Raw genomic sequence first — 70685 nt, 5'->3', positions numbered from 1 at the left:
ACATAATAAGATTGAAAAAGCAGAATGTGCTGCTGAAAGTAACAGAAAGCAGCGCCTCGGAGAACTTCTGGTTGATTGTGCAAGTACCACGAAGGTTCCATGTTAGGATACAAGGTGTAGTTTTTCCTGTGAATCATGACTCCAAAGGTATCTTAACTAGACAGGTTACTCTCATCTCCTCCACTCTGCCTTTCCAACACACACACACACACACACACACACACACACACACACACACACGCATCCACACGCGAATGCGCCCACACCTGCACGTGCACACGAATGCACATGAACTTGCACATGAAGCACCCATACATGCACACAACCAGGAAAAGCTAACACACAGTTTTTGCATATCAACTATTGGCGCTTTGGGTGCAAATTCAACAAAAATGGGACATTGTTGTTAAGACAGAAGATGTTAAATTGCCTTAAAAGGCACTCCCATGGCTGAATTTAATCACCCTGGATCCAATTTTCATGGTCCCCAGGCTCAGAGATGGCTTGATGAGAGCTGCAGGGAACCCCAGAAAGCTAACAAGGGGTGGACCAATGTCACCCAAAGACAGCCACCATGAAAAATTGTCAGTTGTGAGGAGGTGGCATAGACTGAGGGTCCACAGGACAGGATTTTAAACTAGAGCATCATCAAAGCAACTTGTTCACGGTGGGAAATATAGTATGGAAGGCAAAAGAAGGTAGACCTCGAAGCCCATCCCCCCTCCACAGGTGGTCAGACACTGCTCACCCCGCATCCCCAGCACCCCCCCAATCAGAAGCACACACTGTGCACCCCACAGTGACCTTCGTCCAGACTTTCCTCCAAGCATGTACACTCAGACCAGGGTCCCCGAACTCTTCACCTATGACCTTTCCTTACTGCCCACACCATCTGTAATACCTGTCCCTTCTCCACGCTCCAGAAGCATCAGAGGGAAGGAGGATGTCTTCCTTTTGCATCCTGCCTGGCTTCCATTTCTTATCACTTTAATAGCGCCAATGAGTCAAGTGCTTTTGCACAGTGGACTTCTGCAGTGCATTCCTTTGTGGCAACTGCACAGAAAGCGCCCCTCTCTGCATCACTTTCTTAAGAAGTGTGCACCTGAGAGAGGCAGTGTGTCAGAGCTCCCCTTTGCTCCTTGAGAACCCTGGAAAAAAGGGGGAGCAATGCTAAAAAGGAGGAGTCACATTCTGTCTAAAGGGGTAAGGGCCCCTGTTCCTTACAAGGTACTGTGTTAGGCAGAAGCTGGGACAATGGAGGGTCAAGGGTTTCACTATAGTTTTAGTGTATTTAGTAATAAACCACAGAACTCTAGAAATATTTATTGCTCCTTTGATTTCCTTTGTTTGCAGTTGGGACTCATGCAGAAGGAAAATGCGGGGCCCTTGTTGAAAAGCTATTAAGAATTTCAAGATGGTAACAGCAGATCGAGCGGCCAAATGCCAGCCTTTCTCGCCGAGGGCACGGGTCCCAAGCACACAGGCAAATGCCCAGCCTTGGTAATGATATTCTTTGCACATTCCTATGGGTTTCAGATGTCTTCGTAGTTGGGGGATCAGTCAACTTTTTCTGTGAAGAGCCAGGCAGTAAATATCTTAGGCCCCCTGGGTGGGGGTGAAACATATGGTCTCCATGTCAACAACTAATTTTTTTTCAAAGCATAAAAGCAACATTGAGCCCTAACAAATAAACATGATTGTGGTACAGTGAAATTTCATTTGGAAAAACAGGCACTGGGCCATAGTTTGCCAACCTCTATCCTAAAGAGCCACTTTCTTTCACTCTGGATCTTTCTAATTTTTTTGTTTACTTATTGTCCTGACTTCCCCATGCCATGTTGATATAAAAAGCATACATCTCTTCCTTGAAGCTGAAGTTCCGGGGTATTTACTTGGCTGCTCATTTCCTGTTCTTTGTTGCTGAGACTGTGGATGGCCGGCCTTGTGCCTTGGGATATACATGAAGCATTCTCTGTGGACTAATACATATTTCATGGACATTTGAAAGGAAAGTTTATTCTCTGTGGGGTATAGGGTTTTTAGAATATATTTAATAAGTCAGCCTCATCCATTATTATTCATATCTTCTCCGTCTTCAGAGTGTGTAAGTATTCAGAGACATCTTTCAGAGTCAGCCTAGATGATGCCATGGCTGCCGCAGTGAGCGGGAGCCATCTTGGCGCGTTTTGTAAAGTCAACATCCCACGAGCCATGATTTTATCAGAGTTCACGATCCTGCACTGTTATTTTGTTTATGTTTTAAATTTAGGCTTCAAGGTGTTTATTCAAAATTGGCAGGAAGTTTTGTCCATGGTCACGCTATCTTCAGGAGATCCATGACAGCTTCCCAAACAAACTAAGATCTCCATCTCTGCCTGCTTCTGTGAGGCAGAAGCCCTTCTAGTCCCCGAGGATGTGACAAACTTTGCATGAGCCAATGAGTCCAACGCCATAAGACCTCCCCCCCGCCCCCCGCCCCCTCCCCCTCCCACACTCTCCCAGTCTCCCTCAAGGAAATGCAAAGTATAAAAGGTACAGCACCTCACCTGAAAGGATCTTGGGGAAAAAAACGATAACATGGGGTGATTATCATCAAAATATAGGGTGTTCTAACTCATCTGTCACCCAGCAGGTGGGGCGGGGAGGAGGATGGGAACAAGAAGCAAACAGCATTTCCTAGCTTAAGTAAATGCAGTAAGAGAAATTTTGGTTGTTTTACATAAAAATGTGTGTTTGCTCCTTTGAAAAAAATCAACCAAGTCTTACATTTTGCCACATAACTGTATTGGTAGCATAGTGAGGGCCACTGCATACTTCTGTTTCTTTGGATTGCTTCTTTTTTACAACTTATTTTAGATATATATATATTTTTTGATATCAATCTCTTCAAGTAATCTTTTCAGTAGGGGCCTATGGATGGCACATGTTTTGAAATCTGCATGTCCGAAGCTAGCTGAGGAATTTAAAAGCCACATTTATTCAAGATCCATACTTACTGAGGTTTTTAGAGCAATTGATATTGTAGAGTAAAAAAAAAAAAAATGAAATGCCAATCTAAGTCTTTTGAGGGAGTACAGAAATAATGTCTTTTTTTTTTTTTTAAAGAATGTAGACTTTTCCACTTACTCATATGTTTTAAGGATTGTCTAAGATCATGTAATTTGAGGACCACTTAAAGATTAATTTGTCAGAGTGGTTGGCGAATCACTTAGACTTAGATGGCTTAGAAGAAGCCATCTCCCTCTAGCTTAGGGAAATTGTCTTTTAGCATATTTATTTAGTTATTTGTTGTGTCCTTCATAAATGTTTTCTCTTCCTAGAATTAATGTTAGACATACACACACGCACACATACACACACACACACACACACACACACACACACACACACACACACACACACCCATCATTAGTAGTCTAAGTTCCTCCCTCACATTTTCAGACTCTGAGTCCTTCCTGTTCTTGGAACAGTTTCTCAAACTGTCGTCAGATGAACGGACCCAGCTTTGGGTACTTCTCCATGAGGTGGTCATTATTTTCGAGGATTTTAATGTTTAAGTGTGGTGTAAGCTTTTCACCCAAACACTTCATATTTTCTTTCTTATGATAAACTGTTCTTGACTGTTGACGCAGTTATCAATTCAATATTGAAAATATCAGTGAGACTCTTGCTTCCATGAAAGGCATCAATGGTTGTGGCCACTTGTCTACTTATTTAGTACTTAGTTTGTTAGTTGGGTCCAGCTGTACAGCCCACAGGGGCCTTGAATCCTCATTCCTCCTGGCACGGCCTTCTGAGAGCTACGGTCACAGGCACACACCCCACCCCTAGCATGGCTTCTTTCATACAACAAACATCACAGTTTAACTGCTTCTGTAAATCTTGATTCATGTTTTGGATGATTTTCATTAAAATAAAAGCACAAGCCCCTTTCTAGAATAATTTATATCTATCTGAAAACAACTTTCATGTTTTATTCACTTGCAAATGACACCAACAAAATAATTTTATCCATTATAAAAGACGAGTGTCAACAACCACAATCCTTTGCGTTTGATGTTTCAGAACTCGTGTAGGTAGCCTGTGCTTTCTTTCTTCTTTTGTCTTGAAAATTAATTTCTAACCAGAAAAATGCCTAGGTATTACTCTCTTCAAATAAATATTTAATTTTGATTCTTAGTTGAGGGACCTATCCAATCTGTATTTTCAGGCCTTCCTTAGGTTGAAAAGTTGACTTCTACTAAGTCGTTAAATGGTTTTTCCAGACTGTACTTCAGCAACGAGAGACACCTGGCACTCTGGATGTTATTCCTTGTCATTCCTTATCATCTGCCCACGTGTATTTCCTCTTCAAATTAAGACTCCTCAAGCACGCCCTTACAGCTTCCCTGCCTACACAGCCAGTTCTGAGCCTTATTTCCTGGGTGCCTTTCACTGTTTCCTTATTTTTTTATGCTTTATTAATGGTCCTAGGTCCCTTGCTTTCCACTTCATATTTTAATCACCTGTTTCACACATTCTTGTTTTGTTTACTTGACCAAAGCCTTCACACGGTGCTGACTTCCTTTTACTACTTCTGCCTCAGCAATTTTATTTAATCGTTTATTCCAAGGTGTTAAAATCTTTAGGCTCCACATTCACCCTCGATGAAAAGAGTGTACCTGAGCTCCAAAATACAGCCAAGGGCTCTACATCCGTTTACTGTCTGCATCCTCTTACACTTTTACGCTCCTCCAAGAACTTAATCTAGGGGATACAGTTGGTCTTGATAGGGTAAAGTGAACAGTCTCTGTCTGGCGAGGGGGAGCTGGGGATGAACTTGACCCTTGACCTTGGTCATCGACATCAGGAAACATCATCCTTGCAGGGTTTATTGGTTGCTTTGTTCAGGACACACTTACGCCACTCCTGCATTGTCTCATGTTTTCTTGATCTCTAACTGACATTCTCTCAGGCTGTACCTGGCCTCATTCTGGATGCTATTGCAGCCGCATAATCAAAGACAGAAGTCTCCCGTTTCCCTGGAGTCCATGTTGGATAGGATCGCTGTCATGAAGATGCCCAGGCCATTGCCTCTGTGGCACGGCCACCCTTCACAGCTGCTCTGTGTCTGGCCTCCAAGGTGCGGTCCTGGCCAATCAGGTTCCATTCTTTACTCTTTCTCACTTCAAATTTGTTTTCAGCTTTGTTTGATACTGTTCAAGAAACTCCTTGAAAGTGTATCTCAATTTTTTTTTTTTAACTTGGCAACAGAGTTGAAAGTAGGCTCTGCCTGATCTCTTTCAAACACAGCCCATCTGCTTGATTTTCATATTAATTTCCCACTAGCTTTGTGTGTCACGGTCCCCTGAATGCGATGTATGCTCCCTTAGTCACCTCCCAAGACCTCTGCAGAGTGCTGGTGAGAGGCGGAGTCGGGCGGATCTATGTTTGATTTCTTTTCCTGAAATCACAAACTTTCTTCCCCTATCACCTCTCACCGAGCTCCTCGCATCATTACATTTTAGCTTATGCACTTACGGTGCCTCCCGAGTAACCCTTCTAAGAGCCGTTAATGCCTTCATTTCTATTTTAAAACTTTATTGCATTTACTTAATCGAGGGAGGACATGTGCGCCGTGCGTAAGCGGAGGTCAGTGGGCAGCTTGCAGGAGCCGGCTCTAAGCCACCATGAGTCCCAAGGAATGAACTCAGGTTGTCAGGCCAGACAGGGAGCATCACTGAATCCTCTCCCGCCCCCAATGATAAAACATCCTCTCTGCCTTCATCTTCTTGAGCCTCCTTACAGAATGGCAAAAGTGGGCAACAGGCAGCTGTTTCCGCGCCCCGGCTTTAAGTCTTTCCCAGGAGTGCCATTCCCATATCCTCTGTCCTCCCACAGAGGTTAATAGCCGGGACATCCCGAGTACGGAGTACTTGCTAAGCAGCAGGCACTGCGTGGAGCACTTGGCATCAGAGACAACAGATAGCACCTGGGGGCGTGGCCAGCTCTGCTATCTCGCCCTACTCCATGATCTGTGCTTTTCACTGATTATAGGTGAGATGTCTGAATTCACGGAGAAGCTCCGTAACTTGTTCAAGGATGCACAGTCATTTAGTGGTAGAGTTGGAATTTGATACAGTTGGACTAGCCTTAGGATACGTAATTTTGCTCCAAACCCTTTTTTGCTCCGAAGACTGCAGCATTTAACCCTGTGCTCGTGACCACTGTGCAATACTGCCTCCCCATGGTGGGGTTAGGAAACACAATTGCAGTTATGGTGAGGCACTTAGTGAGGACAGAGGAGTTCCATAAATTGATATGGGAATGTGGGAATGGGGCTCCTGGGAAAGACTTAAAACTGAGCCATTGAAATAGCTAACTGTTGCTTGTTTTTGTAGAACAAAGGGTAGAAGGCTACTACAGGTTTGTCTTTAATCTGCTCTCTCTTTGAAGACCATTAATAACCACAATCTCCCTATAGTTGAAAATCCAATGGGAGCCAGTTTTGAGAGACAAAGAGGAAGCTATTAATTACACTGGGATAATAAAAGCACACCAGGTCTCTCCTGGGCAAGCCAGGATGTTTGGTTACCTTGGTAACAAGGATCCCTAGCATCCCACATATATCTCACTTTGCCCTGTTTTGTTGTTCGACTGCTGGAGTGCCACACTCTCTTCTTACTTGCTTTACAGCTTTGCAAAAAGGGAGGGGTGACGGCAGACTAATTAGGATGCTCCTTATAAACGTTTCCATGCCCAGAGGTCCTTTGCACACTAATGGGGATTGTACATCAACCAGCATCAGAGAGCAAGGAAAAGATGAGGTCTAGCTGAGATGTCTCGTAACAAACACTAAGCGGTTTCCCTCTCCATCGCAATACTGGACCACCCCACTGTCAGAGGGCAGAAGGTGCTTGGGGTTGGGAGATTCTGAACAAGAGAGGGGTCTTAAGTCGAGGTGCGACTCAGAGGGGTGGTTGTTCCTAGTTATCTTGGGGCCATACAAAGTCCATAATGCATGCCTTAAAGATAAGTGGGCATCATTTAGGTGGAGACGGAGTTGGGATGCCCGAGCTGAGCTAAGGGTGTGGCTTATAGAACCCACACGGTAGTTTCATTGTGAGTTTAGAAGGGGTGGATATGGTAAGAGATGAAACCTGGGAACTGCATGGTGACCACAGCAAGGAAAGTCCCTAGTGTCTTACCAAGGCGTTCACACTGGGTCCTGCAAGAGTGTCAGCTGCGTTCAGAGTACGTATGAGAGGTGGGGCTTAGGGAAGTTGGTGTCAAGGTGAGGTTTGTGTTTCAACAACAACAACAACAACAACAACAACAACAACAACAACAAAGATTGACTTGGCACATGAGTTCCCAAAGACAAGATAGATGAGGTACAAAAAGAGATCAATTTGAGCAAGATTTCACTGAACTGGTAAAAATGGCGGAGGCCTGAGCTGAAGTGATGGCCATAGGGAGACTAGGGCAGACCCAGGCCAGGTGTGGGTGGTGGCCATGGGCAGCATGGGGCAGACCAGGCCAGGTGTGGGTGATGGCCATGGGCAGCATGGGGCAGACCAGGCCAGGTGTGGTGGTGGCCACGGGGAGCATGTGGCAGACCAGGCCAGGTGTGGGTGATGGCCATGGGCAGCATGGGGCAGACCAGGCCAGGTGTGGGTGATGGCCATGGGCAGCATGGGGCAGACCAGGCCAGGTGTGGGTGATGGCCATGGGCAGCATGGGGCAGACCAGGCCAGGTGTGGGTGGTGGCCATGGGCAGCATGGGGCAGACCAGGCCAGGTGTGGGTGGTGGCCATGGGCAGCATGGGGCAGACCAGGCCAGGTGTGGGTGATGGCCATGGGCAGCATGGGGCAGACCAGGCCAGGTGTGGGTGATGGCCATGGGCAGCATGGGGCGGACCAGGCCAGGTGTGGTGGTGGCCACGGGGAGCATGTGGCAGACCAGGCCAGGTGTGGGTGATGGCCATGGGCAGCATGGGGCGGACCAGGCCAGGTGTGGGTGATGGCCATGGGCAGCATGGGGCGGACCAGGCCAGGTGTGGGTGATGGCCATGGGCAGCATGGGGCAGACCAGGCCAGGTGTGGGTGGTGGCCATGGGCAGCATGGGGCGGACCAGGCCAGGTGTGGGTGGTGGCCATGGGCAGCATGGGGCGGACCCAGGCCAGGTGTGGTTGATGGCCATGGGCAGCATGGGGCAGACCAGGCCAGGTGTGGGTGGTGGCCACGGGGAGCATGTGGCAGACCAGGCCAGGTGTGGGTGATGGCCATGGGCAGCATGGGGCGGAACAGGCCAGGTGTGGGTGATGGCCATGGGCAGCATGGGGTGGACCAGGCCAGGTGTGGGTGATGGCCATGGGCAGCATGGGGCGGACCAGGCCAGGTGTGGGTGATGGCCACGGGGAACATGGGGCAGACCCAGGCCAGGTGTGAGTGTACACACACAAGCCATTGCCCTGTGAGGAAGGGATATACTCCCATGTCTTTAGCTGAAAAGTCTGGATTATAGGAAGCATCATCCTTTAAGGCCAGAACCACAGGAGATGACTTTAGGGGAAAATGTCCCAGATGATCATCCTTCCCCTGGCTCGGTCCTCCTCTTTCCCCTACCACTCAGTGATATAGAACTGCACCGCCCCTCCCCCCACAGCCTGCCTTGCCCTGCTGAGTGCAGTTTTTCTTCTTTTGCCTTGGCAACTCTTGGCAAGCCCTCTGGATTGGACCTTGACCACCTTCCTCTTCAAACTCCACCTCTTCCTGACATTCGAAAATCTTTATGTCATTATCTTTATATTAATTTTACTCCTGACTACACTTTCAGCTGCTGCCTTTGGGCTAACAGTATTCAAGGCTTTATTTTCAGTCCTAAGGCTCCAGTGGGGCGCTTGCTCAGTGTCTCCACCCTAATGCCCTGCATGCTCAGACTCTCCCCGTTCATGACAAGGTTCTCTGGCATTCTGAAACCTGCTTCTTCCTGAGGCAGCTTTCCCTCCCACACACTCAGCCACTGCTCAAGTCTTGAGTCTCAAAACAAAAAGTGTCCTGTTTCACTTATCTTTTTAAAAAATCTCCATTCCCACCACAAAAACAGGTGATCGATAAATACCCAATAGAGACACGTGCTGGCCACCATGGTCCCCAGAAACTCCTAAGTTGAAGAAGAAGAAGAAGAAGAAGAAGAAGAAGAAGAAGAAGAAGAAGAAGAAGAAGAAGAAAGAAGAAGAAAGAAGGAAATAAATAAATTACTAATCTTCACATTTATGCTGGAGGGATAAAATCCAAATTCTTCCTAAGGTCTTTCCCTGTCACACTCACATGGTATAATGTGTCACTTGGATTTCCTGTACATTGCTTCTTTATCATCTGACAAAATCCAGCTTAATTTCCAAGATCCTGGTCCAAAGCTTCCTTCTGTTTGAAGCCTGCAAAAAACCCCTCTGCTATCAACACAAATTATTTCACTACCAGTTTCCCTTCCACTGAACCCTGAGCCCCTTCAGAACTGGGCCTCTCTTGAGCTGTAGTTCCTAAGGCTTAGTACAGCTTCATAAACACTGAATTGAAGTGATACAGCCCTGAGCCAGGCCTGCTGGCACATGCACTCGAGTTACAGAAGTAGAAGTGCCAGGAGGAGCTGAAGGGCCAGCTTGGGTTACATGAGATCCTGTCACAACACACACACACACACACACACACACACACACACACACACACACACTCACACACACACACAGAGACTGGGGGAGAGGAAGTAGAGGAGGAAGAGGAGAAATAAACAGACATGGTATGTCCCTTGCCCTGGCCAGATAGTCTTCACTGATTGGAAGATAGGCAGGCATCATTAATTAGAGAACCACAGCATTTCTCTAGGGTTACTTATTACCAGCACCATGACCACTGATGTTATTATTATCATTACTGCTGTGTGCACCATTACTTTCATTATCACCCCATCACTGTCAGCAGCAGCATCTCTTTCACCGCCTCCACTATTATGATCATCCCTGTCACCATTACCACCGTGACAGTTACCCTGTTATCGGCACCACCAATGCTATAGCCATCACCTCTGTCATGAATTGTACCACTACCACTATTACCATCACCCTTGTCATTATCATTAGCCCATCGCCATTACTATTGTCCCTGTCCCTGTCATCCCCATGATCATTGTCATCCCTGTCACCAGTATCCTCATCTCTATCACCATCATCCTTGTCACAGTTACCATCACTACCATCCTTGTCATTATCATCACTGCAACCATCCTTATCACCTTCATCTCTCTCACCACCATCTGTATCTCCCCACCATCACCCTTATCACCATCAGCATCAGCACCACCATCTTTATCACTACCACCGCTCATTGTCTGGTATGCATTACCAAATGTTGGTTAAAGATTTTAATCTTTAGAACATTTCTGTGAGCATACACTTTAATGCCTATTTTACTAAAAGGAAGGCCCAAGCTTCAGAGAGCGTAACTGATTTAAAGCCATCTTCCCAAGTTCATTGTGTTTAGTCAAAGACTGAGGTGAGGTTTGAAAGTTGGCATTCAGAACCCCTACGGTTGAGGCTTGGTTTATCCTAATGCAACCCTAAAGCACATTCTAGAGTCTTGAAGGAAAAGGGGCCAAGGTATGTCTTAGTTACTGAGCACCGTGGCTTGTATGTGTGTGTACAAAATAAGATTTGTCAATACTGACAGGCAAAAACCAGCCTAGCTGCTACAGTAGCTCTCCCTCCTATACACCAAGCTGGATTCTCTCGTCAGCATCCATGCAAGAGCTCTCTCTGGAATTCACTTTGGAGGGATACGCTGCCTCAGCTACCCTTTGATCTCCAGCGAGGAGGAAGACCATCATGGCCGAGTGGCAGCTAGCTGTTCTTGTCTTTGTGCCTAGCCTCACAGCTTACTGGGAGAGTGAGGGACCCACACCACAATCATCTGGGGAATTTTTGCCAAATGCCAGTGCCTGTCCCAGTGAAGCCTGGACTAAGCCCAGGTAGACAACCACTGCTTTGCATAGTCACCTCCATGGCCAGGACTTCTCACTGGTCCTTTTAGGACTCCCCCCCCCCCATGACAACATCTCCTGCTTGCATATATCCTTTCGCACTAGGAATCAATGAGCTTTAAAAAAAAAACTTTTTAAAATTAATTTGTTATGTTGGGGGCAGAGTTTCTGCATGAATGCCTGCACCCCATGTGTAGTGCCTTCCGAGGTCAGAGGACAGCATCGGAGTCCCTGGGACTGGGGTTCTAGATGACTGTGAGCCACTGTGTGGGTGCTAGGAGACTAACCCAGACCCTCTGCGAGAGCAGCGGGCGTTCTTAGCCATGAGGCCATCTCTCCAGCCCCCGAAAGCAACGAGCTTAGCCTGTGTTGCTGTGCTCTACAACCTTCATCAGGATTCTCAACGTAGTAGGCCAACCCCTAAGTGGCTTTTGGAAATAAACATAGAGGTGTCTATCAAGTTTTGGCTATCACAATGATCAGGAAAAATCATAGCATTTAGAGAGCAAAAATTAGCAATGTTAAGTACCCTCTACTCCTTCATAACAAAAAACTCTCTCACCGAATATGACAACTGCATCCCCATCAAGAAAACACCCATGGGAGCCAGACACTCCAAAGTCACGCTCTGAAATTGACCTCTGTGTGGGAAATTCTCTTAACTCAGCTGCCTTGCTGTACCAGGCTTTCACTCGCTGTCCAGCCTGCCAAATTCCCTTGGATTCCACCAAGTACAAAAAGAGACATCCTCGTCTTTCAAATATAGTCCCATAACACTGAGGTGGCGGAGAACCATGCCTGACATCTCACTCCTCTTTCGGAGCAGGTGAGAGGGTAGCCTGTCACTGAGACTTGAAGGCTGCCCATCATCACCCAGCATAACCTAGCTCCCCCTGGCTGATTTAATGGTCTTAATACCCATGGTATTAAAGGCTTGCCCTCAAGCGGGGGAAGGAAAGGAGGAGGGCAGAGAGGAGGAGAGGCGTCCCCACCTCCCAGGCAGACCCGAAATGCTCTGCCTGGTAGTAACTTCCGGCTAATAACTATGCCCCAGGTTCAACTCCAAACTGACCCCTTCCAGACGTGTTGGCTCCTTATCCTACTTTAGCGGCTATTCTTGCTTACGCAGGCCGGCGGAGTGTATAATTATGTTCGCAGCAGAGGCTGCAAATGCCCACACACTATCTGGTGTTTCTTTCCTCTGGCATATGCATTTCTTCGGTCCCTTCCCACAAGGTGAGAGCCGGTGGCCAGTCTGGGCTAGTGGGCTGTGAGTGGAAGGACTTGAGTCACTTCCCTCCTCCCGCATTTGCTTCCTCTGCAGCTGTGATGGAGGAGGGAACTCTCCACTAGCCTTAGCACCTGGACAGCTGTGAGCCTAGTCTGTCACTAAGACTTAAAGGCTGTCCACCACCACAGCATAACCCAGCTTGCCCTGGCTGACTTTGTGTTCTTTTGACTGCCCAGTCTTGGCACCTTTCAGTTAAGTCACGGCTTTGAGGTTGACTTTTCCTGCCTAAAGAGGTCTCAGGAAGTTTTCTTGCCAGCGAATTGGCTGTACAGATGTTTCGAGGCCGGCAAAGGCTAAACAGGCTGGTGCAGGCACCGTTTATGTCACAGTGCCTGGCAGGGAGCCAGAGCTGTGACTGCCACTTGTTAGTCTTCCCGTTGATCTAAACTTGACTTTTCCTGCCCTGCCCCGAATCCTCACTGGAGCCCTCAGCTTTGGCTTCCCAGAGTCCTTCTAAATGTCCTCTGGCTAAAAGGCCACCGGTCCAGACTCCTTCTGGCTTCAGACATCTCTGCGCCTCCCAGGATAGAACATGGCTTGCTGTAGGCACTGTGCTAGCCGGGCTTTCATTGCTGGGCCAAGTGCTTCAATCCCTTTGATCACCATTGAGGACATATTTATGCCAAATACACGAGAAGAATAAGCCAAGTGTAATGGCAGAAAGCAAATGGCTTTTTCAATGAGAACTTGGCATGTCTGAAAAACATGTCCAAATGTCCAAATATCCTCTTTGTCCTATGTTATGGAATAATTAAATTAATAGAAGTGTCTAAATCTGCCTTTTTGTTCTGACGCCCAAAACAGACCCCCATTTATAATAACTTAAGGTGAGTCTAATCTGCATTTGCCTGTCAACTCTGCCTGTCCAGGGAATGCCAGGGTTTGTCTTTAGCACGCTGGGAGACAAATGCAGGTTATAATTATAGGTCGGATGCCTTCTTTCAGACCCCTCCCCCCTGGACTCTATTCTCAGCATAACTCTGAGTTTTCCCAGTCTCCAGAGTTAAGAAAAGTCGAGATAATTTGCTTGGTAAGAGTAGAGGCAGGACACTCACCCAGACAGAATCACAAAACAAAAACTTTCATTGTCCTTAGCTTTCTGTCTACAGCCCAAGCCTTCCTATTTGCAGGCAGCTCCGCCAACTGCCATCTGGCCTCCTGGGCCCTCTTCAAACCTAGAACCAAACTGCTGGAACCCTTGAACAAAATAAGATCCTGGAGAAATGTTTGTCCTGGTGTCTTTTAAGGTAACTGTTGCGCTTGTTCAAAGCATCCTCTGATGGCCTCTGCTGCCCTCGCTGGGTGCTGGCTTTGCGTTCTTGTTCCTCTAAACGGCCTTCCTAGGTGCTTCAGAAAACAAGCTACATCTGTGTGCCTTGACATGTCTGCAAACTTGAATTCTCCCCTTCCATCAACTTCAATCTGAATAAACCACTAACTCATCGGACCTTTCAGTGCAGAACACTCTGAGGCACTGATCACACCCCGGGAGAGTGAGTCACCAGCCCCAGGTCTCTGGGAGGTGGGAGGGATGGAGGCAGGAGCACGCAGGACGTCCTACCAGCAGAAGCTGATGAACAGTGGTCCAGTAGCTACTGCGTAATTAAGCAGTCTTAGCTGCTTCAGTTTACTGATTTACTGAAACTTCAGTGCAGTGCTTTTCTTTTTTTGTTTCTCTAGACATGCTTTCTCTGTGTAGCTCTGGCTGTCCTGAACTCCCTTTGTAGACCAAGCTGGCCCCAAACTCACAGAGGTCCACCTGCCTCTGCCTCCCAAGTGCTGGGATTAGAGGCGTGTGCCACCACGTCCAGCTTGGTGCAGTGATTTTCGGTTCCTGGAACCCACTGGATCTCACTGGCTACAGTGCCATGTGCTTCTTATCACAGGCCAAGGGCACAGGGTAGAGATGAACCAAAAGGACCAGGCTGGGAACTGGGAGCGGACAAGGTCCTGGCGGAGCAGCGGAGCAGTGGTGCTGCTCCACCAGGATCTAGTCCTGATTCTAGGCAATTCTAACTCAGGGGGTGGGAGGGGTGAACAAAATTTCTCCCATCCTAAAAAAACAAAAACAAAACAAAACAAAAAGACTCATCCTGCCTACCTCCCAGAAAAGGCGCTTTGAGCGCTTGGGAATGAACATGAGGGTCTGGGAAGCACACCTAAATTTGGATTCTCAAATTTTCCTTTGTAAACTAGCTGTTGGGAAGCCAGGGTCCCCTCCCCGTCCCCACCCCCGAGAAACACACCACTCTATCTAGTAAGGTCCCAGTCTAGGATGACAAACATCTGTCTGTATCCGCTACACATGTGTCCTTGCTCCTGGGGTACCACACTCCCTCGCAGCCCTGCAGTTCAGCACCGCTTTGGAACGCCCAATGGAAGTCTGAGAAAGTGACAACATGGGCTTCCTTTCTTTGGGGGTTGTGGGGGGTGGGGGAAGACTTAGAGGCACGAGTTGAGCAAAACAAAATCCGTCTCACCCTGTAGCCCCCACCCTTCACCCCTGCTCTTTTCTCAGTGTTCTATTTTTGAAGTCTTTATGGAACACGTATCGTAGCCAGCACGTCCCGGAGACTGGAGATGGAAAAACAGCCTTCCCCCTCTACATAAAGAAGATTAATGTGTGGCATGTAAACGCACATTTCAGTGGCAAAGGAAGGAAAGGTACATCCATGTCCATGGTGGGTCCTGAAGAGTCCCGGGGACACTTGGGAGAGGCTCTCTGTTGTTCTTTTCTGGACAGGGGCCTTCCGAGTCTGACTCTTCAAATCCCTGATTGAATTCCCAGCAAACTACTCTTCCCAGCTATAACCAGAAAAGCATGTTTGTATAAACACAAAATTCCATCAGTGTAAAGTGCTGTGCGGCCCCCGTTGCCAGAGCCCCTAATAACGCCCTATTGTGTTACTGCGGTGTTCTGGGTTATTATTACACCGTCTTTGCTCCTGGTTGAGAAAGCATGACGTTCCACTAACTATATAATCTGGGCTCCCTCCAGGCCAGAGATGCATCCTCCTCTGAGCCGAAATGAGCCGAGCTTCAATGCCACAGAGAAGCGAGCTGATTGCAGGAGGGAAGGGCACTGCCCGGGGTGGCGAAGGCAGCCACAGACTCCGTCTCTGTGTGATCTGCTGTTCTGTCTGTAGCCAGCATCCCAGCAGCCCAGGGTCTCAGAGGCCCAAGCACAAACCTAGCCAGCATTCTTTCCCTTCCCACTTTGGTCTGGTGATGCACAGCAGCGTCTGTGGAGTTCCTTTCCAGGACAGAGGACTTTGTAGGCATGACCCTGTGGCCCGTTTGTGCTGCCTGCCTGGTGGCCCATCCTCTAGCTCTGGACTTAGAGGTCACACTGGTTTGCCCAGGGGTAGGCGGCAAGCTGGAGGGTGTGTACAATGTAGGAATTCTAGCAAGCTTTTCAATTAGCATAAAACCAAACCAAACAAAAATACCCAGAGAGACAATGATAGGAAGCGTCAGAGCCTTAGAATTAAATGTGGAAGGGGTAGCTTCGTCCTTAACAGTGAGAGGATGAGGACACGCTTCACTGGGCACAGCCCCTCTCCACACATTCCTTAAGAATTCAAAGTCATATTTTGTTGAATATAAAACTGCTGTGCTTATTGTAGAGAAATTTGGAAAATCAGAAGTTAAAACTCTTAGCTTCTGGAGAGAAATGCTATCCTAACAGTAACTACACACAGACACAGACACAGACACACACACACACACACACACACAGACACAGACACACACAGAGACACAGACACACACACACACAGAGAGAGAGAGAGAGAGAGAGAGAGAGAGAGAGAGACAGAGAGAGACAGAGAGACAGAGAGAGAGAGAGAGACAGAGAGACAGAGACAGACAGACAGAGAGAGAGAGAGAGAGAGAGAGAGAGAGAGACAGAGACAGAGAGAGAGAGAGAGAGAGAGAGAGACAGACAGACAGACAGACAGACAGACAGACAGACCGACCGACAGACAGAGCGCCTTTAGCTATTAGCTTTGTTTTGCTCTGTTCTGAGATGGGATCTGGTTACTTAGCTCAGGTTGGCCTTGGTCTCCCAAGTGTTGGCATCAAGCCTGGCCTTGATTCTTACAAAGGTGGAATGCACACAATGTTTGGAAACATAATCGTATAAGTATTATATATTTTTCCTAAAATATCTTGCAAACATGCACGATATGCAGTGCGTTTACAGAACTCGGCGTACTTCGTGTCTAACTTAAATCCCACTGTTGGCCATGTAGGCAATTCTCAGCTTTTTACTATAAACAGCACTACGACAGACACACAGTAAGGGGCTCTTTTTTTCAAGTTAGGATTCATTGGATGGAAAAGAAGGCCCTTTACTGTGTTAAAAGCACATGATACTTTCTGCTGATGCATCTTCTCGCCCACATTACTCATATGGCAGCCACATGTGACTATTTAATTTAAACAAAATTAAAAGTTCACGTTCTCATTTGCATGAGGATCACATATGGCAAGTAGCTACTGTTCTGGACAGCAGGAACACAGAACTCTTCTGTCTTTCTAGAAAATTCTACCATGTAGTTCATGTTCGCCAAGACCACCAGTTCGCATTGCCCCTAGCAAGACAGGACACAGGTGGCCAAAGCTCAACCCTGCAATGCCTTAAGACCCCTGCCAACCTAATGCACACTATCCCACTTGGTCTTTTTCATTTCTTTAATTACCGGTGAATCAGAATATTATTGCTCAGTTATTAACTCTCACATAAGACTTTCTTGTGGAAATTAAGACCTAAGGCTGTTTTCTTACTGGCTTTTCCACACTAAGGTCAGTCTTCAGAGAGTGATTTAGGTTGCAGAAAGATTTGCATCCTTCTATGTTTCACTTATGCTATTTTTCACCCCAAGAAGAACCCTGTGCTTAGACATCCAAATCTCCCTCTATTCTTCTTCCTGGCTTCTGTGTCCCTGCCATTCTCTATAAGATGTAAACCTGAGGTTGCACCGATGCTCCTCACCATTTGCCAAAGAACGTTTAAAAACAACAACAACAATAAACTCATTGCTCATTCATTTGAAATTCCAGTAAGTTCTCACAAGTACTTATATATTTTCCAACTTTGTCCGCATACACTTTGAACCTATCAAGCCGTTTTCAATAATTTGCCTTCTAGTACATTCCAATATTTTTCTGAGAAAGCGTGTCTTCATTATTCTTTTCCAAAACAAAATGATACCTTTTGACTTAGTTTCCTCCAACTTCCTGCCCCCAGAAATAATCCTAAAACGACTCTTCTGAACCTCTCCCATCACCTGTAAATGAAATCATTTACACGTTGGACCAAACGCTCAGTTCAAATTATAGATTTGGGACATCTGGTTATGTCACAGCACCCAGGCAGTCCTCTGAGGGAAATGATGGTTTTGCCTGTGCCAGGTTCAAGTTTCCCCGTGGGTCCCTTAGAAATGGGTGGGCTGTGGCTTTTGCTGTTATTTGGTTTGTTTGTCTTTTGAAACAGCCTTAACTGGTAACCCAGGTTAGCTTCGCTTCAGACTCACTACGTAGCCCACGAGCCCAGGATCACCTTGAACTCCTCATCCTTTTGCCTCTACCTCCCAACTGCCAGTGGTCCAGCATGAACCACCCATCACCACAGGGGTTTATGGTGTCTGTGGTGCTGGGGAGCAAACCAGGAGCGTGTGCACTCTAGGCAAGCATCCTGCTAACTGAGATGCATTCCCAGCTCCAAAGTCCTCTAAGACGAGCACAATGGGGAGCACCTTTGGTTCCAGACATAGTCTCAGAGTCTAGCTGACCCAGGAGCCCCAGCTCCCACCTGCTAAAGTAACAAAAGATTTTCCACTTCTTAGCCCAGGGCCCAAATTTTCAGTATCCACCTTCTTGTAAATCTGTAAGAGAGAGAGATCTCACTTTTTTTATCCCAAAGAATCTGGAGTTCAAAACAGCCTCTACGGAAAAACCAAACCCTAGCAGCGACTGCGAAGCACATTTGGTGTCCAGCGGCCAGCTTATTTTTCAGAACTCTTGTTCCAACTCCCAAATACTTTCCAGTCTGTGAAATTCATCTCCCCACCACTGCGACTGCAAGCGCCTCTCCTGGCACTGGCACAGATCTAAGGAGGCCGGATCTTGAGAGACTTTTTTTTATTGTTGTAGCTGCTTTTCAGCAGAGCGCATGAAGGTACCGGAGCGACTGTGGCTTGGCAAGCCTGTAGGGATCGGGGAAGTGTCGAACTGGCTTTAATTCAGTTCTCCTTTTAAGCTAAGTCCGGTTTGGTAAGGAGGCCAAACTATGCCTGGCTTCCCTGGCAGCCCATCAGTCAAAAACCAACAGCCCAAATTTACCTACACCTCAGTTCTGAAGGCAAAGGGCTCTGGGGACATTTGCCAGTACTGAAAGTGTGTTTTTTGGTTGACACCACTCTGGTGGAAGAGTGGCAGTGAATCTGGCATCGGTCTATTGAGTAGAGGGCAGGAATGGTGCCCAGCGCCCGACGGAGGCTGAAGTCCAGCACAAAGGACCAGCTGGAGGCCGAGGTAGACAATCTGTGACTTGGACTTCCACTAAGTGCCCCGGGTCATCAGGCATCATGCCTGGAGAACAAAGACTGCATTTCGTGGCCGGACATACGTAAAAGGAGATGGCTGGCTTTGAAGAGGACCCTGGCCTCTAACTTTCCAAGTTCTGTTTCTGGTTGTAATCCCTTCTCCTCAAGGTGGGAAGCAGTCAGACAAATAGAGGCAAATGCATCCTCCCGGGACCGCAAGCTTGGGGCCAGGGACAGCGCGGAAAGTAGGCTAAGCAGCCTGATGCCCCGCAGCTGGGGACCTAAGCCCAGCTGTGGTGTGCCCTGAGGGACCGCCCGCCCCAGAGCAGCATCCTCTAGGAACTTACTTGTCCAGGATGAAGTAGAGATCAAATCCCCCGTAGCAAGCAGGTCCCCCGTCCTCTCGGCGGCCACCGTGTCCTGCGCACACGAGTACGAGCGCAGCCACGCAGAGTCCCCGCAGGCCCGCGCCCGGTCGCCCCGCGCGGTCCATGCTGCAGCCGGAGCGCTGGCCTCCCTTGAGTCCGTGGGACATCAGGGACGCTCCATACGAGCCCTGGGCTCCGGTGGGGTCCCCAGACTCCCTGCAAAACGCCCGGAAGCAATTGTCCAGAGAAGTTCAAGGATTTCTTCCTGGCTTCCGCTGGTTCAGTGCTTAGGTTTCGGGTTTCAGGGACCCCAAGGCGCTGTGCTCCGTGGAGCTGCTGGGCTCGGGCCACCAAGCCGCTCCCAGGCTGCTCTTGAAGCTTTGCAGTCGAAGCAGTTTCGTCCCGACGGCTCTTTGTCCTAGATTTTAAGTATGATGGGTGGGTTTTCAAATTGTTCTTGGTTGGGGCAGTGCGGTGTCTTTGCTCCCTCCCCTCTGCCCTCCTTTCTTAGTTTTTTGGGGGGTGAAGAAAGTCCAAAGGGTGCCACCTTGTGGCCAAGGACGGAGAAGGGGTTCGCTAGACCTTAGCTGGGGCAGGATTGGGTGGGGACATTTTATTGGCAGCGGATAAAGCTTAAGAGTTTTCGGATAAGCTGCACGCTTTTAATTAATCCTTCCGTTTTGTCTCGCTTCTTGCCTTGCCCGCGACCACCTCTCCACTCTCTCTAGCCTTTCCGTGCTTGCTTTTCTTTCCCTCTTCTGCATCTGCGGATACAGCCGCTGTAAACAGTTGATAAAAACTCACTTCCTTCAAGCAGGGTGGCTCCAACTCCAGGGCAGGGCATTTCAAACATGAGCCTTTGTGCAAATGAAGCAGGGGAAAAAACAGGGTCTTTGTGATCTGAGCCATCAAGGGATCTTACATAGTTTTATTGCTGATCACAAAGAGCTCTGGTCGCAATCTGCACACACAGTGCCACCGAATGTAGTTCTCGAAGGCTTGGAAAGGGCTGAGGCGTCTAGACCGCCTCCATGTTTTAGGTAGCCTGTGTTGCCAGCTCGCTCTTTGTGCCTGTGAGCTTTGTCTTTGCCTCTCTACCTCTGACGAAGCATTTGCAGAAGTAAAGAGCGGTCAAGGCTGTCGGCAGTTCAAGCGATGAGGTACTGCCCCAGAAGTCTTGTGCTTGTCTTTCTGGACTGAAGGGACGTCCTTAGGTTGAGTCTCAATTCCCACAGGACACAACGGTCTAGCATCTCTGCCCACTCTGGAAGTCACTGCACTCTTGTCCTAGCTTCAAGGCTCATCTGGACAGGCACACCTGTTGCCTCCACTCAAAAGCCTCTGAGACCTTTACACTTGGCAGGTTTCCTCCAAAGCATATACCATGAAATTCCAGCATCTTGGAATGTTTTGTTAATCATTTGATTGCATTTTCAAATAAGCGCGTCACTAGGGAATTGTGGCAGCCCTGCTCTGAGGTCATCTCCAGGGTCGTCAGCCTCAGTTCACACACACCTCCCACCTAGTAATGCATAAGTGACTCATTTCACAGTGCAGAAGTGATGGGCTCTGACTTTTGAGACACAGGTATGAGATACAGAGGCCTTCTCTCTTCTTGTATCACTGACTCCGAAGATGCTGAGTGGCATATCATGGGAAACCCCGGCGCCACACTCTGGTACCTTAGGTGTTGATTCTCCTGCGCCTGTCAAATCTTCAGTGACTACAGCATCTGAGACCCAAGAAGGCACCTTACCCCAGCCCGTCCCTGACTCCTGACCCACAGAAAGCAGGAGACCGTTTTTGCCTGTGTTCTAAGCTGGTAGCTTTAGGGGTGATTTGGTATGCAATGACTGGTAATTAATAAAAATGCCTGTTGTCCATTTTAAACATTGGAGAATTTCTGTAGGAAAAATAATGACTTAACAGTTTCCCAGACTTACTTGTCTATGAAACACCCACACTTTGGGGAATTACTGTTTGCAGGAAAAAATAATTAGGGGAACTGGTCTAACCGGTCTAAGTTTGCTTTTTCTATACTTTCTCCTGCCTCAAAGGAGAAAAACCCATCTTGGCCCCACCAAGCTCTGTGATAAGGAAGAAGGAGGGGAAATCAACAGAAACCATCTAGACCAACGAGGGCTGGAAAACCAGGGGGCACTGGCCCAGGACAAGAAGGAACTTGAGGACAGCGTATTAAAGAAAGTGTTTGTGAGGCCGGCGGGGACAGGGCTAGAGTGTCCCTGCCTGAAAGCAAGGGAGAGGAGGAACGGGAGTGGGGTGGGGGCGGGGGTGGGGGTGGGGGTGGGGGCGGGGGCGGGGACGGGGGTGGGGGTGGGGGTGGGGGTGGGGGTGGGGGTAAGAACAACTCATCCGAATGCCCTCAGGGTCCTCTGAGCTGTCTAAGGGTTTGGATGGCAGAGGATTGCTTTAAGAATATTGCAGGGAGAATGATCTAGAAGGTCAGGCTGGGAGAGAGCAGAGGGTCACTGATAGGGTTCTGTCAAGGCAAGAACACAGTTATGGACATTATGGAGGACAGAGAAAGGCTTAGATCCCAGAAAGGGAGGAGATGCCATTCAAAATATATTTACAGAGAAGTGGAAAGGGCAGACAAGTGTGCCTCTCCCCAGGGGAAAAAAGTGGCCTAGAGAGGGCAGAAAAGTAGCTGGGGTCAATCAGGTGCTGGAGGGTGCTAGCTGCCCCGTCTTTCTTTCAGCATTTTGCAAAAAGGCCATCTCCAGCTTGCTGCTGCCACTGCCAACACTTCCTCCTCCTCCTCTTCTTTCTTCTCCCCCTTCATCTCTCCCTCTTCCCCCCTTTCCTCCTTTTCTTCCCCCCACCCCACCCCCCACCCCCAGCTATGCAAGTAGAAAGCAGAGTGTGAATGTCTAAACAGTAGCACAGGCTGTGGAAGTCAGGAGAGTAAGCCTTGGGAAACCCACCATTCATTTGACCACGTGTTGGTCTCACTAAGTAGCGTTTCCATGGAGACTAAGGGATGTGGTCCTCTGCTGTCACTAGAGAGGGAACACCTTCCTTTCCACAAGACTGAAGAACAAGGTGGTAGTTTGCAACTATTCAGACGTTTTATCCATCACAGGCAAAATACCAGGATACTTAAAGGATTCTAGAAATCCTCAAGTTCTTTAGGAGAGTAGGGAATGTGCCACCAGACTGACTGTGCCAAGCCTTCAGACTGGCACAGCCGTCGCCACGCAGGAGAGGGCTGAGTTTCCTCCATGGAGTACTCCCGCCTACCCATCAGCTTCCTACTGACTCACTCCCTCGTTGACTCCTCCCTCCCTTGATCCAGAGCCTTCAGCCAAGCTGTCAGGCACCTGGTAGGTACTGTATCACTTTCTCACACCGCCACCTAATCTTCCCAGAATCTCATTGGGCACCAAAGTGCCACTTGGGGTATTGACGAAGCCTCTAGAAAAAAAAAGGCTTCGGGCAGCACACACAGAATAAAACTTAAGTTGTTTCTCTTATAAATCGTTGCCAAGAACACGGACAACTCTGATATATTCCAGTACATTTTATGTGAATCGAGTAAGCCCACTATTTATGAGTTCTTGGATGCCTCACTAGTCCCCAAGACCGACCACACACTATGTAAAAAGCTCAAGAGAGTATTTACCAGAAGCAATTTATCACCCAGAACAACAGACGTTCTGAAGGATCTGAGCCATCTTGGCTTTGGTGATGGGATAAACAAAAGGACCGGCAATCAAGCAAAGTATAGGCACCGAAGTAGTCTACAGGAAGATGTCAGAAGGGCATCCCAGAGGCCAGGCAACCCACCGATTCAGCCCAGAAATGGTCAGAGCTGGTCAACCCAAGAACATTAATACTCCCACGAAAGCCAAGCTACGTCTAGCTTCAAGCCAGTTTGGTATAAAACAGCCCTTGGTTGAATCCAACACACCAGCCCAAAGCCTTTGAGAGGCAGAGATGAAACCCACTCAAGATGGAATGTCACCCAACACTGACTAATCAGAGCCCTCTGAGGAATAACACATGTTGTAGATGGGTCAATTACCAGCTCACAATAGAATCCTACTTAATCTGGTTCAGAAGCTCGCTCTTCTAGGACCGCACACCATCCATATTAGTCACTTTCCCACCATTGGGACAAAAAAAAAGCAATAAAGGGGTCTTTAAAAAGGAAGGGATACAGTCTCTGATGATGGCAAGAACTTGAGGTGACATTGTATCTAGGATCAGAAAGACAAAAAAAGAAAGAAAGAAAAAAGACTGAGGATGCTCCTCTGGGGCTCCGGCCTGTGGAATGGTATCACCTACTGTCAGAGTCACCTTCCCACTTCAATTGGCCTAATATAAAAACTCCCTCAGATATGCTCAGATGTTTATCTACTGGGTAGTTCTGGATTCTGTAATATTGACGGTCACTATTAACCCAGCCTCCTGAAGAACTCATTCTTTGGTCCCCGCTGAGCAAAGAGTTCATTTCATGAAGAACAGAGACCAGGCCAACAGAACTCAAAACCCAAAAGCCGAAATGGCTCAGTACGGTCCAGGGTCCTCACAAGCCCAGCCTTCACATACACATGATGGAAAGCTATCTTAAATAGGCTAAGGCCAACAAAGCCAGTCAGACCAGGTTGGTTCCATGACAATTCCATTCAACTCTGGTGTATTTAAGGGTCTAACTCACAAATTCCAGACCAGTTAACAACTGATGAGGCCAGGGAAACTGTCTAAACTTCTTAATCTCATAACCACTTTGATCCTTCTTTTTATTTTATTTTATTTTATTCATATTACATCTCAGTTGTTATCCCATCCCTGTATCCTCCCATTCCCTTTGATCCTTCTAATGGCCACTGTTGTTGGATCTCCACAAAAGAAGGCTATGTGGTCACGGGTTCAAGCCAAAAGAAAATATTAGCAGCTGGTGACTACCCTGGGTGTCCAGGACCTAAGTGCAGTCCAGAGCCTTTCCCAGGGAGAGCTTTTAAGATGCAAACCGCATCCTAGGTTCGCACACCTCATTTAGCAAGGATGGTTAGCCAAAAGCTGAACTAGGAAAGCCAAAACGCAAGGTTAGGACATTTAGGGGCTTCTCCGGAACTGTGGGCTTTGTTCTCATCTTTGTAGGTGTTGCTGCCTGTATGTTGGGTTCCAAGGCCTGAATGGTACTAACATCATGGCGTCAGTTGTGCTAAGGCCTGGGAGCCTGTTACACCACCTTCCTACCCTGCATGCAGGGTATGTGGGCATATGGTGCATGCACAGATGAGTGCCGTGAAGGAGGCTTGCACATGGTGGAACTGCATCCATGATCATCTTCAAAGTCCAACTCTCTGTAGACTATCAGGAATGGGCGGTGACCTGCTGTGTTTCCTTCCTTGCCCGGTAGCCTCTTCTTCCCTGGTGAAAACATGCAGAGTTAATGTCCACTCGCCAAGACTGGTCAGAGTGAGCTGCAAGTTAGTAACAGGATCTCAAACCAAGCTGTTCAGGGCAAAGAATGCTAACTATGCTTATGCTAACTAGCTGACTGTGGAAGTTCCTTGGCCTACACTTAATACAATTCCTAACTGCAGAAAAGAGAATAAAAACAGTGCCTGCCTCGCTGGGTTGCTCAGTGCTCCAACAGGATAATATATCACCCACAGCCTTAGGAAGTGCTCAATAGGTTTTGGATTTTATTGCTGTTGGAAGACTGCGGAAAAACTGCACTTGAGTTTCTCCTGGGAATAAGAATGCATTTAAGAGTACCACTGTGGATCATGTGATTTTTCTAACAATGAATCAAAGCTCACTTTGTATGTAGGCTTTTTGTATTATCAACTTGTAAAATTGCCACGGTGAAGACCTAACTCATCCAGAGACAACTGGGAATTGGTGGTTTCCTAGGCTACATGTGTAAAACAAATGGAAAACACACTCTGACTATCAATAACCCATTGGCAGAAGTCCTATTTCTACAGCCAAGGAGGTCCAACAGCTAATTCCCAATGAGCTGTCTGTGTACTCTGTGGTGTGTGTGTGTGTGTGTGTGTGTGTGTAGTGTGTGGTACACGTGGTGTACATGTGGTGCATGTGTAGTGTGTACATGTGTGTAGTGTGTGTGCGGTGCATGTGTGTGGTGTGTGTCAAGTGTGTGTAGTGTGTGTGTGTAATGTTTGTATGCTGTGTGTGTAGTGTGTCTGTAGTGTTTGTATGCTGGGGGAACATGTATGCTATAACACACACACAAAGGTCAGAGAACAATTCTGTGGAGTCTGTTCTCTCCTTTCACCTGTTTGCGAGTTCTGGGATCCAATTTGGGTCTCCAGGCTTGCGTGGCTAATGCCTTTATCCACTGAACCATCTCACTGGCCCTTATTCTGGGTTTTGAGATATATAAATCCATTTTAAAAGCATAGATTGGGGGGTGGATCTGGGAGACGTTAGGGGAAGTGTGGAGGGTAAATATGATCAAAATATATTGTTTGTATATATGAAATTCTCAAATATTCAACACAATGTTGTATTAATACTAAGCATACTTACCATTCATTCTTATTAACGTGTTCATTGGTTCAAACACTTTACAGATATCTACTGTGATTGCTCATCTTCATAGTCAACTCGACTAGAATTGGAACCACCTGGCAGACACATTTGGGAGTGACTATGAGAGTTTCTAGAAAGTTAACTGAGGCGAGAAGTCGCCCACCCCAGACATGGGCTGGGTGCCAAGACTGACTAAAAAGGGGAGAAAGGGACCAGAAATCCTGATGAGCAGCAGCGTTTCTCTCTCTGCTTCCTGATTTGATACGGTGTAACCAGCTGCTTCATAGTCCTGCCTCCATCCTTTCTGCACCACGATGATGTTGGGGGTGGGTCTGATGCTCTGTGTATTCAGATGCTGCTTTTTGTGCCCTGATATCGGGTTGTGTCTGGGTGTGGGCATTGTCATGAACTCTGAGCTATTTTGTGTAAACTTTGCTCCCCAGTTACCTCTGATTGGTTAATAAAAAGAAGCTGAACAGCCAGTATCTGGGCAGAAGAAAGGTAGACAAGACTTTGGTTTCCAGGCTTGGGGGTGGGGAGGTCTCATGTAGGGACCATAATGCCAGAAGGAGAAGAAGGAAGAAGATGGAGAGAAAGGATGTGGCCTGATGGAGCAGATGCAGCCCAGATACGACCAATTTTGGCAAGTAACTTAGGGCATGTGGCTAAGGAGTAGCCAGGCTAGCTTAGAAAATTAATATATATTGTACCTGCCCAGTTATTGTGCTTATAGCTTATTAATAACTATAATAAGCCTCCGTGTCTTTTATTTGGGATCTAGAATGGGTAAATAGGAAAGAACACTGAATTAATAAATCTTCTGCAATATGATGATTGTATTCTCAAACTGTGAGCCACAAGAGACATTTTTTTTCATCCTCAGGTTGCTTTCTCAATATTTTTGTTGTTGTTGTTGTTGTTGTTGTTATGATGGGAAATTAGGAAAAATTAATATTATATGTTTATGTGTAAGTCCCTGTGCTTTGAACGGGGGAATACATGACAATAGACTTTCACAGAGATGATCGAGGAGGCAGAAATGTGTAACCAGTATTGACACAAATGATTCTTATCCTCTCTTTGAGAGGAGAGCCAACATGCCTCGTCCACCCCGCCATAACGAGTCCAGGAGAATAACAACATCCTCAGTGGTACATTCACTAGGACAACTTGCTCCAGAGGTGGATGAAGTTAAGAGAACACAGATCTCTCTCTGCTCTAATGGGCTCCCTTTCACTAAGAGACCCAAGAGTGATCATGAAGGAGCCTGTGATGCCAAGACTAAGCTATGGGCTACGTAAACTGCACCCAGCTTGTATGAGAGAGGCAGCACGCTCAGGCCCACTCCTAGTCCATTAGAACGCACAAGAGCACAGGGGTGTGCAAACAGAGCTGCAGCTAATGAAACGTGCATTTATCTGGTATGTTTGCTCTAAGCCCTTTGGGAATTGACTGAGAGCATCAAGGGCTAGGTCAGGTTTTCAGAGATAAGTAAATATGTGCCCAAACAAGATGGGTATCTAAGAGGCTGGCTCATCCTGGATCCTTATATTTGAAAGAATCTGCCTTGCCCGTGGCCAAAGTAAAGGCCAAGAATCACATAGCACCCGCTGTGTAGGAGGGCGAGCAAGTTTCCTGAGTAGGGAACCAATTCTGAAGCCAGAGTGCACTTGTCAAAATGGAGACCCTAAAACATGGAGGATGCTGTGATTTCAGCCTATGTTTTCTTCTCAATTGAGTCTCTTATCATGGGTGTATTGCTGTGAAATCTCAACCTTGCTATAAATCCAGGCATTTAACTTGTTCCTGGAGCCCAAAGCAAACAATGGAGTCAATGGATAAACATATAAAGAAAGCCAAGGGGGAACTGCTATCTTTGGGTTGAAATAGATGAAACACTCAATGGGATTATTGCAAGTCCAAGAGGCACTAAGGAGTAAATAAAGACCCATAGCCAGAAAACTGTCCTTTAGCAGTCGGATCTGCCCCCAAGGCAGAAGGAAAACCTTGGGTGGTAGAAAAGGAGGAGCCATAATTTAAAGTCAGGAAAGAAACTTCCAAAGCAGAAGCATCGTGGGAGCTCATTACATACTTCCTGAGTAACGGGGGTCAGTTTAAAACACAGTTCTTGATAAGTGAACTCCATTCAGGAGCTGTGGGAAAAGGAGGCAGGAAAGAATACCATCCCAGCCCCGCAAAGCAGTGGTGCTTTAGGCATACACAGTCGATAATTTTGGAATGCTTTCCCCAAATGTTGATAGTTCCCCATAAATCACGTTTTCCTAATATAGAGCTGTTATGATTACATTTTCCAGTCTTCGGTGCCCTTAAATCTAGTTGGATGAGCTGCAGTGTAACTCTGCCTCCCCAGTTGGATGGCTTGCCAGTGCTCGGAGATGTATCTTCAGACATATTCTCTCTAAAGCTTCCGACATATTCTCCTTCCCTATTGCTTAATACCACAGCTTTATATTTAAGTACAAAATTATAATCCAGAAAATAGCTCTGTGCATTTTACAACCAGGAACAGCGCATGGATGGGGGAGCTCTGGAAGGCATGACTTATGGGAACTGGAGCTATGTATGTGTTAAATGCGACTCTGGGTGATGAAGGGAAGTTAAAAAAAAAAACAACTGAGGGGCTGAGAGAGGAACCTGGGAGAACAGCATGTCTTTAAAGAGCTTAGCACAGAAAGAGAAATCATCTCTAGAAGAAAACAGTCGTGTGTGCCAACTGGAGCACAGAGGCAGAGCACTGAAAGGTCTTCCTTAGATTTAGCAACTAGAAAAATCTTGGTGGTTTTTATGAATAAAATATAGTGATGTGTGGGAGAGAAACCAGCACCGCAGCAGATGTAAGCCAACATGTGGCGTCAGGTAAAGACAGTGTGATGGTTGGTCTTAAATACCACTTTGGCCCAACTCAGAATTATCTGAGCAGGGATCCCTAACTGAGCGATTGTCTATAAGAGGCTGGTCTGTGGGGGACTGTCTTGATTGTTAACTGAGCCCACTGCAGGCAGTACCGTTGTCCTGGCAGATGGTCCCTGAGCTGTCTAAGAAAGCCAGCTAGGCATGTGCCTGCACAGTCCAGCAAGCAGTGCTCCTTCATGGCTTCCGCTTCAAGTTTCTGCTGAGCTCCTGGCCTGACTTCCCCCAGTGCTGACCTTTGACCTGGAAATGTAAACCAAACAAACTCTCTCCTCTCACATTGTTTTTGTCAGCTTTATTGCTTTCACTGTGCCCACTCTGGTTTTAGGGAGACACTGAGAACAGTTAGCTGAGTTGCATTCTCGGTCTGCTCCAGCGAGAAACTTCAAACAGACGGTTCAGTGCCCCTCCCCTGAGAAGGGCATGGAGTGTCACTTCCCTGCGTCTCTACGTTAGCCTGACCGTGTGGCTTAGGATGGTCCACAGGATGGTAGATGTGATGGACACAGGGATTTGAGATGCAGTTGTAAGGTTGACCATGCCCCTGGGCCTTACCCTGAGAAGCACAGATGTTCAGCCATGCACAGCTTCAGCCTGACAGCTCCTAGCTAGCTGCCCAAGCAGGGCAGAAAATACTTACTCTTGAATGCTGAGATTCCATGATGGCTTTAATAGTTGCCTGGTGTGGTTGATACTGTTTTGGTCCTGGGCAGTTATTTAATTTACTTAGGAACCAATTTTTTATTCCAACTTTGCTTAATGTATCAGTTCACACTGTCTTCAGTGGGTACCAGTTCACGCTATCTGCTGTGGGTATCAATTCACACCATATGCAGTGGGTACCAGTTCTCACTATCTGCTGTGGATATCAATTCAAACCATCTGCAGTGGGTACCAGTTCACACTATCTGCTGTGGGTATCAATTCAAACCATCTGCAGTGGGTACCAGTTCACACTATCTGCTGTGGGTATCAATTCACACCATCTGCAGTGGGTACCAGTTCACACTATCTGCTGTGGGTATCAATTCAAACCATCTGCAGTGGGTACCAGTTCACACTATCTGCTGTGGATATCAATTCACACCATCTGCAGTGGGTACCAGTTCACACTATCTGCTGTGGGTATCAATTCACACCATCTGCAGTGGGTACCAGTTCACACTATCTGCTGTGGGTATCAATTCACACCATCTGCTGTGGGTACCAGTTCATACTATCTGCTGTGAGTACCATAGGGAAGGACTGTGCCAGTGTGCCCAGGCTTTGACATGGCTCAGATGGGTTTTTTGGGGAGGGGGCAGGAAGGATTTCTCTGTGGGAGGTCCCCTTCTCTGTATTTCTTCTATAGAAGATTGGTAGCAAATTGCTGGAGAGAAGTCTGGGCTGAATTTCACTCTTTCTTGAGCAATTTCCATGGTATGAGTTCATGGAGGAGGGAGGAGCCATTTGCTTTCCTGGAGCCTGAAAGGCGGCATTGTCGATGTGGCCTCCCTGTGTGGGTAGCTAAGGGAATCAGAGGCTCTGGGCAGGCAGAGATCTTAATGAGATCGTGTGTGTGTGTGTGTGTGTGTGTGTGTGTGTGTGTGTGTGTGTGTGTCTGTCTGTCTGTCTGTCTGTCTGTCTGTCTGCTGTGTCTGTGTCTGTTTGTGTTCTGTCTGTCCTAAAACTCTGGCCATAGTTGTTCCTCACACTAAGCATAAAGGACACAGGCCTCACCTAAGGCTGTTTGTGATGTCAATACAGATCACATATCTGTCTTCCCAAATCCATGTGTGCTCTCTCAATGAATGGTACTAAGTACCTTTGTATGAGAAGAAACCCTGGCTGCCTTCTAGTTAGGGGAACTACCTAAAGTAGACCTAAACAAGGCTCTATCTAAGCCTCCAGTTTTGTATACTTGTATATATTTTGGTGATTTGTGGTACTAGTGAATACCTTCATTTTTACTTTAGGTATAGTATATTTCCCCCATTTAAAAATTCCTATTTATGTTTAGTGTGCATGGCTGTTTTGCCTGTTGGAATGTCAGTGTGCCACGTGTGTGTCTAGTGTATGTAGAGGCCGGAAGATTTTGGATTTCCCAGAACCTGAGTTAGGGATGCTTGTGGCCTGCCATGTGGGTACTGAGGACTGGCCCTGGGTCCTCCGGAAGAACAGCAAGTGCTCTTAACCACGGAGCCATCTCTCCAACCCCCATAACCTCCAGCTGTGATGGATCTTTGACAGGCTTTTGCTTTTAGGGTCTTCAGAACATTTCAGAACTATCACTAATTTGTAAAAGGCAATGAAATTGCAACGTAACAAAGATAATCATTACAGCTTCCTCCCTGTGAGCACTGATCAATATAGATGATTTTCTAAACAGTGGGAATCAGTGTCTTGCTTAATTTTGTTAGGCTTACATAGGGACAGCTCATGGAAAGATGAAAGAATGGGACAGGATTCTCTGATGACTTCTGGTTACTAAACAAAAATATATGGGAGCAACTTTTAAAATGAAGTGCAGGCTCCTATTATAACGCACAGCGCTGGGAGTCTATTTTCTTCCAGGTCTTTCTCCCTCAGTGGAGACCCATGTGCTTGGGTACCATGTGATCTCACTCTTGCTCTGTCAAGGAATGGAGCTTGTAGACTGTTGAACCAAATGTGGTCAAGGGAATATGGAGGGGGGAGTCAACACTAGGTAATACTTCTTGAACCGGGAAAGCATATAAATGTGAAGAATGAGGCTGACTCTCTGGTCTCGTTATCCTGTCATATGAGGAGAGCAAGGGCCACCTTCAGATGGAGGGAAGGAGCTGAGGTTAAGGGGGTGGGGGATGGGCAGTCCTGGGAAGAGAGGTAGCCCGAGGTTCTCGGTATTGGCAGGGGTGTGGCTCTAGTCTCTCATCCCCAGTGTCTCCTCCTTGGTCATTAGGGACACTTTTGGGTCTATAGTATCTGGCACCTCTGAAGGGTCCTTTCTAGGGGAAGAGGTCTTGCAGACCGCCTGGCAGGTGGGGCTAACCAATGCCACATTGCCCTCCCATAGAAACCATGAAGAACGTCAGTACAAATTGTGGTGCCAGGTGGGTTTATTGAGCCTTAATTAAAGAAGCTAATCATAACTCTCAGAGAACATCCTGATAATTAGGTATTGCGATAGCCGGGGCCCACATTTGGCTTTTCTGATGAGCAAATCCAAGTATCTTCTAGTAAGTTTCTGTTGATGTTCCACAGAAGGACAACCGTAGAATCCAGAGGATGTTAGCAGTGTAGCACTTCTGTGAGTAGAAAGGCTGGGCCGGTCCTGGTGAGGAAAAAAAAAAAGATGACTGGATCAGTGGCTGCTATCCTGGGACTCTTTGGGCACTGTGAGGTGTGTCATGTAATTCCCAAACTATATACTAATTTTAAGATCTCTCTCCTCTCTACTCTGTCAGTCTCTTTGTTTCTGTCTCTTTGTTTCTATTACTGCTTCGCTTTTATGTCTGTCTCTGTCTCTTCAATTCAGAGACCTGGAAAGTTGCTGTTGGATCAGTTTCTGAGGCGCCCACCTTGTGGATACTGTTCTTTGAGTGCCAAGAAATTAAGTATCGGGGCTACAGAAAGTTCATAGGTTTTATCTGCATTCCTCCTCCATTTAGCCGTGCCTGTTTCTCACGGTTTCTTTTTCACATTTGGAGTCTGCTCTGCCAGCGCTGACTTGGGGTGTACAGGGTCAAGGGATACACACCTGGAATCTCCTCAGCCACGTAGGTTGGGATGCCCTGGCACATGCCAGCAATCTTTGGCCCAAATTTATTCAGGTCCTCCACTTTGGCAGGGTTGATGGAGTACACCAAGTCTTTGGGGGCTGCTCCTCCTTTACCCTGAAGGTGGGTGTGAAGAGGAAAGAAAGTGGATGAGCACCGAGCCCGGGGTGGGGGTGGGGGGCTGTTGATCTGAAGGGGTGCAAGGGCAGCAAGGGCATTTGTTGGTTGCCGTTTTCTTTTCCCCCAACCAAGGCGAAGAGATAATTGTAGCCTTGAGTGTCTTGGTATTTGTTTTTCAGTGTTTTAAGACTTAGATGAGAAAGGAGATTAATTCTCATTCTCGAGCTTGTCTGTTATGGGTAGCAATTTATAACTTAGAAGAATAGCTCAGCTTTTTAAAATCTGAAAACCCAGCTAACCTAGGCAGTATGCTAGCTTGCTAGCTCCCATAACCCCAACTACGGCAGGAGTGTGCCCTGGAAACGTGGAGGGCCTACACTGAGGTGTGCAGACCTTTGGGCCTCTGACACCCGAGGTAGCCTGTGCTTTACCGGACCCTGCCGAGGCAGGCGTGGACCACAGCATCCCCTAGAGTGGAAGCCGCCGTTGTCTTCACACCTCTAATGGATGTGACTTCGTTATTTACTGGGGACCATAAGACGTCTTCTCATTCCGAATGCAAATGGCCGCCTTTACCTTTTGCTCCTTGACCAGTGTGTCGAGCTCTTGGAGGGAGGGCATGACATCCTTGTTCATTTTGTGCACGATGCATGATTTCTTGGCGAAGAGTCTGGTTGCAGCAAAACTCTAGTACGGAAGAGAAAGGCAGTGAGGCGCGGCTCCCTGAGGAGCTTTGTCTCAAGTCACCGCTGAGAGAGCATGAGGAGGAGCTGGAAGGAGAGGAGTGCTCCTATCACAATAGGAGGCTGTGTGTGTGTGTGTGTGTGTGTGTGTGTGTGTGTGTGTGTGTGTGTTGCTGAAATAAACTTCTTAAGGCTGTCACAGCTTAGTCTACTTTCACCCTCTACATTTCCAGGAGGCAGGGAAGACGGAGTTTGCTTTCTAAAGGCGTATATTTAAATACAAAAGTAGTAACCGCAGGGTGGGGCCAACTGTTGCTTAGCTTTCCTTGCTCTTACACCCAACATTGTCACTCATATTTCATTCAGTCTCTTTGAGTTAAATAGGAGATAGTGGGCCTTTGACAATACGGAGGCTCTCTGTAGGAAGGTCAAAGGATGCTTATATTTGTCTTTGAACAGAGTTTATCCCTACTATTCATCGTTTGGAATGTTGACCTACTGTGCATCATTTATCAGCAATACTTATCTGTAAGAGTTGTAATTGTTTGAGCAGAATGGGTGCTTATGGACAGCTCGATTCACTTGGAATCTTTTTTTAAGGCCTGGTGGGTGCACCATACCTTTGCCCTGTGTGTCCGGTACCTACATTTTCATAATCCCAGAGGGCATTCCAGGAGTCCCAGCCATTGTTGTTGTCCACGTTGGCCACGTTGTGCTGGTTGTTGATGCTCACCGACTGCTGCCCACTTCCCGCTACGTTGTTGTCATCATTGACATTGATGTTCTAAGTTTGTAAGAAATGAAGACTGATTTAGGATCATCCCATTTCCATGTCAACGCATCTCGGTAATGAATTTCAGAAGATGAGACTTACGTAAGCAAACCCGGGAGCTATGAGGAGCCCGAGCAGGCCGATGAAGACCATCTGAAAACACAGAGAGCAGGGCTGAGGTCACGTGGCTTACAGCAGCTGCTTCCTCGTTTACCACCATGCAAAAAACCATCTGTGTTTTCTTCTTCCACCTTGTATTTTTCAACCGCAGAAAATTTTAATAATAATATAGAATTGTTGAGTTATTTTAATTACATTAATATGTTGTTTTAGAATTTTGAATTAGACACTGAAGAACTGATGAAGAAAATGTAAAGTTAGTGCATACAAAACATAATGAAAGCTCTGAAAACTGTTTTTTAAATTTGGTCTGGGATGCTTTCGTCCTAACAGAAGGAATTACTTTCTTAGTAGGTTAAGCATGTCTATTATTTTATTTTCAGCTTAAGAAAGAGTTAAATTTTGTCTATTAAAAAGCCAGACATGGAGGAAGTTTCTGAGCACAACGCTATCTCCTTTAAATGAGGTAGCTACTGAGAAATAAAAGCCCCTAGACCGCTGGTTCTCAACCTGTGGGTCGTGACCCCTTTGGGAATTGAATTCCCCTTTCACATGGGTCACCATCAGAACACACAGATATTAGCATTACAATTCATAACAGTAGCAAAATTACAGTTTTAAAGTGGCACTGAAAATAATTTTATGGTGTGGGGGGTTACCACAACATGAGGAACTGAATTTTAGGGGAGGCAACATTAGGACAGCTGAGAACTGCTGCCCTAGATACAGGCTCTCCCTTGCTCACAGCAGAACTAGGAGAGAAATGCAGCCCTCTGACTTGTGGTTGGAGCTCTCCATGCTTTCATCAAACCTGTTCCGGAAGGCTATTTCTAGGTCATAGTTTACATCTGTGACTCCATCATAAAGCAGGACCCATGGAGTATGGCTGAAATAGAAAATGCCCACCCAATCTGAGCCTCTTTGTATCCTAGGACTTCAGCGAGGAAACTGAGCTAGCTTCATCCTCAGACACCGTCTCAAAGAAATGCCTGGACAGGGCCTGAGGATGCTTAGCTCTTGGAAGGCCACTTAGCAGCCAGGAGTGTCCTTCAATGGTGCCCTTCCAGCCTGACCAGAACGTGCCCAGACCTCTTGGTAAAAGCGGAAATCACAGATAAGAAAGAACAGACTCCTTCTGGGTCCCAGAGTCCACTCGTCCTGAGCAGAACCCCGGAGCAAGTGCAGTGGAAGACAGACAACTCGGTTACACTTAGCTGTGCCAGACACTTTCAGAGCAATTGCTCTTCTCTATGGGCAATACTTGTAGACGCCATGATTCCATGAGAAGGGAAGAGAATTGTTTCCATTTTGACAACAGTGCCGGGAGACCTGGACCCTCTCTCCCCTCGCCACATGGGTTCCTGTTGTATGGCACTGGGTCTAAAAGGAAGTTCTGACTTACTGTGAACTTCATGTCGTCGGCAGCGCGGTGGAGTGGAGGAGCAGGCAGGCATGCTCACGACATGCAGCCTGCTGGTATTTGTACCTGGCCAGCTTTGCTCGAGCAAGGTGTGCTCAGGTGGAGTCCACAGCTTATCTCCCTTGGGCTCCTGTATCTGCACAGCTGCCGAGTCCCCGGAAGCCTTGAGCTGCCTGCTCAGCACTGCGGGCAGCCAGGAGGTGGTCTGACTCATCTCCTGCGGAAGATACCTCAGTAACTCAACGTGATTTGTGATAAGTTCTGGTCCAATCGAAGCCATTGGGGTGTGAGCATTTCGTGCATTGCTGCTGTTCAGATTCAGGAAAAGAGTAATCCCTAAAATCAAACACCTCCACAAGGGAGAGCTGTGTGCGCACCTGCCACGCCTGATACCGGCTCCTACGGGAATATCTAACACTTCCTTCCCTTTTTACCCAGTCTTAGTGGCCCAGCTCTTTTTATCCTTACTTCCCTTTTTTCCTAACCCTCCTGAACATGCTCAAGTCCTATTGTATCGAAAGCTTTTTTTTTTTTTAAAGCAAAACTAGTGGGTGAGAGATGTTTTGGGCTGTAAAAAGGATCTCAAAGAAAGAAAGCTGGTCCAAGCTTTTCTGTGAGGAAGTGTCTGGCCTCGAAGCCGGTGCAATTTCCCACCTGTGTCTCGAGTGCCTCGCAGCAAAGCCACCTCACATTGTTCATCCCGGCGGGGGGGGGGGGGGGTGTGGTTCTCAAAGGTCACATGGGCTAGAGCTCTGAGAGGTGTTGGCAGCACCGTCTTCCCAGTTACATAGCCAGCAACTAACCCTTACCATTGTATCTCACCAACACCTTTCTACTCCAGCCTTGCCCAAGGCACTCCTTGATGGATTTTTTTTTTTTACCAGAGTTGTAGGGCCAGCCGGCCTCATGCCAGGTCTCTGATATGTCAACGTATGGCCTCTGTTTCCCCTAGGGTTCTCTTCCCAGAACATGAGAGGTAAACAGACATGAATCTCCAGAGCTCGGAAACGGTCCCTGGCAGTCCCTAAGAAAAAGTTCAAGGTCATTGGATCGGCATCCGCAGGACTTCCTGAAGGGCTTTCCTGCTTCCTCAGCTGTCTGTGTCCTGGATGTCTGGCGCTTGCATCCAGCCACACCAGGGTTCTCGAACTATCATGCCATCCACGGCATCTCGTGTGCCTTTTCACACCCCGTCTCTTCTCCTGGACTGTTAGTTGGCAGATACTTCTGTTTTTTCAAGCTCCACACTGCTGCATCCACCACACCTTCCACATTTTCCACATGGAAATGTCTTTCGTTGTCTCTGGGTGCTACCGAAGGACTCTCTGTCTTCTTATTCACCTCTAGACCAGTGCTTCTCAACCTTCCCAATGACCCCCAACCATAAAAATTATTGCATTACCGCTTCATAAATAATTTTGCTACTGTTATGAAGTGTAGTGTAAATATCTAATATACAGGATTTCTGGTCTGCAACCCCTGTGAAAGGGATAGTTAGGCCCCAAGGAGGTCGTGACCCACAGGTTGATAATCACTGCTCTAGATAATGAAAAAATTTAAACATTGTATTAAAACAAGAGAAGATTTTTCCCAGGAGAGAAAACAGAGAGCATCACTGGGAAAAATAAGTATATGGTCAAAATAGTTCTGAAGGTGAATTGACACTTAATCCTCCACCCCCACCCCCACCCCACCCCACCCCCACCCCACCCCACCCCCACCCCCATGTTCACCCCCTTTCTCTTCTACAACTGAAGCTGGTGGTTCAGGTTTGATAAAGGGGGAAGTGTGTTCATCACTGATGCACAGATTCCCACTCTGAAAACCTCCTTGTGACCACAGCCGTCCTCTCCTACGGGGGGGGGGGGGGGGCTGCTGCCAACACCTCTCCCAGAACATGGCCGTGGCTGGACTTGGATAGTGCTGGGGGGGAGGGGGGAAGGTGGCCTGCGCTTTGAACTCATCCTCAAAAGATTTCACACTCATCCTTCAGCTGTATTAGGTCAAGAAGCCTGGGGGCGGGGGGGGGGGCTGGGAGCCGTGGGGAGGTCTTCCTCTGCTTCAGAGGCCATCACAGCATAGCACCCCGGAGGTCACTGTGGCAGCCTCCGCCCGGCTTTTAGACTTGGCCTCTGATGGGCACTTGGGGTTCCTGTCCAATTCCCAGGGCACATTTTGTATGTCATGTCATACTAAGGGGATGTGTGGATCTGTGAAATGCTGGCGTGGTTGGTGCTCATGATAGGTAATAACTGATAGACAATAGACAGACAGAAGATATTGTTTAGGGTTTCTCTTTTGGGTAAGAACAATTTCTATCCGTATGTCAAATGAACTAAAAGACCTCCATGTTTGCATTCTATGCCAAACTGTGACACCGTAAACACAAATGGAAACAGAACCTCACTGCAAGTCTTGTTGATTATTTTTCAGACATATTTTAGCTTCTCTTGGGGGAAATGTTGTCCCTGGGACGTACCTTGCATTCGAAAGTCTGTGTATGGAGCTACTAGTTGGAGCTGAGAGCCAGGAGGCTCCAATCCGCTCCTTGTCCTAGGCTTTCAGTTCTCCTCGGGTGAAAGAGAGGAGTTCCCCTCCCGTACAGTATTGTAAATCATCCGGCTTCAAAGCTGGGAGTCATTCACTCTTTCTGTGGCCTCGGTGTGGTTTGCATGTGTGGCAACCCAGGGAGGCTGTAACAGTGGCATCTACCTCCTGATTGGGAAGGGCACTGGCAACTTAACAACTCATAAAATTCACCCCAAGGAGTAAAATGGATTTATCGGGAGTTACTTACGGAGCGGTGGATGACAGTGCATAAACACTGTTTTCAGAAGTCACCTCCCCTACACTCGTTTCTGTTTCATAAGGCTGTGGGTCTGCATCAGAATCAGTACAAGCCTGGGCTCCGAGTGCTACCCAGTGCCCGGGCCCAGAGGTGAGAGAGCAGCTCAGACAACATAGTCCAAGGACAAAGCCGGACTCTGGGAAAGCTGTGTGTTTAAGGGTCCCTTGCTTTCATCCTCATTGGAGATTCTTTTTTAATTTTATCAATTTATTCAGATTACAACTTAATTGCCATCCTATCACTTGTATCCTCTCATTCCTCCCTCCCTCCCGCTTTCACCCTATTCTCCTCCCCTAGGTCTTGTGGCCTCAGAAAACATGGTCCAACTGAGGTAAAGGTAGCTGTGGTGTACTCCGGCATTCAATGCATGATGGGATTCTTTTGGCAAGGGCTTAGAGGACTGGTCTCACCATTTGTGTGGTGCAGTGTGTGTGTGTGTGTGGTGCAGTGTGTGTGTGTGTGTGTGCGCGCGCGCGCACGCGTGCGCGTGCGTGCGCTTGCTTATGCTTCCTTCAATTCTGGTCTCCTCGAAGGCCCAACTGCCTCAGCAGAAGCAAGGCTCTCACTCTAAGAGCTATTTTGTGTGGCTTGTATCTCCTTAACAGAGGAGGACATGCCAGTGGTTTTTGTCACCTATATAGGACTTACACTGACACACACATGGCGCTTAGAAGGTACCTTTAAATCCTTTGAGTAGCCAAGCTAGAGGCCACAGGGTACATCATGTTCATCCATTTCTGGTTTGGGTGTGATCTGCACAACTGCTGTGTGGGCTGTCTGTGGTGACACAACTGGGGAGTCTTGGGTGACAGTGTGACCCCTGGGGTTAGTGTGGAGCAAGTCAGTTCATGGGTAAACAGAGTCTGCCCTGCCCACGGAGGTTAGCGCAGGGCTTTCCCCCAAGCAAGCCCCTATCATCACTTATCATCCAGTGCACACACCCATGGCTTCATTTCAGTCCACACCCTGCCACGTGAGGCTGAGTAAAAGCTCTCTTTGTCTGGAACAATCCAGATGCATCCCGTGTACAGCACGCTCACACATGGACGGAGATTAGGGTTTCAGACAGAGTCGGTCTAATTGCATGTATTTCCCCCTCCTCGTTGAGTGGAGTGTTTACCACCGGGGCTCATTTCCATCCTTAAATATTCACAACCCCCCTGCTGTGTGGCCCAGCTAGCAGTTATTAATATCGCTGAAGCCCGTGGCCATCTTGTTCAGATTTTCTGGTACTTAGAATTTGTTGGCCAAAGGGCCAGCGCGGTTGTGTACAGATCTGGTGACGGATAGCCCCCATGTAGAAATTCTGGCTCTGCCTCCTTGCCGTGGTTGTTTCTCTGTGAAGCTGGCTGTCAGTATATAGATCCTGCGGCAGCCCCAAGTTAGCAGTTATGTAAAGTCTGAACACATTTCACTCCTGCCAAGGAGCTATATACCGTGCCTTTGTTTACCCTCTTGTTACTAAGACTGTAACTCAAGCTCCGGCGCCCACAGCCCTGGTGGTGTGGACTGACCTACACTTATAGCTTTCTCCATTTGTACAGCTGGTCAGAAACAGCACACCCGGGAAACGACAATAGGAAAGTATCAAATAACATTTGAATAATTATTGCTAGAAAGCTTCTAATTCCAGGAGATCCAAACTTATTACGTAGTTGTTTTTGCACGGGAGAGAAATTCTTTCCAAATGACACCAGAGTTGGGGCAGTCCTTCTTGAACCATCGTAGCTGTTTCTCTTGGGACTGTCACCTTCCAAACGCACACAGCTCTCCCTCGCCACTGCCGCTTGTTCAGGCGCATTTGCCAAAACTTCTGGGTCCCCGAAGAGGCAAGCCTCGGTGCATGCTTCAAATTAGTTGTCACCTTGAGCGTTTGAACACTGCCAACAGGATTGAGGAAGGGAGGCTGCCTAAAGAAAAGTCTCCTGAGTGATTCGTCATCTGTATAAAGATGAGGAGAACATTGGTTAATAGCCTTGCTTTTCTTCACTGTGAAAAACCAGGCAAAGCTGGCCATGTTTGTAATGATTCTGAAAAGAAGTTTCTAGAAAACATGAGCTGCCCATGTACAGAACTGATACCACAGTGGCACGGGTGTTGTTTATAGCTATCTCTTGGCAATTCAGAAGCATTGTCACTGTCCCCTGATCATTCATATTGAAATGCTTTGATGACGATGTATAAAAGAGGTCATGAGTAAAGTGTGTCCATCCAGCCTTAGCGATCAGGACTAGAGGAATGAGCCTCCTGTTGGAAAATGAGTGTCCATTAGATGCAGAGTTCCAGGGCTTTCAGAGTCACAGCTGGAGCCAGGTGACCCATAGCACCATGCCTCCCACAGCTTCCCTAGTAGCAGAGCACAGCGCTGCATGCACAGTAAGGGATGGCTCTGTAAGTGAAGAGCCACAGCACTGCATGCGCAGAGAGGGATGGCTCTGTAAGTGAAGGGCCACAGCACTGCATGCGCAGTGAGGGATGGCTCTGTAAGTGAAGGACCGCAGCGCTGCATGCTCAGTGAGGGATGGCTCTGTAAGTACAGGACCGCAGCACTGCATGCACAGTAAGGGATGGCTCTGTAAGTGAAGGACTGCAGCGCTGCATGCTCAGTGAGGGATGGCTCTGTAAGTGAAGGACTGCAGCGCTGCATGCTCAGTGAGGGATGGCTCTGTAAGTGAAGGACTGCAGCGCTGCATGCTCAGTGAGGGATGGCTCTGTAAGTACAGGACTGCAGCACTGCATGCACAGTGAGGGATGGCTCTGTAAGTGAAGGACCGCAGCGCTGCATGTGCAGTGAGGGATGGCTCTGTAAGTACAGGACTGCAGCACTGCATGCACAGTGAGGGATGGCTCTGTAAGTGAAGGACCGCAGCGCTGCATGTGCAGTGAGGGATGGCTCTGTAAGTGAAGGACCGCAGCGCTGCATACGCAGTGAGGGATGGCTCTGTAAGTGAAGGACTGCAGTGCTGCATGCACAGTGAGGGATGGCTCTGTAAATACAGGACTGCAGCACTGCATGCACAGTGAGGGATGGCTCTGTAAGTACAGGACTGCAGCTCTGCATGCACAGTGAGGGATGGCTCTGTAAGTACAGGACTGCAGCTCTGCATGCACAGTGAGGGATGGCTCTGTAAGTACAGGACTGCAGCGCTGCATGCGCAGTGAGGGATGGCTCTGTAAGTACAGGACTGCAGCGCTGCATGCACAGTGAGGGATGGCTCTGTAAGTACAGGACTGCAGCTCTGCATGCACAGTGAGGGATGGCTCTGTAAGTACAGGACTGCAGCGCTGCATGCTCAGTGAGGGATGGCTCTGTAAGTACAGGACTGCAGCGCTGCATGCACAGTGAGGGATGGCTCTGTAAGTACAGGACTGCAGCGCTGCATGTGCAGTGAGGGATGGCTCTGTAAATGAAGGACCGCAGCGCTGCATGTGCAGTGAGGGATGGCTCTGTAAGTACAGGACTGCAGCACTGCATGCACAGTGAGGGATGGCTCTGTAAGTACAGGACCGCAGCACTGCATGCGCAGTGAGGGATGGCTCTGTAAGTGAAGGACTGCAGCGCTGCATGCACAGTGAGGGATGGCTCTGTAAGTGAAGGACTGCAGCGCTGCATGCACAGTGAGGGATGGCTCTGTAAGTACAGGACTGCAGCGCTGCATGTGCAGTGAGGGATGGCTCTGTAAATGAAGGACCGCAGCGCTGCATGTGCAGTGAGGGATGGCTCTGTAAGTACAGGACTGCAGCACTGCATGCTCAGTGAGGGATGGCTCTGTAAGTACAGGACTGCAGTGCTGCATGCACAGTGAGGGATGGCTCTGTAAGTACAGGACCGCAGCACTGCATGCGCAGTGAGGGATGGCTCTGTAAGTGAAGGACTGCAGCGCTGCATGCACAGTGAGGGATGGCTCTGTAAGTGAAGGACTGCAGCGCTGCATGCACAGTGAGGGATGGCTCTGTAAGTACAGGACTGCAGTGCTGCATGCACAGTGAAGAATGGCTTTGTAAGTTTTCTGCAGGATGACTGGTCATCGCTGGCTTCCTTCTCTTCATCTCAACTACCGTTCATATCTGTCTGTGCCTTCTTCGCTTCTGCAGGAAACTATCCACAGAGCAGCCTAAGAGAATCTTGACGTTTAGAATTATTCATTAGTAATTATTCATTATTCGTGAACTCCTACTCTGTCCCCCTGTCCCCCTGTCCCCCTGCCCCCAGCTCCTGAAAGTGATTAGTGAAATAGGTCGATATTCTGGGGTGTTTTTTCCTTCACAGTTTTCACTGGATTTGAATAAAAAAGCAACTCCCTTCATCTAGCTCAAGAAAGTCAATCCGTTTATGGCTCCACAGTGGGCTATTGGGTTGGTGACTCTATGCTTGTGTTGGAAGCCACTGAACAGCAATTCTCCGAGCTCTAGTGGGACACAGCCCTGTGTAAGCGTATGATTTACACTTGTGAAGTAACCAGTGCTCACATCACAAGACGCTGAGATGTGCCTTAAAGTCCGTGCTGCTTTAGTGTCACAGGACCACGGCAGTCCTCCAGGACCCATGTTCTAGTGCAGGAAGGGTCAGGCCAGACAGACACGTACCATCTCTGAGTAGGTCCAAGACAGGCCCAAGGCAGAAGCAGGAGACTCTCTGGGGCTTGCTGGCCAGCCAGCCAATCAGTGAGCTCCAAGCTCATCAAGAGAGCTTGTCTCACAAAAACAAGGTGGACAGCGAGTGAGGAAGACACCTGACTTTCATGCACAGGTATGCGCGTGTGTAGACACACACACACACACACACACACACACACACACACACACACACACACACACACAAGAAAAGAGAGAGAAGAACCCACCCCCCAACAAAGCATCATGTACTCCCATCATGCATTGGGCTCCACAGATAGGCCCTGTGGAGAGGCAAGGCACTTGCATAGGATGGATCCCGAAGTGTAAGAACAAGAAGTTGAGCAGCCTTCTGACTTGTACATGACACGTGGCAGGTGAGGGAGAAATGAGGCTCTCACAAAAAGCCCAGAAAGCCAATGCTTTCCCTTTGTGCTTTGGAGCTTCCTCATAGGAGGTGTAGAGACAAGCAGGCTCAGGGATGGAGCCTCACTGGGCTGGGTGGTTAAAGGGCTCCCCAGCTGACAAAGCCATGGCTGGTGCCTGTGCAGCTCTGTGGAGTAACGGCAGAGCCGCCAGTGGTGTGAACCAGGCTCAATGGCCCTAAAGACACCTCCTTGTAACATCACATTTGTGACACTCTCAGACTCAACTCCATAACCTTTAATTATTTCATTCAACTCTGTGTGTGTGTGTGTGTGTGTGAGAGAGAGAGAGAGAGAGAGAGAGAGAGAGAGAGAGAGAGAGAGAGAGAGACAGAGACAGAGACAGAGAGACAGAGACAGAGAGACAGAGAGACAGAGAGACAGAGAGACAGAGATTCAGTGAGCCAGAGACATGCAGGACTTAAGTTTTGCCAGCATCCTGCCCTTTCTTTCAGCCCAGCGCCTCCCATGTGTCCCTCCTTCCTCCTCTCCACACCCAGGTTCCAACAGGCTGCAGCTCCTCCCACTAAATTAATATTTTATTTCGTTCACGGCCATGGGTGTTTCCTCTAAAAGAAGTAATCTTGTTTAACCTTTTCAAAAGGGGCACACCCTTAAATGTCACGGTGGGGCGGGGGGCGGGCGGCTGTCAGAACCGTATAAAGGGATGTCTGTAAGAAACTACATCTATCTGCCTTGGTGATGCGCACACGTGCAGATGCTGTCTGGAGTATCCGTGGGGCTGAGGGCTCGCCTGCTGCCTGACGTGTGGCCTATACCTGCAGCTGCACCATTGGAACTCAATAAAGGATCGCTTCATCAAAAACCCATAGCACTATTCTCCCTGCCCACATCCACAACAGGCCAAATAACTTCCCAGAAATCCCCTTTCTTCTTCTGAAATACGAAAGGAAAAGGAAGCTTAAGACCCGAAACAGCATCAGCAGAACTCACCGTTCCTCATTTGCAGGCCAGGTCTCCTCTCTTCCTTTCATGACTCGTGGGGCCTCTATCTGGTCCCCACCCCTAACCCGATGCATCGCCATTGCATCAGGATAAAAGACGTCATGAGGCTTGAGCTGCCAGCTCTCCAGCTTCCCCCTTCAGCTAGTCCCCGTGACAAGGCATCCCAGGGACTGCATTCTTACATCGCTGCCAGACCAGCATCTCCATCTCCGGCTTTCCTTTCTCCATCCAAACTTCCTTCTCCTCCTGTTGGTTTGGCCCTGTTGCAAACCTCTCCAACTCTAAGAAAACAGAACAAATAGACAAAGCACCCCATTACTCTACCTTCCTCACAACTGGATAACCTAAGCTCTCTAACACACACACACACACACACACACACACACACACACACACACACACACACACACACTGCAACTTCCAAAAGAATCATGCCTTCTGATTCTTTCCCCCTCATAGCTCTGCCTACTGCAGCTTGGCCACTGGGTAAGCAGATGCTGCAGTGGGTGACCCTGGAATCTCTGAAAAGGCAGCGTCCTCTCTATCCCCGTCCCCACCAGCTTCTTACCTCTGCTGCCTCGATCCTTCTGTCAGCCACGTGCCTCGTTTCTTCTGTTGGTCTCTTTCGTGTTGCCGTTGGATTCTATCTTGGGTCTTTCTTTTCCTCTGTTGCAGTTTTTTCCTCTGTGTGAGCCTCTCTGTTCTGAACACTCGGGCTGTCCCAACACACTAGAGAAAGGGATCCCACATCACATCACCAAACTTTAGGCTACAACCCAAACCATCCTCATTACTTCTCAAAAATGCTGATTTTTTTCCTGCAGTTTTTATTTCTTTTAATGGACTTTAAACTGTGAATAAATTACAACAGGTACTTTAGCTATCCCGAAACTCTAATTCCTCACACGCCACTCTAGCGCAGTTGCTTGCAGTAGCCTTCAGTTATGTTTTTTAAATACCGCTTGCAAAGAGCAGCATAACGCTTTTATTTCTGGTCAAAACAACAACAACAACAAAAACCTGAAGTCATTGAAAGTTGTGGAAAACACTAGATGCATTATTCTACCAGACAGAAATATTTGCAGTGATTTCTGAGTTTATTTATTTATAATTTATCTTTAAGGTTTCTTTAATCTCTGTGATAGTTAAGAGTATGTTGTGAAATTCCAAGTATTTTGGGGTTTCAAGCTCCTTTTCTGATACTGATTATCTGTCTGTCTGTCTGTCTATCTATCTATTTATCTATCTACCTACCTTCTCTCATACAATTCATCCCCTCCTCAGTCCTCCCTCCAATCTCTCCTCCTCACCCCTCCCCCACTTCTCCCCTCACCCAGATCCACAGCTCCCCATTTCTCTTCAGAAAAGAGCAGGCCTCCTAGGGATACCAATTGAACATGGCATAACAAAATGCAATAAAGATTAGGCATATACCCCCATGTCAAGACTGGAAGAGGCAGCCCAGTAGGAAGCAAAGGGTCCCATGAGCAGGTAAAAGAGTCAGAGACGACCCCACTCACATTGTTAGGAGCCCAACAAAATCCCCAGGCTACAGAACCTCAGCATGTACTCAGAGAGCCTGGAGCAGACCCATGCTGGCTTCATGTCGCCTGCTTCAGTCTCTGGGAGCCTCTCTGAGCTCTGCTTAGCTGATTCTCTGATGTCTTGTGGTGTCCTTGCCCCCTTTCTTCCCCTCTCCTCCCGGGTTCCTAGAGCTCCGCCCAATGTCTGCCTGTGAGCCTCTGTATCCACTCTCATCAGCTGCTGGAGGAAGCCTCTCGGATGAAGACTGGGCTAGGCACCGGTCCTGAGTCTAGCAGAAAACCATTAAGATTTGTTTCTGATGTTGATTTCTAACAATCCCACTGTGGTATAAGAACACACTCTGTGTGGTTTCTAGGGTGGTCTGCCTTGGCAAACATTCCGTAGGCGCTCGGGGCTGTGCTGGGCTTAGGGAGAGTGTGTGTACCTAGGAAGCCACCGGCCCTGGCTGTGTTCCAGAGCTTGCACTGAAAAACATGGAGGTATGTGAGACAGGCGTTCTGCTGGTGGGGAGTGAAGTGTTCCATAGATGTTAGCCACATCCACTGTATTGAGGGTGCTGTGTCGCTGAATTCTATTCCTCCCAGACGCCTGTCTATTTGATCTCTCTGTGACAGGAAGTGCTGTATTAGAAATCTCCAACTATGAAAACAGCCTGTCTGTTTCTCTTTAGTTTAGATTAATAGCAAAATTGATGAGTAAGTATAGCCAAAGTGTAATTTTATTTATTTTTTTGTGTATGTATGTATATGTATATGTATATGTATATAATAAAACAAAACAAACAGAAAAACCACCCCTTAACTTTACCTTCCTCATAAATGGGTAACCGATACCTCTCCCCATGCACACATACTCTACAACATACACAGCTCTATGACAGATACACACATTTTGAGGATTACTGTGTCTTGTGGGAAGGCGATTCTTCTATATTTCTGAAGTTTCTCTATTGCCCTCAGTAGTGTAAAATCTACTTTGTCTCCAACTCATACCGTCACTGTTTCGTTTGTCTTTTGAGACGGGCTCTTGCCATGCGGCAGGATGGCGCGGGGTTTTGGCAATGCTCCTGATTCTAGGTGCCCTATCCGATAATCCCAGCATCCCCTTCTGAGACTGGCTGGGCTGGGCCTTTTTGGGTCTCTGAGCATATCTTCTGGTCCTATGCTATAGCTAGAGTAATGTATTGGGTGATAGAAATTGAGATAGGCCTTTTGTACCAGTTTGGTTGTGTTGCTTTGGTCAGTCCTATCAGGGATTGAATTGTGTTTACTATTTGTGCAAAACTGTTTACTTGTCATGAACTAGTTAGAATTCTTTATTTTTTTAATTTGTTGTTTGTCTGCCTATCTTTCTGTCTGTCTGTCTCTATTTCTATCTCTGTCTATGTCTATGGTTTATGTGTTTGAGTGTTCTGACTGCATGTAAGTGCATCATATGTGTGCAGTGTCCTTGGAGGTCAGAGGAGGGCAACAGATCCTTTGGAACTGCAGTTCCAGATGGTTGTGAGCCACCATGGGGGTACTGAGAACTTTTGCAAGGTTTCCAGCTAAGTATTCAATTTAAAAAGAAAAAAAAACTATTTAGAGCCACTGAAGTTATTTATTTCTTCTTGGCCCAGCTTGGTAGTTGTTTGGTGGGAACTCAGCTATTTCCTCCCGTGTTTGGGTTTGTGGATGCAGAGATGCTGAAGTGTCTCTCTACCATGTGTCAGGGGTGTAAGGGATGCAGCGATGCTCCCCCTAGCATCCCTGGTGGGGAAGAGTCCATACCTGCCTTCTTATTCTCTTGGGCTGTTTGGCTGCAGCATCGCAGCCTCACTGACAATTTAAACAGGTTTCTCGTGCTTCGTCCGCATTCTCCACTTTCAGCTCCACTGGCTTCCGCTCTTGTCTTTACTGTTTTCCCTTTCAGTTTTGCCTGTGGTTAGTCTGGAGTAACTGTGATGTTTGTTTTCAATTTTCTTTTTTAAAAATTTACTTAAAAAAATATGTGTGTGTGTATATTTGTTGGGAGTCTGTCTGTGTTCCTGGTGCCCATGCAGGTCAGAAGAGGGTGCTGGGCTCCCTGGAACTGGAGACATTGACAGTTGTGAAGCATCATGTGGGTGCTGGGAATCAATCTTTGGTCCTCTGGAAAAGCAGCCAGTGCTCTTAACCACTGAGCCATCTTTCTGGAATCTGTTTTCAAATCCCTGAAGGCATATATTCTAACATATGCATTTTACATCAATTTTTCCTCTAAACACTACTGAAGCCGAAACTTTCAGGCTTCCTGGTGTATTTTTATGTCCATTTAATTTAAAAATATTTTCTAATTTCTGCATGGCTTCCTTTTTAAACCTATAGCTTATTTAAATGTGATTTAAAAGTTAATATGCTTGGAGATTTCTCCAGATAGTTTTATTTTAACTTAATAACTGTTAACTGCCTGAGTCCCTAGGTCTTTATTTCTGAGGTTACTTTATCTATAGTAATCCTAATGACTTTCAGCAGCCCCCATTCTGAGCTTGCTGTGTCTGCTGCTGCTCTTGGTGTATTTTGTTGGCCAGCTTGTCAGTATCTGACGAGGATGTGAGGAGGAACTCCCTGCTCTTTCTCTCGGGCTGAGGGTCACGATGCACAGACAACAGAAGGCACAGAGGGCCTGAGCGAGCCTCAGACCCTCACTGTCTCCAACCATTGGTTCCTCCTTCCTTTCTGTTCATTCTCCCTTCAATGAAAGGTCAGCGGTAAGTAACTTCTTGTGGATTTGTAAAATGCTTCAGGAGGTGACGTTATCACCCCTTCCCTCTCATATGGATTAGACCTATTTTGGTCAGCATGAAATCTCGCTTTGACATCTACATTTTTAAAAAGTAATCATGTTCTACGGCTCATATAACCAATTTTAAATAACAGATCTGTAGCTCGCTCATCTTGTCAAAGGAGAACAAAGGCAGAGCAGAGGCAAAAGCAGGATGTGTGATGGTCTAAACGTGGGCTCTGCAGAAAGCGAGGCCTTCAGGATAAATCTGACAGAGACCTTAAGGTCATCCCGGGAAATGCATTATTTTCCTAGAAAACCATGGACACTGTAAATGTGATCTCTCTTGCCTATAGCTGACACATCTGACCCGCATACTTTTCCTTTTGGATTCTTGTGTAAGTCTAATCCCATACATTCACATTTACTGCTTTTAATAGTTATTTATATTTTCAGGTAGAAAAAGTAACTCCTCAGTGAGCAGAGATCCTTGGGTTTGGCCCTCAGACTGTTTCTCCAGTGATTATCACTAGACAGAGAGTGGTTAGAAGGGGAAAAGGAGAGAAGGAAAGGGAAGCCACGTGACGCATGGGGCATGGGAGGAGGAGAGCGCAGTAGGAAGGTAGGCATCTACTACATGCTAGGAAAGGGCATCAGAGCGTGTCGGGTGACTGGCTTCTGTGGCCACCCAGCCCAGTCCATGAGCCTCTTTCTGCACCTGCAGGCTGCCCTTTCCTCTCCTTTACTTAGAATATTCAGTTTTTTGTTGCAATGACAAAATGACTAAGGTGATCAACTTCACAGGGAGAAAGGTTCATTTTAGCGCACTGATTCATAGGTTTCAGGTCACTTGGCTTTTTGCTTTAGGGCACTCATGACCAAGTGCATTGTGATGGGAGCACATGACGGAGGAGTTCTCTTCACTTTATGGAAGCTGGAAAATGGAGAGAGAGAGAGAGAGAGAGAGAGAGAGAGAGAGAGAGAGAGAGAGAGAGAGAGAGAGAGAGAGAACATACAGCCTCTCTTCAAGGACACAGCCCTACTAATGTACCTTCCCACATAGGCCCCATCTCACAGATGCTCCACTGCCTCCCTTGACCTCCATAACACGGCATGCTGGAGGCTAAGTCTATAAAACCTGCCCTTTGGGGAAGCAGTCAAGATCTGTAGCAACTTCTCTCATCTCACTTTCAGTGTTCCTTTAGAAGGAGACTACAGATTGAATTAAATGCCAAGCTCAGAGTTCCCAGCCTTGTTATATACTTGATGGAGATTTTTTTTCAGTCTGGACAAAGAGAAAAATGTAGGCAGGGAAATGTTTTTTCCAAACCTAGACTGACAGTGATGCTGAGGTTGGGATGGTGGGCAACAACTTCCCTCACAACTAGACGGGGCCCAGTGACTGTTCTTCACCAACAGATGAGAGCACCGGTGGTCACCTGCAGTTTGAGTGGTTGCAGGTTGACCACAAGGGCACATACCGAGGACAGGGAAGCCGTAAATGAAGGAAGCTGACACCTACAGGTCACTGATTGGAGAACTACCTGCCACATAAGTAATTTGATTTAGTATTTCTCCCACACATTGGATTCTGACCACAGTTTCACTCTACAGGATAGGAAAAGATTTTCACCAACTCCACATCTGACAGAGGCTAATATCTTTACTCCCTCTGCAGCTGTGAGGCTTAGGCAAGGGTGACCTCGCAGCTCGCTTCACACTCCCCCAGTGAAGTTTGTAGTTAAGTTATAACTAAGCCTCACAATTTCCAAGGCTATCGTGTGTGTGTGTGTGTGTGTGTGTGTGTGTGTGTGTGTGTGTCTGCATGCATGCACCCAAGCATGTACTTTTTTGAGACAGGGTTTCTCTGTGTAACCTTGGCTGTCCTGGAACTCACTTTGTAGACCAGGCTGGCCTCGAACTCACAGAGATCAGGCTGCCTCTGTCTCCCGGGTGCTGGGGTTAAAGGCCCGGCTGCTTTTTCTTCTAGGTCTTTTTAAAATCTGAGACTTTCTCAAGGCAAGTGGAGATGTGTCACCCACTGTACGTGGTGCACTGCACAAGGCCCAGTTCAAGCACTTGGTCATTGCTGGTTGGCTTCCAAGTCTTGTTTTTCATGAATTTCTGCAGGTGGTCACTGACCCTGAAGGAAGGAGAGACTGCCATGGGGTTGTTCACATTCCAAGCAAATCTCCCGGCCACTGGTGTCAGCACGATTTTTCATGTCTAATGTCAAGGCAGAGAAAGTCAACCACCTGGGCAGTGTTAGAGAGGCTGTGAGTGGGACCCAGAAATCCTAACATTCGGGAGAAAGTGCTAGAACGCTCCCTCCATGTCTGTGTGTGGAGAACAAGTGTCCTGCGATATTGTTACAGGGCGGGAGCTGGATCTGTGTAACCTGGACAGATAAGCCGAGTGTTTGCAGAGTGACCAATGGGGAGTTTTCTGTACAGACTAACAAACTTCGCTGATACCCAGGATGTGGTTAGGTCTCGGTCCCGATAAGTGCGTTTGCTGGGGTGTGTTCGGAGATAGGCTCTTGATCTCTTCTGACATGATCACTTGGGAAAGAGATTTCCACATCTTAAAGCCGATATAAAGGCTGGAGGCTGGCGAAAGCATCCACACTCGCTCCAGCACCTTCTCCTCAGGCAAAATGAAAACCCTCGTGAGTATGCGCCCCGCTCTCCGTGCCCTTGCTGCTGGCTGCTTGTACTCAACGTGCTGCAGATTTCAAGGGCCTTAGACAAGCACTGTGCATGGCTATGATTTTGTGGTTGAATTAACAGTGTTTGGGGTGAGAACAGTGTTGAGGATTTGCGTGTCTGTTGTCTACTTTTCTTGGGCTTACTCAAAATGTACACATAGGGGAAAAAAAGGAAATATGCAGAGATTTTCTTTGGAGGACGTTTGATAATCATTCTCATCACTTTGTGAGGGGTTTAGGCATTGAGAGCAACTGCATTTGTCATCTGAAAGAGAAGCATGAAAAACAAATGGTGTCCGTAAATGAGAGTGGTAGATAGCATTGACCACCAAACCATGCTGAGCCCAAGCTTTGCTCGTGGACACTCACCTCTGCTTGTTGTGCCAACCGTGCACACCAGGCACTGCTGCCTTCGTTGTAACGTTGAGGATACAGAGGCAGAAGGGACTGAACTTCCAAATCTATAAATGTGGGGTGCAGGGTGTGTTCTCTCTGTATTGGGTCCTACGCACAGTGGTGCTGAGGTGACCTCAAAGTAACCCAAGTGTCTCATGCTGAAATTCTTCATTCAGGTATAGACAGACCTTTTAATGACTCTCCCCTTCCTCAGTCTAACACTGAATTTCAGTGGTTCTGCCCTGATACAGTATGGAAGGCCCCCTCCCCCAGCCTCCACCTTTCCTTCTCACTCAGCTGCTAAGAGAGAAAGCTGCATGCCAAGTGTGAGCCCTAAAGTGACAGAGACTGTCTGCTGAACAGTGTTGCTCTCTCAGGGCCTCCTGGTTTTCCAGGAGGAGATCTAAGCTTCAAGTACAAACTTATAGCCAAGATGGACCAACCTTGGTGTCGGGTAGGAGGAAGCCTGGGGCAGAGGGCACCTCCCGTGCTCTCTCTAAGTATCCACGGAGAGGGTTAGTTGATACCCGTGTCCAAACTTCTAGTCTAGGACCCACTAGATAGAGCATACAGGAACACCTGAGGCTCCAGAGCCGGCCTGAGGTGGGGTGCAGGGAGGCTCGCGTGAGTGGACTGCTGTGTGCCTGCGTGTGTGTCTGTCCTTCCCACAGATCTTCCTTCCCCTCACCAGTGTCTTAAGCTGTAGCAGTCAGAAGACAGAAGACAAGCTGATGATGTTGGCTAAGTCTTCGAAACAGCCTCGGCACAGCATCAGAGCTGTGTCTATGGAGGGCGATGGTCGGCCGGTGCTGCCCTGTCTGTAGGACTACAGAGACTCCGGCCATGGCAGCAGATAGATGCCTTCTCTGAGGTCCGAGGTTAACTGTGCTTCTCCTAGTAGCCTCTTTCCACGGCTGTTCTTAAAAACTGGCTATGTCCACGCCACTCATGGATTCATTTTGAACAGGTCATTCCCTCAGTCTCAAGGAATTGAAATTCTCCCCTTAGATCAAAAGCCATATAACATATCCACTAAATCAAAAGCCCTTATGACTCACACCAGGCTTTACCCCGCTGGTAAGCGAGTCCTCTGGTCTCTTGCCCAAGGCTTTCCTGCCATCCAGATGATATCACCCCGAAGAGCTGGGAAATGGGTGGTCATGGGGAAACTGTGCATCTAACACATAACATGAAATCAACATGTGCTCGCTGTGAGGGCAAATGTGTGTTGTCTACTTTTTAAAGTAGAAAAGTAGACTGCTGGCTACCTATGCTTGCTGGCTGGTCTCCCCAGGTTCCCCTTGTCTCCTACTGACCCCCTCGATGAGTGACCACCTCTCAGGGAATTGGTGTGTTTTTCAGGTGGCATTTCTGGTGGTGCTGTCCATCTTTGGCATACAGTCTCAAGGAGATGAGGTGAGTTGGCTTCTTAGAGCTGTGAGAAAAGACAAGCTATGGGAGATGAGGCCATGCCAAGGCCTGGAGAGTCCATGTACCTTCTTTGAGATAGAATCCTACTAACAGACAAAAGGAAGTGGATATGTATTTCTGCCTGCAATGCCTTCACAGTGTGACCCCGCCACACTAAAACGGGGAGAGTCCCATTTCCCTTGCAATGACATTGCTCCAGCTCTCTCATGCATAATATAATAAGCCAGTGAGAGAAGCTTGCATCTGTTTCGGCACAGGCTTTGCATGCGCTTCCAGGGAACTATTCACTGAAGTCAGAGGTTTTTCTCCTGGTGAAAGAGCTGCTTTTTCAAATGCACACAGTTCATGGAAAACTTATTTTGCCTTTTTTGTCAATTCTAGGTTTTTAACATCTTCACCCCAGGCAGCAATGGCGGCAATGTCCAGGAGACAGTGACCGTCGACAACCAGAAGAACACTGCCACCATTAACATCCACGCAGGGTCATGCTCTTCGACCACCATTTTTGACTATAAACATGTAAGTACAGAGGGGGGCTTTATATAAGATTGGTTTTATAAAGGGTAGGAGTCAGCTATTTAGTATATATTTAAATTATATCATCTATCTTTACAAGTCCTTAAAGTTAAAATTTTTTCTCACATCTTCCTTTCCCCTTAAATAAGCAAGCAAGCAAAATAAAACCACTTCTTTAAAAAAATATACACTTACTTGGCAATGATGATGTTGCCCCATTCTTGGACTGGATGAATGATCAAAACCATGCCAGAACAGAGACTGGGAAAGGCCTGTTGGGAGGATAAATGAAAACTTCTAATTAAAAATATGCAGAAAATGAGCAATCTCAAATGAGCAGAAGCCCAGAACCATGCACACACTTAAAATATTTATGTAGGAGAGATGTCATGACACTTTCTCTAACGCCTTCTCAGTGTTGTGACTAGACCAACAATACATCTTAGAAACTTGCTCCTAAAGCTTACTGCCCTCCATCCATTTGCTGATTTAGATTAATTTACTAAATTCATCCCCTAACGCTTATTATGGGCTGCCTTACCCGGGGGTGCCCAGTATGGACACCAACACTGCATGTCTGAAGTTGCTTTTTCCTTCCCTTTTCTCTGGAAACTCCCCATATGCAATCTTCCTGGTGGTGCTGGGTGTTTCATGCCACTTTTTAAAGCATAGAATCTTTGATGTCTTTGACAGGTAGTCAAACTAAAATTATATTTAAATAGATTTCATGAAAATCCCCTCATTGTCTTTTTAAACATTGAATTGTGGAGACTTTGTTTAAGCCCTTACTCTATCATTGGCCTTGGTGCCTCAGTCTAGTGTTAAATTTTGGATACTAAGACCTTTTGGGAATTGAAGAATAGGAAATAGAATGGTTTTTTATGTATTCGAAGCATCACAGAGAAATGTTCCTTTCGAGGTCAGAATGTGATGATGGCTTGTGACCCTTCCTCACCTCAAACTCCCCCACACCTGGGCTCTCGTAGTGCATCTGTCACAGTCCACTTCTTCTAGTGTGGTGGGTAGAATCTGAGGTAGAGAAAAGATGGAGAAGGGGGAAAGGGGGCTCACAGGAAACGCCCGTGGGGGTGAGGTAGATGTAAGCCTGTCTAGGAGACTTCTAGAACCCTATGGCCTAGGAGCACTTCAAGCCATGTAGCAGTGTTCCAAAAGGGAGGCCTCTAACCGTTGAGGCTACAGTGTACTCAAAACGTGTCCTGAAATAAATTGTAAATTTCACTGGGTTTGAGTTTAACTAACCACATGTTGGAGTCATTATGATATCGAGTGATACCGTTGTTAGTCAAAATTGGGAAGCAGGCTGGAGAGAAGTCAAAGGAAAAAGGCAGAGAGCCATTTCCTCTCAGTCTTCAAACTCCGCACGGTAGACCCCGATTCCAGAACACAGAGAGCATGCGCCAACTCTCACAGGGGCACAGATGACAAGGGGAGAGACCAAAACCTTCCCATCAGAGATGAGCGATGGATAGACCAAGGCATGGACTCATAGCGGGTGCCCAGTCCTCTCTTCTAAGACCCAACGTCAACCTCATCATGTCAGAACGGTGGAAACTGCAGAGTCAGTAACTGTGCTCTTCCCACTCAGGGTTACATCGCATCCCGGGTGCTCTCCCGAAGAGCCTGCTACATCCTCAAGATGGACCACAAAGCCATCCCTGCTCTGGACCAACTCCAACGGTACATCTACGAGAAGCAGGTAATCTGGGGTCCCTGAGTCAGCCCATGCTGCTGGCCACAGAGGGATGAGAATGTGACCATAATATATATTTCCATGAGTATGATGCTTGACTTACTAAGCCGTCTTCACGTTTGGGGGAAGGAGGAGGGAAAGCTCATGTCAGTGCAGTTTTCATCATAGAAGCCCAGTGACCCTTCTTATTGAAGGTGAGATCTAAGATTCAGTGTTTGGTTGAAGATAAGCACACTTAACGACGTTCAGCGATACAAAGACTCAGACAAATAATGCTAAAGAGCGAGAATCTCCACCCGGTGCACTGAGACTAGACACCTCATTCCGTTGCCATCTATCCAGCCCCACCTGTGCCTCTCCTATGAGGGGATTTACCTTCTGCAGGTTATACTGTGGACAAGGTAGTCAGAGGAGCCCGTGAATCGAAGCCCCTGAATGCCCTCTATTTAACCACTGGACAGAGAAAGCCATTTGCAATGTAAAGTAAGGTCCACCAGGCTTACCAGTTTCCTCAGCACTGTTCTCTGTTACGTCGTCATCCAGGCAATGAACACCATGGCCTCCAATGAGTACACTTGGGTCAGGTACAACCCTCTGAAGTCCCTGATCATGAAGGCAGACTGGTTCCTGTTTGGGTCGCCTATCGAGCAGCTGTGCAAGCACATCCCCCTGTATGAGGGGGAGGTGGTGACAAAGCCAAGTGAGTACCAACGAAGCCAACTTAGTTCTGGAAGCGGTGACTTTGAGGCCAGCCTGGTCTACAAAGTGAGTCCAGGACAGCCAAGGCTACACAGAGAGACCCAGTCTCGAAAAACCAGAGGGGGGAGGGGCAGAGCTTGAGTACTTTAATGCCACAGTTAGAGATTGCTAGTTAGCATTGTGTGTGGGAGGGGGGTGGGGGGACAGGGGATGGACATATAAGGCAAAGGGAGATTTGGTTTTTAGCACAACTGTTAATTGTGAGACGTTGAGCAAGGAGTTAACATAAATAAACAAAGTTTTAAAGAAGAGAGTTTTTCCGACGTGAACATTTAGGGGTGGCCAGGGTCTGTGGGACTCTGCTGCCTTGGCTGCTCAGCTGAAATGGCAAAGGGCGTGTCTTCACTGAGTGTTTCTGAGGTCCCTGCAGCAGGAAAGTCTGCAGTGTTATAGAACCTCTGCCAATGCTCTCCGTTCCTGGCTCCAGCCACAGAAGGAAGCAAGGTCAGGGCTCTAGACAGGGTTGCTTTCAAATGTGTGGGCTACCCTCTGCCTCACTTTCCCCATCCCTGGGAAGCTGCGGCAGCTGTGCCGTCGGGAGGGGGCTGTGTGGAATATGCATAAGTGACAACATGACTTAGTTCAGTTTACTTCAGGAATAGGCTCCCTACCATGTGCACGGACTGTTAGAGACTTTAGGAATACAGAAATAGGCAAAGCTCTGCCCCTGTGGGGTTTAATGCTGTGTGAAAGTGGCTGAGTGAGAGTGACAAATGGGGTCAGAAAGGGTTCCTGGGTATCAAGCAAACCCCTGGGATGCTTTTTCTTCACACTGAAGCACTCCATGAAGAAAAGCACTTGCAGAGGATCTTTCAAACAGTATCCTCTGGAGATGGTAAAGAATGCTACCAGGATCTGGCATAGAATGTTCCAGGGGAGAAGACAGGACACGTGGACAGGCAAGGGACAACAGCAGGGACTCAGAGGGCAATGTGATTATCTCTGAATTCTGCACTGACTGTGGCAATGAGGTCAGGACCAGTAGACAATGAACTCAACCAAAGACATTAGTCAGTGTAGCAGGAGGTAAGAAGAAGGTGTTAGCGTTTGCTGTGTGTTAGCCCAGAAAGTCAGCATTCGTAATTGCTTAGAGAGGCAGCAGGGTATGCGGTCACTGCAGAGCCGCATGGCATCTACAAGACCAACAGCCAGAGTTGTCGGTCTTATGTAAATTAATCTATTGTCACTACCACCCCCACCCCCACCACCACAACCACCACTATTACCACAACCACCACCTGCACAACCACCACCACCACCACCACCTCCTCCACTACCACCACCATCACCACCATCACCACCATCACCACCACTACCTACTACTATTGCTATTTTCAATACAGTTATGGCTAAAATCTTGGATGCTATGAAATTATAAGCCCTTGCTCCAAGTCAAGAACCCTTGAAAATACTTTGTTATCTGGATTTAAACACATTTTAATGCCATCTCTTTACATTTTTCCCATTTCCAGAAGAGGTGGGCACTGGAGCCTGTGCAAAGGTGGGGCTTCTGGGACTCCTGGGAATCTCCATCTGTGCAGGAATTCACGTGTAGGAATGGTGCATCCGCTGACCTCGTCTTTCAAAGAAATACACCGTTGGTTTCCACTCAGAAGCCAAATAAATTCTCCCAACATTCCATCTACTTATGAGAGTCACTAATACGCATAAATGATGTATTTACAGATATCTGTTTGTGTGTGTGTTTGTTCCTTTCATGGGCACAGTGGGAAACCAAGCAGTGTTTATTGATGGGGGGCCGTGCAGGGGGAGCAGCGAAGCAGCGTTGGAACTCACGGAATGAGGCCCACCGGTTATCACAATCACAAAGCGTGAGCCTCAGAGAGGCCTTCATGCTGTTATGGAGCATTGCATCTTGCCTTCACGGTCATCACATCCCTCATAATCTACGAGCTGTATGAAAACTCTAAGCAGGCTTCCAGCACCTCGCTGGGCAGTGTCATTGGCACTTACAATAATAGACCTTGATCTTTTTCAAACATTGCTGCTGAGCAGATTAATGATTCAACCATTACCCCCAGGAAGAACTCAGAGATGTAGATTGTTAGCAATGGCCACCACCCTTAGAAAGGATTTGAAGAAGGAGATTGTTAGTGAGGTTAGGTTAAGATGTTTTTGTTAGTGGCTCTGATGTAGACAGTCTTGGGAAGCAATTTGAAGTTCAGAGAGGCACACTCTGAATAGTTGAGCTAGGGAGTTTTTGAGGTCAGAGTCAGAACAATGGCAGTCCTATTAGCAATGGGCTAATTAGTCCTGAATGTGACTCTCTCATTAAATAAAGCCAGGCTGGTGATCAAGGTGATGATTAATTTCTAGGACCTATCTTTGCCCTCAGCTTCCTGATATGATTTAATAAAAAAAAATTGTTAGTGAGTAGATTTACATCTTGAGAGTTTAAAATATAAGTAACTGATTGTTTTTACATAAAAGTTTAGATTTATAATTCTTTTAAGATTTTTGTAAGATTACCTTTTAAGATAAATAATAAAATAATTGGTCCTTTCTTTGTATCCACAAATTGCAGTCCGCCAGTAAGGGAAACTGGCTGAGAAAATTGCTCATTTATAACAAGTTTGCTTAGTTGCTTAGTAGGTTCTTGAGAATAAATTTGTTTTTCATCCATAATACATAAAACATTTTATCATGTGAAGCTATTGGGGAACATACTGTTTTTTAAAAACAATCATTCACATAAGAAAAATAGAATGTAATCACATTGTGATTTTATGCTGCTTGAAGTATTTTGTTGAGCTATTTAAGCTGTGGGAAGAAAAAAAAAGGTTGTTGGAGCTTGCTGGAGTTTTGTTCCATCCACCAAATGTATATATGCATGTGTGTGTGTGCATGTGCATGTATGAGTGTGTGTGTGTGTGTGTGTGTGTGTGTGTGTGTGTGTGTGTGTGTATGTGTGGTGGCTATAGCTTTGCTTCATCCACAAAATGTATGTAATGTACGTATGTATGTATGTATGTACGTACGTACATAGTTGTTGGAGCCTGCTTGTTAGAACTTGCTTCATCAACCAAGTGTGTGAGTGTGTGCCTGCTTTACACTGTCAGAGCTGGCTTTCAACAATTGATCTCAGTGTACAGAAGGACTTCAGATTAAATTTACAATGTATAACAATGTCCAGATGATGGAGCTGAGCCACATGCTGTCTAACCATTGCCTCTCTCCTCTCTCTCTCTCTCTCTCTCTCTCTCTCTCTCTCTCTCTCTCTCTCTCTCTCTCTGCAGCTGTCTGCAGACCAGCTGCACATCAGACAGCAGGGTTAAGTGGGGACTCGGGTGGCAATGGCTTTGACTGGGGTGAGGGTCGGGGACTTGGCATATTCTTGTCAAACAACCTCACTGCCCTAATGAAAGAAGTTTCTTCTTCCAACCAATGTCTGAGCTTTGAGGGTCATTCAAGTGCCTTTTAGGGCAGACTTGGGCCATTGTGAACAATATTCTCTAGTGTGTTGACCTGGAGTAAGCAGGGAGGGAAGGGCGGTAACCCGAGGAACAGAGGCAGTGACGCTGGGAAGCCAAGTTAACACACTGCAGGAAAAGTGTCCAAGGCTTAGAGCTAATTACACGAGGTGGACCAATTCCCAGGTCAATTAGCCAGGTCTTGTGTAGTCTGGGCAACTGGATGCAAGTTCAGTTCAGAACAGAGAGAGATCTAAACAGGAATTTCTCTCTGTCACTGTGTCTCCCTAGCCTTCACACTGGCCCATCGACAGACACATCAGAGGTGCCTCTGGGTACTCAGCCCTGAGTCGACTATACTAGTTTCTTGGTGGGGAAATGGGACATTTCTAAAAACAGTTTGTGACAGTAGTATTGAGAGTGTTACAGACTGTCAAGTGAAGGATAGGGTGTTTTAGGTGTTTTGCAGTGTTAAGTGATGGAATCTAAATCAGATTTGTTACAGCTGAGGATAAGCTGAGACTCTTGGGTAGCTAGTCACAGAAGAGGAGGAAGACCCTGGAGCCAGGAGCTTGATAGTGGCTGCACTCTTTTGTTGTTGTTGTTGTTGTTACTTTTCTTTGTTTTTTGAAACTGAGTTTCTCTGTGGAGTTGTAGCTATCCTGGACTCGATTTGTAGACCAGGCTGACCTTGAATTTGCAGAGATCTGCCGACTTCTACCTCCCAGAGTTCTGGGATTAAAGGCGTGTGCCACCATGGCCTGCTGCAGCTAGACTATTTTCCCGCCTATCAGCTGGTTGGTTTTTTTGTTTTTGTTTTGGTTTTGGTTTTGGTTTTGGTTTTGGTTTTGGTTTTGGTTTTGGTTTTTTTTTGGCAGCCTCTGCCTCTTTCTGGCTTTTCTACACGTGGAGAGTGAACAAGCATCATAGTCCACCACTGGGTTAACATGGAGTCCACCACAGGGTTCCAATCTTAGCTTCACTGCAGGAGAGACAGGGGTTTCTCCTCACCCTGATTATGAGTTGGTTTTAACTATAAAGTCACTGGAGATGATCCCAACTGGCTCCCATGGCCAGGAGGGGCAGCTGGGCACAGGGAAGGCGTTAACATTCGAAACCTCTTTAGGGAGTTTGTTGCAATAGACAGGATCCCTATTGCTTTAACCATGTAGGTTCCACTTTGAACCACATGGTCTGCTTCCTCGCTTTGCTGTCTCTAAATCCCCCTCCCTCTGAGGGAGGCTGGGGCCCTCCTACAGCTCCTCGTGGTTAGCCCTGTCTAAGGGCTAAGGAAAGAAGATAGGAACCTTTTAACTGAGAGATTTAAACCCGAGACCACGAGCAGAGAGGAGCAAGGCTGGACCAAATGATCTCAAATGCTGGAAGAAGCCCCAGGTCACAAAACGCAGGAAAGATCAGCCATGCCTGGAACCAGCCTGCCAAAGGAGTCCTTGAAGGAGCCAAGGCGTGGGTGGCGTACTAAAACCTCATGCATGATACACACTCATTTGCTCGTACGCAGGAATAGAATGGTCTACTCATTCGATCCATTCGTAGTAGCTGCTGGGATTAGAAGACGTTGACCCTAGTACAGAACTACCTGTTAGGATTATTGACCCAACGAATGAATTCAGTACTATTTGGTCAAACATAATAAATGCATTGGTGAGCTAAGACTATATTAAGCTTTCTGGCTTTTGATAATAGTGAAATAACTTAGATCAGTCCAGCTTTCCTACCATGACAGTTATGCACCTGAACAAAATATGAAAATGACTTCTAAAGGCATGGGCGTGACCCTAGCCGACGAAGCCATCTAATAGTCTTCAAAGCAAGCAAGAAAGAAAGCAAGGAGCAGATTGGCCTAGAGTGGTCAGGTGACCAAGTCTCTGGTCAATAACAGATAGGCAGAAGTCTGCTAAGTGAGGTTTCCAGAAACTATATTCTTTCCAGATTAAAAAAAAAAAAAAGATAGATTCAGATGGCCAAAATTCTGTTCTTGGCTTTTTCCTGTCGTCCTTCCTCCAATGAGGCTGTTGATACAGGTGTCAGGAGCTGCCTCGGCCATTTGAGGAGTCTTAGGATAACAATCTCAGGCAATGTCAGCAAAGGAAGGGGTATGATTTACCTTATATGCCTCAATATAAATCTTGATCCATTTTCAATATTTAACATAGAACTGAGTGAAAAGGAAGCTGCCCAGCCCACAGCTGCCCAGCTGCTGGGCCCAACCAGCTCACAACAGTCTCAAAAAACAGCTGCCATTGCTGACACTCACATCAGTCTTGAATAACATGTGCTACAGCTCCCTGGTTAGAGCAATCTGGCCCTGGGATCTCATATTCTGGTCCTCCCACAAAGCTGAGAAGGCTGTGCCATGGACCAGTGCAAGGTCGCTTCTTGAGGACCACAGAAGTCTGTTTTGTGAAAGGCTCCCCACTCTAGAAGGACCTTGAAAACCTTGTCCCCAAGGTTTCAGGGAGCAGGAGTAATGGGGAGGCTTAGGTGGTACCACATGGGGTGAAGGGGCTAGAGATAGGCACAAGGCTGTCCCTGCAAAGGGGACAGTCACAGAATGTGGGCTGAATATCTGGACCCTTACTAATTTGCAGTGGGACACCTATCTAAGGGACACTGCTCCTGGCTTAGAGTTTTAGAGGGATGCACTGGGGTCACTCTATGGGCCTTCACTGGGTAGATGGGCCAGCACAAAAAAGAGACATCCTACGGGCCTCAGTCCCCGTTTTCAGGAGATAAATATAGCATCAGACCTGACCATCCAGACTGGGCTCCATTGGCAGTTTATTTGTTTATTGGTAAAAATTCACAGGGGATACCTAAAGAGAGACTCAGAAATGAGGGGCTCTGGTGGAGCTAACTCCATGCTGTGGGATGTTCTGGGAAGCACATGGCCGGGAATGCGTGGAGGATGCGGGAACCTGCAAAGGATGGGGGAACCTGCAGAGGATGGGGGAACCTGCAAAGGATGGGGGAACCTGCAGAGGATGTGGGAACCCAGAGGGAGTAAGGGACTCCATCTGCTAGACCAGTGACACAAAAACTTTATTATTTCTTCATAGAAGGTAGAAAACACACCCATTTCCCGCCTCCTCTCCAGATTACAGGGCTAGTGCTGCATGAGAAGCCAGTATGCAGAGTACTGGAACGAGACGCTTCCCACAAGCAGAGGCTGCACCAGGCAAGCTCGGTCTTCACAAGGCTGAGGTAGGGGTTCAGAGCCCAGGGATCTCACCACAGATGGACAGTCCCATGAAAGACAGAAGCTGGAGCTCGGAGCAGGAGTCTGGATCCATCGCCAGGGCAGTACCTTCAAGAGGAGGGATCCACACTTTAGAGACAAAGGCAGGGTCAGCAGGAACATCAGGCACCTGCCCTGGATGAGCGCTCGGGTCAGCCCAGGCTCACCCTGGCCCCTCTCACCAGCCCTGGCAGCAATCACCGGCTTTCTCTTTTGCCGTTCCTTTATTATGCTTCTTAATCTCCTAGCCCTGCGTGCTCTGTTTCTCTCCTGGACCTCTGTGTTCTGAAGAACTCTGGCTTGTGGGGAAACGTAGACCAAGGCGTGAGAGAGGAGCAATGTTGCTGACTGCATCCGGTCGCGCAGGCAGATCTTGGAGTCTTAGGCTCTAGCTATCTCACCTCTTCGGGTCATTGAACTCCCTCACATCCCCCAGCAGCCAACAGCTAGCTGCTCTTTATAACTGTTAGGCTCCAGGCACCTTGAGAAAGCGTGGGACCAAGGACTCCAAAGTCACCTGCCTCCCACTGTGTGCCGCGGGCGCGCGGCAAAGCTCGAGCCAGGGCAGGGTGTCAACCAAATCCCTGGGTTAGGGCTGCTTCCCTTTCCGCATGAGCACTGTAAGGAATCCCCTACACCCCAGGCCATACGACTTTTTCTTCTACTGGAGAGCCAATGGGATCAGCTGCTATTACAGTTTGCCAATAGAAACTCCTCCCGCATTCATCTGATTCACACATAGCCTTGTGGACACACCTTCTTTTTGCTGTTGGGCAAAGTAGGCGGGGACCGCTCGGCACAGGTCCTTGACAGGCGCTCCGTACTGGGCCAGGTTTTTAACTCGGCTGGGTAAAACAGTGTAGGTAAGTCCGCGGGTGGGTGGATAACGACCGGAAGCCTGGAATAGGGCCGGAGGGGGCGTCTCAGATACAGCATATCCAAGAAAAGGTCTCCAAGCAAGTTGTGAAAGTGCGTGGGGCGATTCACTTAACAGTGCCAGCTGCAAACTGAGGCTTGCTTTCCCGGGTGTCTCTAGCTGCAATATTTCCATCGAGCCACAAGAGGGCGGAAACCACTCTGACATCTGTGTCCCACCAGCGGCTTTTTCTTAGTAGCCTTAGGTACTTTCTCATGCAGAACGGTAACAGTAGTAAAAAACATTTGTTGCGTTTATATTTTGTCAACTTAGTTGAATGGGTCGCTTTCGAATTCTCTTTTAAAGATTTGTCTATTTTAATTTTATGTATAGGAGTGGTTAACTGAAGTTACAGGCCGATGTGATCCATCCTGTAGGGGCTGGGAACCAAACCGGGACCCTCTGCAAGAGCAACTTCTAAGCCAAGTCTCCACCTAAGACTTCTTTTGAAAATAGCACTGCTTTAATGCCCGTTCATTTCTCTCCTAAGTCCTAGTGCCACTAACCCCAGCTCTGAGTGCGGTCCGAATGTGTCGGTACTTAAGCAAAGTTTGAGTAGACTCTTTGAATTGCCAAATAGACTCTGTGAGTTGCCAAGAGTTTCCTCCTGGTTTTTAGCATTGCCATTAAAAGTTCCCATCTCAGCACTCGGGAGGCAGAGGCAGGCGGATCGCTGTGAGTTCAAGGCCAGCCTGGTCTACAACGTTAGTCCAGGACAGGCAAGGCTACACAGAGAAACCTTGTCTCGAAAAACCAAAAAAAAAAAAAAAAAAAAAAAGTTCCCATCTCAGGCCGGGCACGGTGGCGCACTCCCTTAACCCCAGCACTCGGGAGGCAGAGGCAGGCGGATCGCTGTGAATTCGAGGCCAGCCTGGTCTACAAAGTGAATCTAGGACAGCCAAGGCTACACAGAGAAACCCTGTCTCAAAAAAAAAAAAAAAGAAAGAAAGAAAAGAAAAAGAAAAAGAAAAGTTCCCATCTCACTTGAGAGGGTAGGTGAGAGTTTCAGCAGTCTTGGGCTTCACTGCAATTAAAGATGTTGATGATGATAGTGAACGGTATGTATGGGCATCTCTGTGTATGTGTGTGTGTGTGTGTGTGTGTGTGTGTGTGTGTGTGTATGTGCCTGTGTGCCAGTGTGTCTGTGTGGTGGGCCAGGAAAGACGGGGAGGAGAGAAGGCAGTGGCGGTGAAATCACTGCTGTGTTTATCCTCTCTAGCACAGCTTGAACCCATTGGGAACGCCAATGCTAAATGAGGTCCCTGCATAGGAGATTGACTGATTGACTTAATTGTGATTTTTCCCAGAGTGGTCACCGGTGTCCTTGAGTCCCTTGCACTTGATGTGATCTCATGGCAGGATAAAACAGGAGTGGACGAAGCTCCCATCCGCGGGGCACTGTCCGGCCCACCAACTGTAAGTTGGAAAACCCGGTAGTGGACACTTATTAAGGAGAACTGGACTCACTCACCTGCTTGCCCAGGGCCTGGGTAATATCATCCAAACTTGGGAACACTGCTGGGTCCATCCTGGCCAGGATACAGGCCATCTTATTAAACAGCTTAGCTGCCAGGAGGGCCTTAAAAGCAACAGAGCAGAAAACTGCCATTTAATCTGTCTCAGTGCCAACGCACCTGCTCCCCTCAGGAGCCCATACTCTGCTAGTCCGACTGCATGCACTGAGGAGGTGCCAGCAGCGCTGTGCTGTGGGTGCCAGAGCACAGGTCAGCCTCGGGAGAGGTGCAGTTCTGAGCCCAGTGCTCCTCGAGGTAAAGGCTCTCTCACCCAGGCTATTTTGATACGCTGACATTAAGGCATGTGTGCCTGACTGGACGGATGATCTTAAGGGCTTGTCCCACTGCTCAATGGCTCTCAGGGGCCCCACTGAGCCTCAGTTTCTTTACCTGTAAAACAGGAGGAATGGCTTGTTCATCCATGGAGTTGTCATGGAGATGAGGGGAGAGCTGAGAGCCTCGCTGCTTGGGAGGGTGTTTGTATAAGCTGCAGAGGGCTCTCTGAACATCCCAGGGTGCTTAGGAGGCCTAGGTCAGGACTTGGATTCTAAAAGCTAGGTCTCTCCTGGATGTCCCTTCCTTGTGGCCTGTTATTTGTTCTTTCCTGATTTGTGTCAGAGCTGCGGTTTGCTGCTGCTGGGTCTGGCTGAGCTCCAGGCACAGCTGAAGGAAGCTAAGCCTCTAGATTAGTGGTTCTCAACGTGTGGGTCACTACCCCTTTGGGGGTCAAATGACCCTTTCATGGGGGGATGTGACAGATCAGATATTCTGTATATTGTATGTTTACATTATGATTTTTAACAGTAGCAACATTACAGTTATGAAGTAGAAAAAAAACAATTTTATAGTTGGGGGTGTCACCACAACATGAGACACTGTTTTTTTTCTTTTGTTTTTGCTTTAGAATTCATTTTTTAATTTAAATAAATTATTCAGATTATATCCCTATTGTTATCCCTTCACTTCTATCTTCCCATTCCCCCCTCTCTCCCTCCTTCACCGTATTCCTCCCACCCAGGTCTGTGACAGAAGGGGACCTCCTCCTCTACCATATGGTCACAGCCTATCAGGTCTCATCCGGAAGCAGGCTACCCAGATGAGACACTGCTTTGAAGGGTCACAGCGTTAGAAAGGTTGAGAACCTCTGCTCTAGCAGTAATTCTGCCTCCCTTGCGCCATCTAGTGGAATGTTTCATTGAAGAACTTTTATTTGGGTTGTAACAGCATGTATCGGAGGCAATCTGTAGACTGCGAGGATTCAGGGTATCTCTTTGGGAAATTAAAAGTCAAGGACGTGGGGCGAGAGATAAGGTGTTCGAGGAAGAGAATGTGGCATAAGTGGGGAGAGTGGAGAGGACACCTTGCGAGGTGTCTTTTGTGAGTTATCTAATGTGCTGGAGAGAATGTGACAGAGGTGGGTGAGGAGGTCCTGGGTGGCAAAGGGACAGAGTGAAGAGCGTGGGTGTTGACTTCTCCTCATCCTTCAAAGTACCACTAGGTAGGAGAAGCAACTGTTTTGCAGATATGGTAACTGAGGCATATCAGGCGGAAAAAAATCTCTGTGCTCACAGAACACTTCATTAAAGCATTTGGCCAAGGCACAGGGTTCCTCTTCCTGGTTATGTGCCGTCCTAATGGATCCTACTGTTGATGGAGGTGATAGTTCACAGCTGTGTTCCTCCAGAAGTCAACGCTAAAATATGGAGTCAAGACAAGATAACAAAATAGCATGTCCTCATCCCCGGAGGAGGACAGTGGGGATGGAAAAGTACTCTGCCTCCATTTGGACAAGGAAAGAGCTCCTTTGGCATCGTAATAAATTAGTGTCACATCTTACATTCTTGTAGTCCAAGATTCCATTCCATTCACTCAGAACGTTGTTGTCTTGGATGTTGACTGTACCTCGGAAGGCATCGACATGGATGACTTGGGTCCCCACAGAGCCATCCAGAGGATGACTGTCACTGGTGTTCTAGGAAAGACCAATCCACAACAAGAAAATCAGTGGCTCCAAGTGTTACCTCTCCATCCCTTGAAAGGCCCAGGCGAGTCCATGAGAAACCACAGGAATGTTGAACCTTGGGTGTTAGCTTTGACATGCTTCTGCTAAGAAAGAGTTGGGCCGACTGGACCCTCTTCACCGTACTCACCACAAGGGCCAGAGAGGGAACTAGAAAGACCATCACAAGAATGGAAGGTGCGATCTGAAAGGGAACAAAAGTCAATGTGCTTTGCTCTTAGCCTCAGACAAGCTAAGACTTCAGGGTCTGCCTTGTGGGGGTGGAGCCTTCTGACAAGGGTCTACAGCTTTCCCCTCACCCATCCCTGTCGGGTCCTCCAAGCACATCAAGAGACTGTTGTTTACTGTGCTCACACAGCGTGTGCCCACTGCTCGAGAGGCAAGGCTTCATCAGTCACTCAAGGACACCACCTATGTGGCTTCCATTGTCAACGGCAGGGATAGGTTTAGACAACCTGATAGGCTTTGGTCTGCACACAGGGCAGGACCAGCCTGGACCGCTATAGCTGGGGTTTTCCTTTTTGCACCATTCACTTCCACTGCACCAGCTCTTCACCCAAACCCCGAAATCTCACAGTTGGCTCTGCTCCGCCCTCTGTCCATTCTCCCTGCAGGCTTCCTTTCCTTTGAATTCTCTTACCTTGTTTAAGAGGAAAAGATACCCACCAATGTTTCCACACTATTTGGGGGGAAATATGTTAGAATGTACCTAGGCCTTAAAGATTGTTCATTTCCTCTGTGTGCCATGCCCTGCCCACTGAGGGGATTTTCTATATCAGACATTAATGAAAGAATCAGAGGCTGGGATAAGTGATACACGTTTATCATGTACTTGAGGCTCGCTCACCCATCATGCCAAATGGATCTTTCCTTCTCTGCGTGCCCATGTAAAGTCTGAATTTTCAACAATAAGAGGTGTGCTACACCTCAAAGGCAAAGGAAGTGGCTATTCTACAGTGTCATCATTACCATTGTATAATGAAGTCTGCAACAAAACACAGAGCTCAGAGGGCAGGACTGCTTTATTAGACCATTGAGAGCTGGATGTGGTCCTCACTGCCTTTAATGCCTGCACCCCGGGAGCCAAGATGGAGGATTTAGAATGTTTGACACTAGTCACAGTGATCACAAAAAATCCAATGGGGAAAAAATACACTATTGCAGTTGATGCCATATGTATCTAAGTTATTTTTCTCAATGGCAAATTGTAAATTAAAAAAACTCAATGGAATGGAATCTAAGACCCAGAAATAAACCCATACACCTACAGACACTTGATTTTTGACAAAGAAGCCAAAACCATACAATGGAAAAAGACAGCATCTTCAACAAATGGTGCTGGTCTAATTGGATGTCTACAGATAGAAAATGCAAATAGATTGATGGTTATCATCCTTCACAAAACTCAAGTTCAAGTGGATTAAAGACTTCAACATAAAATGAGACACACTAAATCTGAAAGAAGAAAAAGTGTGGAAGAGCCTGGAACGCATTGGCACAGGAGGCAACTTCCTGAACAGAACATCAACAGCTCAGACTCTAAGACCAACAATTAATAAATGGGATCTCATGGCACTGAAAAGCTTCTATAATGCAACGGACACTGTCAACAGAACAAAGCGACAGTCTACAGACTGGGAAAAGATCTTCACCAACCCTACATCCAACAAAGGGCTAATATCCAAAATATATAAAGAACTCAAGAAATTTAACACGAACAAACCAAATAATCCAATTTAAAAATGAAGTACAGAGCTAAACAGAGAATTCTCAACAGAGGAAAATCAAATGGCTGAGAAACACTTAAAGAAAAAATGCTCAATGTCCTTAGTCATCAGGGAAATGCAAACCAAAACAACTCCGAGATTCCATCTTACACCTGTCAGAATAGCTAAGATTAAAAAAAAAAAAAACTCAAGTGACACTACATGCTGGTGAGGATGTGGAGAAGAGAGAGCACCCCTAAGTTATTGGTGGGAGTGCAAACTTGTACAACCACTCTGGAAGTCAATCTGGCTCTTTCTCAGAAAATTGAAGATAGTTCTACCTCAACACCCAGTTATACCACTCCACCACACAACAAGGACATTTGCTCAACTAAGTTCATAGCAGCTTTATTCATTAGAGCCAGAATCTGGAAACAACTAGATGTCCCTCGACTGAAGAATGGATAGAGAAATTGTGGTACATTTCCACAGTGGAATATTCCTCAACCATCAAGGAAACCTTGAAATCTGCAGGCAAATGGATGGAACTAGAAAAGATCATCCTGAATGAGGTAACCCTGACCCAGAAAGACACATATGATATATACTCAGTTATAAGCGGATATTAGCCATATGATACAGGATAAACACACTACAACACACAGACCTAAAGAAGCTAAATAACAAGGAAGACCCTAGGAAGGATGCTTAACTCTCATTCAGAAGGGCAAATAGAACAGACACCAACAGTGCTTGAAGAGAAAGAATATGGAGGGAGCCTACCATAGAGGTCCTCTGAATGACTCCTCCCAGCAGGGGATCAAAGCAGATGCTGAGACTCACAGCCAAACTTAGGGGCAGAGAGCACAGGGAGACTTAGGGAAAAGCTGGGGGACAGAAGGATCTGGAAGGGACAGGAGCTTCACAAGGAGAGCAACAGAGCCAACAAATCTGGGCCCCAGGGGGACCTGCAGAGACTGATGCACCAACAGAGGACCACGAATGGGGAGGACCTAGACCCCCTGCTCAGATGTAGCCCATAGGCAGCACCATGGGGACAGAAGATTACATCCCAGATCATAGTCTGAAGCTGGGCGTGGAGGCGCACGCCTTTAATCCCAGCACTCAGGAGGCAGAAGCAGATGGATCTCTTTGTGTTTGAGGCCAGCTTGGTCTACAAAGTGAGGACAGGACAGCCAAGGCTATGAAGAGAGACCCTGTCTCCAAAAAACAAAAAAGAAAAAAAAAAGAAAGAAAGAAAAAGAAAATTCCATTTGAGTTGAGTGTGAAGAGTCCCTGGGGACAGGGAGCCAGACCTCCCTGGCTGTCCTGACTGTGAGGGTACAGTCATGTCTCACCAAAGTTTAAAATGTACTCACAAGGCGTTTCATGCTGTCTCTCAGGAGAATGCAAGCGCATGCATAATACGATTTCCTGTGACCCACTGACTTCCTAAGCCCAGTTTATATAGTGCCCCTACCTCTCAGGTGTCACTCTGATAAGGGACTCTGAGAGCCCTTATCTACGACCCAGAAACCATTGCAGGGGCCACGGGGAGCTAGTTATGTGGTTTTGTTATCATTTCTCTGAACTCCGTCTGAACGTTGTCCTTTCTTCCAGTACCGCACCAGGTTCCAAGTCAA

General features: G+C 47.3%; 4 protein-coding genes across 5 annotated transcripts in view; 1 reads left to right on the top strand and 3 right to left on the bottom strand.

The window, feature by feature from the left end:
• Positions 1-19745, bottom strand: part of ANTXR1 (ANTXR cell adhesion molecule 1) — a 203424-nt gene extending 183679 nt beyond the window's left edge. For both annotated transcript variants that reach the window (XM_084765254.1, XM_084765253.1), the window contains exon 1: positions 19205-19745. In XM_084765254.1, the coding sequence (XP_084621380.1) occupies positions 19205-19392 (188 nt within the window). In that variant the 5' untranslated portion in view covers positions 19393-19745. The remainder of the gene's footprint in view (positions 1-19204) is intronic.
• Positions 19746-31775: 12030 nt separating this feature from the next.
• On the bottom strand, positions 31776-35687 carry GKN1 (gastrokine 1). The gene is made up of 6 exons (XM_084765682.1): positions 35519-35687; positions 34099-34149; positions 33871-34008; positions 33118-33228; positions 32403-32538; positions 31776-31976 (listed from the first exon to the last, which is right to left on the bottom strand). Exons 1-6 carry the CDS (start codon positions 35528-35530, stop codon positions 31879-31881), a joined length of 546 nt encoding a protein of 181 aa, XP_084621808.1. The 5' UTR covers positions 35531-35687; the 3' UTR covers positions 31776-31878.
• Positions 35688-52212: 16525 nt separating this feature from the next.
• Positions 52213-57751, top strand: GKN2 (gastrokine 2; the record flags this gene model as incomplete). Its single annotated transcript, XM_084765638.1, has 7 exons — positions 52213-52233; positions 52451-52585; positions 53142-53195; positions 53592-53729; positions 55333-55443; positions 55981-56137; positions 57669-57751. 7 exons carry the CDS (start codon positions 52213-52215, stop codon positions 57749-57751), a joined length of 699 nt encoding a protein of 232 aa, XP_084621764.1.
• Positions 57752-62754: 5003 nt separating this feature from the next.
• Positions 62755-70464, bottom strand: LOC311588263 (gastrokine-3). The gene is made up of 6 exons (XM_084765797.1): positions 70422-70464; positions 67467-67520; positions 67154-67288; positions 65274-65381; positions 63643-63784; positions 62755-62955 (listed from the first exon to the last, which is right to left on the bottom strand). Exons 1-6 carry the CDS (start codon positions 70431-70433, stop codon positions 62861-62863), a joined length of 546 nt encoding a protein of 181 aa, XP_084621923.1. The 5' UTR covers positions 70434-70464; the 3' UTR covers positions 62755-62860.
• Between the last annotated feature and the right edge of the window lie 221 nt (positions 70465-70685).

The sequence above is a fragment of the Acomys minous genome (genome assembly GCF_964271855.1).
Source record: "Acomys minous genome assembly, chromosome: 17".
Lineage (NCBI taxonomy): Eukaryota > Metazoa > Chordata > Mammalia > Rodentia > Muridae > Acomys > Acomys minous.
This window is presented reverse-complemented; position numbering and strand designations above follow the sequence as displayed.

Bases quoted from the DNA above. Each gene is read 5' to 3' on its own strand.
- GKN1 (XM_084765682.1), bottom strand. The intron at 34,009-34,098 runs GTAAGTCTCATC...TTACAAACTTAG, and splicing joins TAGCTCCCGGGTTTGCTTAC to AACATCAATGTCAATGATGA. The intron at 31,977-32,402 runs GTGTGTATCCCT...TTTCCTCACCAG, and splicing joins CGTGGCTGAGGAGATTCCAG to GACCGGCCCAGCCTTTCTAC.
- LOC311588263 (XM_084765797.1), bottom strand. The intron at 67,289-67,466 runs GTGAGTACGGTG...GGTCTTTCCTAG, and splicing joins TTCCCTCTCTGGCCCTTGTG to AACACCAGTGACAGTCATCC. The intron at 65,382-67,153 runs GTAAGATGTGAC...GTTGCTTTTAAG, and splicing joins GAATCTTGGACTACAAGAAT to GCCCTCCTGGCAGCTAAGCT.